General features: G+C 46.5%; 2 protein-coding genes across 4 annotated transcripts; both read right to left on the bottom strand.

The window, feature by feature from the left end:
• Positions 1 to 17,609: 17,609 nt before the first annotated feature.
• LOC126538311 (uncharacterized) lies at positions 17,610 to 37,110 on the bottom strand. Of its 3 annotated transcripts, XM_072287569.1 has the most exons (6): positions 36,779 to 37,110; positions 34,996 to 35,126; positions 31,924 to 32,068; positions 30,624 to 30,697; positions 26,371 to 26,497; positions 17,610 to 18,009 (listed from the first exon to the last, which is right to left on the bottom strand). In XM_072287569.1, the coding sequence occupies exons 1-6, from the start codon at positions 36,898 to 36,900 to the stop codon at positions 18,000 to 18,002; spliced, it is 609 nt and encodes a 202-aa protein (XP_072143670.1). In that variant the 5' UTR covers positions 36,901 to 37,110; the 3' UTR covers positions 17,610 to 17,999. The 3 variants fall into 3 exon arrangements, with proteins under 3 accessions (XP_072143670.1, XP_072143671.1, XP_072143669.1); XM_072287570.1 differs by lacking the exon at positions 34,996 to 35,126 and having other exon boundaries at positions 36,779 to 37,105; XM_072287568.1 differs by lacking the exon at positions 26,371 to 26,497 and having other exon boundaries at positions 36,779 to 37,103.
• Positions 37,111 to 40,971: 3,861 nt separating this feature from the next.
• LOC129386631 (uncharacterized) lies at positions 40,972 to 65,937 on the bottom strand. The gene is made up of 6 exons (XM_072287567.1): positions 65,662 to 65,937; positions 61,590 to 61,660; positions 54,361 to 54,487; positions 52,908 to 52,981; positions 48,625 to 48,766; positions 40,972 to 44,873 (listed from the first exon to the last, which is right to left on the bottom strand). Exons 1-6 carry the CDS (start codon positions 65,781 to 65,783, stop codon positions 44,315 to 44,317), a joined length of 1,095 nt encoding a protein of 364 aa, XP_072143668.1. The 5' UTR covers positions 65,784 to 65,937; the 3' UTR covers positions 40,972 to 44,314.
• Between the last annotated feature and the right edge of the window lie 6,152 nt (positions 65,938 to 72,089).

The following is a 72,089-nucleotide window of genomic DNA, read 5'->3' as shown; positions in this document are numbered from 1 at the left end:
TACTGGTTATTGTTGCGGAACAGGCTGTCCTGAATCAAGGTCAAGAAACTCTGCGTAACTAAATGAGAAATCGGTAAAGATTAGGTTTATTAATAATAATAATAATAATAATAATAATAATAATAATAATAATAATAATAATAATAATATTATTATTATTATTATTATTATTATTATTATTATTATTATTATTATTATTATTATTATTATTATTATTATTATGCGCATACCACACACTAGGAACTTGGTATAAGTTGCGCTTTGGTTCCTCTTGACGAAGAACACTATTCTTGTTCAGAGGCAAATGGTGGTAGAGTTAATGATCAAATTATTGACGTCTTCGCACAGTTACAAGTAGTGTTAATGCAGAACCGACACCCGTTTTTTTATGTGCTAGTTTCATGCGGTAACTGGAGGACCAAACGGCCCAAATTATATGAACACTGTCAAAAATGCTCAGAAGCGGCCGAGCGTTCTAAAAAATTCCCTATAATGCTCGTGTTTACAAATTCTGCTTTGCTCTCTAGGATGCAGATACGTCATGACGTCGAAATACAATGGCTAGTCGCCACAATTGCTGGTGTACAAAACGTGGCAATGCGACGTATTTCCGGCTCCGCAATCATGTTTGGACATACGCTGTCCACATGAGCAAAGCCTTCGCGAATTGCTTCTTTTACTTAATGAAAGCAGTCACTTGAGCACGGCTTTGGGCCTCAACTGTCACTGCGGCAGCGACAGGCGAGATCAGCCAGAAGTAACACGTATAGCGCCTCTTTTTGACTTTATGGGCTACGCCGGCATATTGTGATGTTGTTGTGACGGTGGAGAACCAATCAGTGCCATACATCGAGTCACGATTCTATTTCTTTATCGGCAATACGCAACATCTTGCCTTACTGCTACACTGCGTCAGCAACTTTCACGCTTTGCCCATACGCGAAGGCAACGTCTATGACGCCAGGTGCGTCCTTTAGACCTCAACTGTAGCCATCATCATCAAGTACCCTAGATCTGTCTCTCAACCTTGAAATTTGCTAAGTGCTATTCTTGAGGCGCGATAGGTGTGCGGTAAAGCTTTTATACGAAAATCTTCTCACTGCTTCGTTAACCCTTCAATGCCCACACACATATCCACATAAACAAGATTAGAGGAACTTGTGCAGCTTTCTTTCTGTGCCCTGCAATGCCCAAACACATATCCACATAAACAAAATTAGGATAACTTGTACACATTTCTTTCTATGCACAGAAATCGGATTTGTACAAAAAGTAATGAGACATTTCTTGACTTATATCGCAAATTGTACTGTAAATATTTACTTAGTAAATTCTTTCCTGTAACTACCCACAAATGAAAGCACTCTTTAGAGTAACGAACCCGCCACTACAAACTACGCGTTAAGATACTCGTGTTTAAATCCCTTTTTTTAATGAAAATAATGTACTATATCTGAGACGCTAGATATGATAGGGGTGACACGCACTAATAACTTGGGCTCTCTGTCCTATAGCCAAAGCTAGTATGTCACTGGGGTGACGGGCCTTCACAAACCTGAATTGACTGAAGAGTTCGTTCGTGGTTTCGGAGAGGCGGATGTCATCTAGTAGGATATAATCTTGGAGCACGAACTGATGCGGCCTTAGCATGTTGTTCAGGTATTCCAGCCAGGTATTGGTGTGGATGCTGGGTGTGAATTGGGACGCCAAGCCCATTGGCAATCGAAGCACCGTGAACGTTCCCTGCTTGACAATGTCACTAGGCCAAAGAAAAATAAAAAAAAAGTCGTGGGGCACTTAGTTATCTCTACACGGATTAATATGAAAGCATTGCGACCACCGCGCGAAACTCAGACATTATGCCACAACACAAGGTCGTGGGTTCGACTGCCAACAAAGGTTGTGGGTCCGAGTGCCCTAATTAATTCTATCCTAATTATTGTGCCTTTATTAACTTCGTCTTATTTAACACGAAAGGTCCTGGACTCAACTCCTGCCGAAGGTCGAGGGTTTGATTCCCATCAAAGGTCATAGATTCGAGTTGCCTCCTTAGTTCTGTCTTAAGTATGTCTGCTTTAATTACATTGCCCTTAATTACCGCTAAAAATTGGGGGGTTTGACTCCCACCAAAGGTTGAGGCTTCGTAGCCTTTCTTTACCATAGTGTGGTCTCGCCACGAGCGCCAGATATTCCACCTGATGAGCCATTTAACTCGTACGCATTAAAATAACTCAGTGCCGCAAAAGTTTGCTTTTTTTCTTCTGAATGTATAGTAGACAAGCTCTTTCATATATGTCCTCTTTGTTTTCTTCACGCATTAGATGGCTGAATTAGTAGAGGAAAGCAGAAATAATCTCATGTAACAAGAAATTAGACACATCTCAATCACAGTGAGAATTAGTGCTGTGTACAGAGACAGCTGGCTAGGCGGTATCGTTTGATTTGCTACAAACCGTTTTCAGCTTGGCCAACGTATTTCTGCAAGGCAAGCAGTTGTACTAGTGACGCATACGTCAGTGCGACGACAGCAGTCAGACCATGTCAAGGGCAATAGTACAACGACCGGCTTCTTTTTTACTTTCCCGAAGAACCATTAGGACCTGGGTGAAGGTGGGCGGATCCTAAAGGCGACGCAGTGTTACACATCGTCTGGAATCGTTGGCTGTTAGGCCTAAAAAATAAAGAAATCTGGCGTGTTCTTTTATAAGCGACCTGCTGCTGTGCGACAACACGCATGCGGAATACAGAGGTAAACAGAGCAACGTTGGCCTATTTCACTGATTCGTCGAAGGCGAACAAGGTGATGAAAAACCTCATTGGTATATAACAAAATCTGTGCGCAGACCTGCTTCATCACGTGTTACGGCAAGTGACGCGAGCGTCAAACCATCATAGAGCTAGGCGGCATAGGCGCGAAAGAAGTATTGAATTGTGGCCTGATTGCCAGAGCATCGGGCTGGTGTTCTGGGAGGCGGAGGTTTAATACGACTTTCACAACACGCATCGGGGCAGATACTTAGTGGAGAGAACAAGCTTTCCTTGGTTCCCTTGAAGACGCTGGTGGCTGCTGCCACAAGTTGACTTACGCGAGGCCTGACCTCCGGTTCCCTTGAAGACGTTTGCGAAATTAAGTAGATTACTTTACTTTTCTCCGGGTTAAAGCGGTCATGGAGCATGAGGTTGGACGAGCACCTGCCATGGCTCTTTCCTGATAGGCTGACCAGACCTGCAGCTCTAGCTGCACAGCAGAGATTTGGCGAAATGGCGCCGGACAACGGAGAAGCCTTGCTTTGGTTCTCTATTCTGATATGCTGAGCAGCACTAGAGGCACCGACCGACCGACCGACCGACCGACCGACCGACCGACCGACCGACCGACCGACCGACCGACCGACCGACCGACCGACCGACCGACCGACCGACCGACCGACCGACCGACCGACCGACCGACCGACCGACCGACCGACCGACCGACCGACCGACCGACCGACCGACCGACCGACCGACCGACCGACCGACCGACCGACCGACCGACCGACCGACCGACCGACCGACCGACCGACCGACCGACCGACCGACCGACCGACCGACCGACCGACCGACCGACCGACCGACCGACCGACCGACCGACCGACCGACCGACCGACCGACCGACCGACCGACCGACCGACCGACCGACCGACCGACCGACCGACCGACCGACCGACCGACCGACCGACCGACCGACCGACCGACCGACCGACCGACCGACCGACCGACCGACCGACCGACCGACCGACCGACCGACCGACCGACCGACCGACCGACCGACCGACCGACCGACCGACCGACCGACCGACCGACCGACCGACCGACCGACCGACCGACCGACCGACCGACCGACCGACCGACCGACCGACCGACCGACCGACCGACCGACCGACCGACCGACCGACCGACCGACCGACCGACCGACCGACCGACCGACCGACCGACCGACCGACCGACCGACCGACCGACCGACCGACCGACCGACCGACCGACCGACCGACCGACCGACCGACCGACCGACCGACCGACCGACCGACCGACCGACCGACCGACCGACCGACCGACCGACCGACCGACCGACCGACCGACCGACCGACCGACCGACCGACCGACCGACCGACCGACCGACCGACCGACCGACCGACCGACCGACCGACCGACCGACCGACCGACCGACCGACCGACCGACCGACCGACCGACCGACCGACCGACCGACCGACCGACCGACCGACCGACCGACCGACCGACCGACCGACCGACCGACCGACCGACCGACCGACCGACCGACCGACCGACCGACCGACCGACCGACCGACCGACCGACCGACCGACCGACCGACCGACCGACCGACCGACCGACCGACCGACCGACCGACCGACCGACCGACCGACCGACCGACCGACCGACCGACCGACCGACCGACCGACCGACCGACCGACCGACCGACCGACCGACCGACCGACCGACCGACCGACCGACCGACCGACCGACCGACCGACCGACAGCTGTTGCTGCACTGCATGGAGTTGTGGAAAATGAGCCTGGCAATGAAAAAGCCCTCCTTGTGGTTCTCGCTTTCGAGTCAGTGACGAGACCCGGAGTGCTTGCTGCACGGCACGTAGCTGGTGAAATGTGGCCTCAAAATGCACAACCTGTATGCGGAAGCTGATTCGTATGTTGGTTTGGCTGACCAGACCAACAACTTCCACAACATTGCACGGAATAGATGAAATATATTACAGGAGGGATCTTCACGCCACAGTGCTTGAGCCTGACTGGTTCTTAGCGATCGAACCTGAGAAGGCAGGTATATGACTAATTTTCAACGGTTTATAGATATACTAAACTAATTATCAAATAGGTACGGAAATGAGAACTGTGCAGACAAGTTCAGCCCTAGACATTAGGTGTACATGAAGCTGTAAATATAGTGCGTTTTATTTTTATCGTAGACATAAGACTTCATTGTTTTTTTCATATGCCTATGCGTTAAGCGCATACAACTCGTTTGTCACCACTTGTACTTATAATTTTTGTACTAGGGTACATCCCGTTCTTGGTCTGTACTTGTATGTAATACATTTAGGGCAAACGAATGTAGTAACATGCAGCACGGTGGCTGCACATACTCGACGCCTGGCGGCTCGATAATGCGTTGCATTTCCTTTTCCAGCCGCAGCATCCTCTCGATGTGGGTCCGGTCCTTGTCACTGGCCCTGTACACGTCGTAAAAGACGTTGGCGTACTCCTTCAGTCGACCCAGGTCATCCGACAGCTGCTGCTGGCGACGCCACTTGTTCATTTTGACGCGGTTGACGTACAAGCTGTACCTGCTCCGCCGTGGGATGCGAGAGAACGTGTGAGCATGGAACTCGCTTTATGATTTCGGTTCATTAAGCACCGCGTAAAAATGAAACACAGGCCTTGTTGAGGCCCCCATTGCTCACGCGCGTGGCCAAAGATTGGAATGATAATAAGTAAGCTGTAAAGTGCAACAGGGATTTGGGCGAACAGTTAATTGTTCCCGATTTGAATAGAACAAAGGACAAATGCAATATAGGTGACGTAGAAACGACAGGACGTCGCGCTGCCTATTGCATCTAAAAATTTGCTTTAGTGGGATACAGCCTTTTAAAGGCAAAGGAGTTTCACCTCGCGCGTGGTCATCACTGTGACTAATCACTGCTGCTATCTCACAATGCCATATAAGCAGCAAGGCAGCAGAAAATCCGTTAACTATACTCACTCGATCTTGCGACAACGCTAACAACAATAACAAGACTACTGTTCACGCGATCTCCGATAGTTGACATTCCACTAGAAATAAGAATCGAGTTCGGCTGGTGATGCGACACGTAAGACTGATAAACTGTAGCCCATCACAGAAACAAAATGGCTTGCCGTGGGAGTAGTAACGCAGCCGATAGCGGTATGGGTGATAAGGTTGGTTGATAAGAATATTGGAAACCACGAAGGAGGCCTGCTTACGCACAAAGAGGGTAACTCTAGGTCACTATCGGAGGTTTTATCGCGCAGCGCACATTTTTGAATGAATGCATTATGATGACGATAGTGATGATCTTGCGGATCATGAAGATGATCAGTAACGGTGGTAGATAATCCAATATCCTTCTCAATTGTTATCTTTATGGAACAAAGCACGGTGTTCATTGCGATTGTTCGCCGCCGTCGCCCAACAAATTTTCCTCTAGCATGAAGCTATGTTTGAACAATTCTAAATATGGGCCTCTGATAGTACTTTGATGCTTTCACTATTTTCAGCCTCTGCACCTTTAATAACATATTTGAAACACTCATTTTCATTTGAGGTCTGCAAGTGTCTGCAGTGGGCAACACATACATAATGGCAAAACAGACTTAAGAGTAGCAGGACCTTGCCTTTAGGAAGTTTCAAACGCAGCTTCTGAAGCACACAGTATATAGTCCTGTACGCTAGTAGGTCATATGTTCAAAATAGGGAGTACCGCGTGTTGTTTGGCAGCCGACGTATGCTCAGCTCGAACCAGAAGGGGACGCCCCAGTTGATGAGCAGGTCGAGCAGCACGTAGGGCGCTCGTTGCCTAAGCACGCCGTACTCGGGCCACAGCAGACCCCGCTCTCTCATGAACGCCTTCAGCTCGTCCACGCTCTGCTCGGACGGAGCCATGCACGCCTTGTACAGTGAGAGGGCCGCTGCACAAGGCGGTTGGAGGCGAACTGATCGCGCGTTTCCCAAGTTGCCAAAAGTATGTCACCAGCTCCTCAAAGGTAAAACGTTTGCCCTTAGAAAGCTGGAAGTTTGGGGAGCACTAGAGCCGTACTTTTCAGAAGCCCCACTCTGTTGCATTCGACGTGGTAATTAATTGACGACGAAGTATGTTGTAAGAAGTTTAAATACTTGTCTTTATTGTAGCTGTTTGATGGTTTAAGAGAATACAGTATCACTAATTAATAGCGTCCACATTTTTAACCGAAGGCTAGTTAAGAGCACATCTCCTATAGGATTGGGAAAATAACGTTACAAGCAAGCCAACAAGAGAAAGAAAAGCAGGATGTAAGATATTGCAACAATAAATCGAAAGAGCCATCACACCCCGTCCAAGCGCCTGCAAACCCCAGTGTCACACGGTTGCGAGCGTCCAGGCCATCAAGGCCTACCATCATCTGCTCCCCCAAAAACTGACGCTGAAAGCCGGAGCTCCAATGCCAAACTGTCACGATTCAACAGCTGTTCAGTATAAAAGTCTAATCAAGTTTTATCTAACTAGCTCTGACTATGGGGTACGTAATAAGCACTAAGATATATATAAAAAAAGACGTCTCAAATGGCCCTACCTAACGACATCGACAATAACGTGACTTTATGAAGTTCAAAAGGATAGGATGGTGGTAAAAAAGAGTGGACACATCGCTAACAAATGAGTGGTTATTGCACGAGAGCTATATATATATATATATATATATATATATATATATATATATATATATATTACCGCATAGAACGAAGAGACAATGAAGGCACAAACAAATCATCCACGTGTCAGCAAGATCAACTGACACAGGTGGCTAACGCGACGAAAACAACATTTCTTTCTCCGATAAGTAGACTGACGGGCAACTAACACAATTCCTTTTCCTAATCTCCGCAGTTTCTACTATTTCTCTGGTGAGCTGGTCAGGGCGTCTCGCCAGCGCTTGAATGTGCTAAAACAGAGGCTTGCATCCGCAGCAAGCCTCTGTGGCCTCTGCAGCAAGGTGGCCTGATAGGGCTGTTTTTTCCATGTTTGGCACTCACTTTTCACCTGGCAACAACTCGCTATCCCAGCCAGACGCCGCATTGGGCCGCGCTTCCCCGCTTCTCATCCCCTTCCTTTCCATCACCGCTCGCGTGCACTTCCTCGGCTTCTCGCGGCCACTTTTCTCTTCCCCTTCCTTTCTCGCGGCCACTCACAAAGCTTAGCTAGCTGTGAATCAAAATCTTTTTTACGCGCAAGCACAACTGTCCAGGTCTTCATATCGGCGGTTCCAGTCTGAAGCCACAAAGCAAGCGAACGAGGAAGGCGCCTAGAGGCGAAGAAAACCGCGCATCGGGAAAAGTACGAAGAAACGAGGCCGCGCAGATAAGTGACGCCGCCTAGAGGAAAGTGTAAGTAACGTTGAGCGAAGGCGGCAAGGACAAACGAGGCGAAGAGTGTCGGAGGACGAAGGTAGCCAGAGGCGTGCCGGGTTGACCTCCTCTCGTAGTTACTACAGTTATTGTTTGCGGCACAGACGTACTGTGATACCATCGTTCTCGCGTGCCGTACGCTGTGTGTGCTAGTGAAATCGTGCGTGAGCCGCCATCGCCGGCTTAATCTCAATCTCGCGTGCGCAAAGGCAAAACGCCCCGTATTCCGTGACGCGCATAGCACCAGGGGATGAGAGGGAGGCGGGGCGTGGTACTTCGGCTGCACGCGGTCACACGGGCTTTATCTTGATAGCGATCTGCTTTGGGGGCGCAGCCTAGGCACGTCGCCGGCTCGTAGCTTCGCGTACGCTGTGTTCTCGCCCCTCAGTTCACATTGAAGCGTCACTTCGCTCGCTGCAGCTGCCGCAATTCCTCGCGCCAGCGTTTTGATAGCGCGCGTCCATGCTCATTCAGCGGGAAGTGTTCCTGTTTGCCTCTGCGCTGACACCATGCCAGTTGATTTAGTTAGTAAGCGAATGTATACAAGGCGGCGTTATATTCCGGCGGCTGCTGCGTATGGCGTGGCCGCGTGACCCCTGACTTGAATACGATCGGCGATGCGGACACAAGGCACACCGAGGGCCGATAGCGTCGTGCGCGCTATGGCACCCATACTCTTGCGCGTCACCCCCGTTCACGAAGTGAAACGTCACTAACTTTTTTCCTCTTGCTCAGGACTCTGTCAGTGACACATAGATGTGGCTGCAGTATGTTAACCACAACCTTGAGCGAGCCGACAGGCACTCTTGAGGAAGTGCGAGCATCCTACGCGTTACACCCAAAAGACGCTTGTATGCGAGTCCACACCGTTTTAACGAGTTCGCAGCTAGATAAGAACGCTCGTCTCATGCTCGCGCGACGGTGAGACGTAATCGTTGCGTTCGCTTGCGGGTGCATGTAGAGGCGTAAGAATTGCGTCATTACGTAGTTCAGTTTCGGTTTCAGAAGTGAAATCATCCTAAGTCCTTAGAATGCAGAAAATAGCTGCTTCACTTTTTTGTTGGATGTCTGGAAAGGCTCATGCTCGGGAGACTGCCTTCAGATATTGCATAAAGATATATTGTTTTGACTCTGTTTCAACCATGTCATATTGAAAAAATGCCAGTAACGCTGCTGCCTTTAGATGGCCGACGTGTCTGGGGCCAATGCATGCGAAAGTGACAAATCTCAGAAGTGCTCGCCCAATGTACTTCTATTTGGTGATGACGCTTACATCAAAACTGTGCTTTTCCCGACTTTATTCAGTCTTTATCGCTCTGAGATAAGAGGACTTGACTAATATATATATATATATATATATATATATATATATATATATATATATATATATATATATATATATATATATATCGATAGATAGATAGATAGATAATGACCCTATAGATCCAACAGGCAATGACGCTAAGGGACGCATAGGGGCAATCGCATATTGAAGTGTGTGTGTATGTGTGTGTGTGGGCGTGTGTTCGCGCATGTGTGCGGGTGTGTGTGTGTCTGTGTGAATCTGTTAGTAGTCAGTGCTGTGTCCTGTCTCTGCTATAGCCGTCGTTCAGAGCTTGCGCTGCTTTTTTATTAGGTCAGCTATTATGGTTAAAAGGTAAACAAAAACCCGGAGCACTTCGCCGACCAAATAAACATTTCAAAGAAAAGAAGACGTTTCGGCTCCCACACGGGAGCCTTGTTCACAGGTAAAATAAAGGTGCTCGAGCAGCTCGCTTAAATAGTTTTGAACACGTGACGCAGGTAGCGCGCATACACTGACGGCAGATTGCCATCGCTCCTGTTCAGAGTGTGTGGCGTAGTCTGAATCATGAGCGACTCAAGATAAAGGCGTCGAGATAGCCCTTTTTCCCTGTCAAGGACACGTGCCTTCCCCCAGTCGATTGCGCGGCCGCTTGAAGTGGCATGCTCAGCCAAAGCACTGGATTTCACATTTTATTTTTTGACGTCATAATTGTGCGGACGAGTGATTGCCGTAGTTTCTGGTTTGGAATGTGTGCCACTTGAGACTAGAGGCAGCATAGGGTAACTGCGGACGTGCCATTTGCCGTCCGCAGTGCAAATCTGCACGAGACAAGAAGACTATGCAGCCGGCGTAAGCGTGGTACGGCGGGAACTATCAGCCTGTGGTTACCCGTGCTCTTTCTTGAATGCTGTCGAACGGCAAATGGCACGTCCGCAGTTACCCTATGCTGCCTCTAGTCAAAAGCGCGCCGGAATACCATATATCCCGTCCACAAGTGAAGCTCTAAGCCGTATTCTGCGTTCATACAATGGTCCACACAGTGGCACACATTCCAAACCAGAAACTACGGCAATCACTCGTCAGTGTTAAGGACAAATTACCAAAAGAGAAATTCCCAGGTGTTGTGTACGCTGTCCCATGCGGGGATTGCGACTACGTGTACATTGGCGAAACTGGTGACCTTGAAAGGCGTCTTAAACAGCACAATTATAATGTCAAAAAAGAAAATGTGAAATCCAGTGCTTTGGCTGAGCATGCCACTTCAAGCGGCCACGCAATCGACTGGGGGAAGGCACGTGTCCTTGCCAGGGAAAAAGGGATATCTCGACGCCTTTATCTTGAGTCCCTCATGATTCAGGCTACGCCACACACTCTGAACAGGAGCGATGGCAATCTGCCGTCAGTGCATGCGCACTGCCTGCCTCACGTGTTCAAGACTATTTAAGCGAGCTGCTCGAGCACCTTTGTTTATTTTACCTGTGAACAAGGCTCCTGTGTGGGAGCCGAAACGTCTTCTTTTCTTTTAAATCTTTATTTCGTCGGCGAAGTGCCCCGGGTTCTTGTTTACCTTTTAACCATGTTTCATCCCGACCAGACGGGCTTCCGTCAAACACTGAACTTCAGGTCAGCTATTAGCTAAGATGTGCCCCGTTATAGCGAAGGGTTTCATTTCCGCGAATTCATCCGACAGCAGCAACGCGGAGCATTCTCGAAATATTTAAGGTCTGCGGTTTTACAGCTTCGCTGTCTGTGAAGTAAGATTGCGCTGGGATTTGCACACATCTCCACATAGTTCCTTTCGATGATTATTACATTTCACGAGCACTGACGCACCTTCGGGCCTCGTCTTAGACTCGAGGTGCAAGGCGCCTCGCTCCATCCAAAGCCGCATCATCTCGGCGGCCGTGTCGGTGACCAGGTCATTCTTCCACCGGACCGGACCGCAAACATGGGCCTCGATGTCGTCGCAAGGGTCCACACTCGTGTCGAGACGGTTGATGACCTCGCTAGAGAGCAGCTGGCAGCCAGCACTGTTGCAGGACGAGTCGCTCCCAAGTCTACGGGCGATCGAAGAGGAGCGACTAGCGAAGTACGCCGCCAAAACGGCGATCAGAAACACGACGGCCACGGTACACGTGACCAATGCCTTCCAGGGAACATCGCTGCACCGGGCACTGTCCTGCTTTCGACCGGCGGCCTCATTCACCTGCGTTTGCCGGACAATCCTTGTCATTACCCTTGTGCAAAAAGAAAACACATTTAACGCCAACTGGCTGTTCGTGTCTTGCAAGGTGCGGCCGTATTCCAAAATTTCTCTTGCTTATAAGCAAGAGAAAGCAGGCACAATTTGACGCAATCTCGCAGCGTGAAAGTGTATAAGTGTTATAGGCACACCTCTTTACACGATAGAGCTCGACCGAGATCAGATTCCTTGACAGCGATGGACTCGTTCCTGCAGCTTGCGCAAATCCGTCGATCAAGATCGAGAAATCCAATCCAGATTGCACGCGAGCCAGATCGAAAGTGCCCTCTGTGACACTGGTATAGGCCGGCATTTACCGGCATTTACCGGCATTTGTCGAGACGCAGGGTCAAGTGACCCGATTGAGTCGCGGCGTTGCAGGAGCGGGACGTCGGTAGACAGTGGCATTTATTTGTTGCGATGGTGGTTCGAGCGTTGGTGAACGGTACGAACTACGACACACTACAGTGGGCAACGGGGAGATCGCGACCATATATCCCTGTGACCCAAGCTGGCGAGAAAAGGGATAGATACAGGTAAAGAGAGCCAGTGTAAATTGCGTGAAGTAGGCTTAAAATGTTAAACGCATTAAAAGTTGGCTGTACGCGTGACCTTTATGACCACATTGGCCGAAATGCCTAGTTTATGGTACACTTTAATCGGCGCGCAGTTGTTTGGCTGCTCTGCCGTAGCTCTGCCTGAATAGCGAGAAAACTAAAACGTACCAAGTGCTCTGTCGCGATGACTATGTGTTAGGCTGACATGTTTGGTTTTAATCGTTTTGTGCAATGTTGCCTCCTCATTCTTCCCTTCTTCCATGACTGCTACACAAAGCACGACCGCGACAGGAAACTTACCAGGGAGTGCAGCCTTTCGAAGACCTCCTCGCTCAGCATAGTCTGCGCCGATGAAGCCCTGCGGCGTGCCACGTCGAAGCTCGACGCCGATGGGCTGCTCTGGACAACACTGGGACTCAAAGCTCGGGGTCCCTGTTCGCTGTAATTTTGCGAAGTATCAAGGGCGGGCTTCGTCTTTCTGCCCTCTCTTTTCTTCCCCTCGCTCTCGTCATGCAACACGGGCGAGTGGTGCTCAAGTGGTCTCCGAGCGGTGGCGCTGCTGGCCATCACTGACGGCTTCTTCGGCAGCGTAGTAGTCTTGGCATCACCCAAACGGCGCCGGAGGTGGTACGGGAGGATGATACGAGGACCAGAATTTTTGCCCTCTTGAAACGCGGCTGTGCCGAGGTTTTTTGACTTGCCACGTACTTTGGCAGAAGGACTACGAGAAATAGTGCTGCTTCTGCTGTTGCTGACAACTGCCGCTGCTACAGGGGGCAAGGCATTAGACGGCGCCGTTGACTCGGTTGTTTTGGAATCTGACGCGTGGTGATGCTGCGGTCTGCGAGAGTTGCCGTTCCTGCTTACCGGTGACGTGGCTGGTGGTGCGCTGACCGCGACTGACTGGTGATTGCGCATGGGGTTAGTCGGGGAAGAGCCGCTGTTGGTCGCTGAAGGTGCCGGCGACGTGGGCTTGACAGCAATGACCGCGGGAGTCTGACGTCGGGGCATGCTTCTTTTCTATTCACGGTGCCTTGTCGTTTAGTGCGACCCTAAACGTGTCCGTACTTTTGCGTTCTCTTCGAAAGCAGAACGACCTCTTGCTAGAACGCGCGAGCTATCTTCTTCGACTTCTACTTCGCAAAGGAGAATGAGACATCAATTGCCCCTTTTATCGAAACTGATTTATATTGAGACCCTATAACGAGATTCGCATTCTGTGAGAGAGAAGGAGTAGTGCGACTCGCAGTGGTGAAACTCTAGCGCCAGAATCCCTGTTGTCGCACGGAGTCCGGCCAACGTTCTTTATGTGGGACCCCAGCGGTGACCATAGTATGGGTCATAGTGTCGGCTTTGTAGTTCTTGGGGTGAAGTGGCGCAGCCTTCTCCGGTGCGTTCTCATGTGGTTTGGCACCTTTATTGTGTCCCTAATTTTCGCCATGTGTTTACTGGCATTATGAAAATGCTACAACGTGTTTTTTTTTCCTTCCTTGTGTATGTATTTCTGGGCTTGGCCTTTTCGTTTGAGCCCTTGCAATCATCAGTCAGTTGATTGTAGTTCTCGAAATCCTTTGATGCATTCACATGAGCTTTATGAACATGCATTCCTGCATGTTGATTATGCTTTTGCATTCTTGGGATACTCGACGCACTTTCTGCGGGCTATGGTTGTGCATATGTGTGTAACCCATTTCGTGGATTTCTGGGTTAGTGGTCAGCCTGCGGTCGAATCGTTCGCGCATCGGGGTGCTGTGCTGAGGGAACAGGGTTCGACCAACTTGTGTGGCTGAGTATGTGGCGATATGTAGCCGTGTACCGCTGTTCAACCAACCGCTTTCATGCTAACATCGATCTGACTGACTCCGACTTGGAGCGCTGAATATGCGGCACTGAAAAAAAAAATTAATGGGGTTTTACGTGCCAAAACAACTTTGTGATTATGAGGCACGCCGTAGTGGTGGACTCCGGAAATTTCCACCTCCCGTGTTTCTTTAAGGTGCGCCAAAATCTAGGTACAGCGGTGTTTTCGCATTACGCCTCCATCGGAATGCGGCCGCTGTGACCGGGATTCGATCCTGTGACCTCGTGCTCAGCAGCCATGGTTTGAGCAGCTTGGTTTGAGCTTTTAAATTATAAATATCCTTTCCCTAGGAGCCTCCTCTCTTGGAAAGTGCCACAGGGATATTTGCTCAACCGTGGAGGATTTTATAAGTTCTACAAAGAGATTGTCTTGAATTCTTAAAAATTTTATTTTTGTTCATTTTCTCCAGTTAGCTTTACCAATTTCAGTCTTTTAATAAAGATAGCCTAATTTCACCCAAATCTTGGCCAATCCCCCACAGTGGGTGTGCGCCATCGCATAAGGAGTACCATACCATACCATACCGATGCTGAGCGAAATCGAGGCCACGTCACAAGTGCTCCTGAAGAATAGCGACCTTTAGCATGCTGCACAACAAATGCATTTGGCACGAGCCGCCTCTCACTGAACGTGATTAGCGTCAGTGCTTTAGCGAGTTCCGTCATAAATGCAGCGGCCACTTTTCAAGTAAGAACTAGATTACTTGGGGTATTAAAGCAGGTGCCACTGAGTGCACGGCAAGTGACGGAACAATTCTCAGCGTCCGCCGTTAGTGCAGTGGGTATGTGCCACTTTTAAGGAACACCTCTCCAACTTGCCGACGGAACAGTTCTCAGCGTTCGCAGGCAATGACATGCCACTTGCACAAACACGCACAGTTTCCGTTAGCTCTTCTAGATAAAGCAGGGTGTACAGAAGAAAGCTCGCAGAAGTTGGGTCTTGTTCATACTGTAACCATGCATTAACTGCAGCAAGGTCCGCAAGAAAGAGAACGAGGAGTCGAGCGCGTTGTCCTTGCCTTGCTTGGGTAGAGACTCACCTTTCTTTCACAGAGGTCAACGCCTCCCATATTCTTATCGTACTGTTCGACGACAGCCGGCGGAGGTACATCCTTATAGACTTTGTCCTTCTTGCACCATCTTTTGCAATCTCCTACTGGCTCCTCACCAATGTATGAAGAAGCGAATGTAATGGTCTTGTTGTCAAGCCACTTAACGAGGCAAATGCCATCAGCCATATTTACGGTTTGGCAAAAAAATCCCCGGCCTTTCATCACCAACCTTTGTCTTCAGGGAGCTTGGAATCCTTTGGCGCGCGATTCTTCATTATGGTGCCAGTTCCACGCAGGCCTTGGCTCTAGAGGTGCCGAAGCAGGGGGGTAGTAGTGAAGTAGCGGTGAAAAAACAAAGAACTGCATGTTGGCATGGACTTTCACAATCGAAACACAGCACAAGCACCCACACCCAGCTCTGATGTGTTGGCTGCAAGCGCAGACTTTCCCTGATATATTTCGAAGTCCGGGACCATTCCGCTTGGGCTGGAGAGCATAAAGTTCTTGAGTCCTGTGGAATGAGGTTTACCGGGGACGTATTGCTTCAGTGTCGTTCTGCCTGTAGATCGTATTATTTCCTCGTCTATGCTTAATGACGGGCTTCTTGGAAGCAGGAGAGAAGGCGTCCTTATCATTTCAATGAACGGTCTCAATCTCCACAGCCGTTCGGCTTTCCTTTGCTCGTCACTGATTTCCACGCCATTCACAAATTTTATGTTTTTTCGCAACAAGAAGAAGCGGTTGCGAGTCAGAACCACAGCAATTGCAGTAACTCGTGTTTGCCTAGCTCAATAAAGACGCATCCGTGGCAGCTCAGAATAAACGTTGCTCCTATGAAATTTTCCATCTCGGCAGCATTGCTATTCAAAAGAGTCCGTTTTCTTTGATGATAGCCCACCTCAGCAATTTCATGCATGTTTCGGTAAAACTCTTGTGAAAAATACTGCTTGAAATAGCCCGGAGCAGTCCAATTGGTTCTAGAATCGGGCTCAGTATCCGGCGTATCTAGAACATTAGGCAGTGACGACACAAACGGAGCTTGCCTCCAAGGAGGGGATTTCCCCATACTTGTTGATGGCTCGCTGTCGGAATCTTGCTCGCCCGAGTCGCCTTAAAAGAAAGAGAAGAAAATCGGCCTTAAGTCCCGCATCTTGGAATAATATTAAAAACACTATGAGGTTTTACGTGGCAAAACTACTTTCTCATTATGAGGCACGCCGTAGTGGAGGACTCCGGAAATTTCGACCATCTGGGGTTCTTTAACGTGCACCTAAATCTATGTACACCGGTGTTTACGCCCCACCGAAATGCGGCCGCCGTGGCCGGGATTCGATCCCACGACCTCGTGCTCAACAGCCCAACACCATAGCCACTGAGCAACCACGGCGCGTTGTAATAATATTGTAAAGGCTTGTATTAGGAAACTCACCTGAAGAGGAAACATCTGGTTGTGGTGCTTGTATTGATGCTTCGTTCAACTCATCATCAGACAAGTCAAGGTCCGAGCGGTCCTGAGAGGCAACGGCCTGCAAAATCGCCTGTGTTCAGCTCCGACAGAACTCTGGCACAGGCCAAAGAAAGCGAAAATTACAAATAGTGCTTACATATCAACTGGAAATATCATTTTGAGTAAAACTGAACATACGCATAACGTCCTCCCACGCAGAAAAGTACCTACATTAAAGGGAATGAAAACAAGCCCACGTGTTGTGGCTCAGTCCCAGTGTGCCATACAACGCACACAAAAGAATTCACCATGGCCACGGACAAAACACGCGCTTGCCTCAAGAGAAAGCATGGTCAAAATGATCCCTGTACATTCCTGAACCTCTTCATTGCAAAATTCATCACATCTAGTAACGTGGTAAGTAAATAGGGGCAGCTTACTTGGCCGTGTCGAATAAAACGACTTCGTCGGGATGAACGCCATCTTAAAACACATTCAGCAAGCGCTCCGCGCAATTTACTTCTCTCATTCTTGGCCAGATGGCAGAACATGTTTGTGCAATACATTGCACAGGAGGACTTCTGCGTTTATCGCAGTTGCAGCAAGGCCTTGCCTCTGAGACCGAGTATGCAATAAATTGCACGCTGGGTCTCACGAGGATATTATGGGATATATTGCACATGTAATGAGAGCCTGGGTCTCAGAGAGTCAATTGGCAACGCAGTTCGCAGAGGCCGCGGAACAACTGACCTGTCAACACGCCGACAGCGGCATGTGGAAAATTGATAAGGTGGTCACTCCGTACAGCGTCATGCTGAATAAGCCGTTCTATGTTATATATTTTATATTTTCACAGCTTAGACAGACTGACAGATGCAAAATGGAGGTTCGGAATACATTTCCTTGACAAGTGTATCAATTCTTGAGAAACAGGAACTCGCTGAAGTTTTAGTTTCCAAATTTATTTGCATTTTTCGAAAGGCTTCCTCCGTACTAAACCACCGCCAGCTTGTAATTATCGTGTCGCACAGACGCCGAGACGAGCGCCCCTGCTTCATCCTTCGGCAGTCGTCATATCGTCTTTCCTCCTCGTTTCGGCTCGTAGGGGCGTGTCGCCGGCCGCTCAGGTAAGGCCTCCGAGAATGAGAGGTGCTGACGAGGGTGGGATCTTGGAGGCCGCGGCCGCACAGGTACATCTCCGCGGCGCTCAAAAGCGAACACCGCAATCGGGAAAGATCCCTTCTCGTGTAGCGGGGAATGCTTGAGCTCTCTGACCAACGGGCCGGTCGGAACCTTCAGCGGCAGCTCAGGTTCAGTCGACCATTCCGCCAGCACATCAGCGCTCTCTGCGCAAGGCCAACAAGTCGTATAGCACAAATTTGAGGATTAGCGTCTTTCTTTCGGTTTGTTTTGCCAATGTATAGATATTTTACAGAATGGCGTGGAGAGACAGACACAGATCGAGGTTGGAACTCGGGCTAAGTGGTGCCGACCACGATTGGGTGCTCTACGCTTGAAAAAGGAAACAAGAAACAAATACGGACTGAGCGGCACGAAGGAAGGGGCAGAGAGTCAGTGCGCATAGCAGCCCTTTCTAAAATAACGAATATTCTGAGACTCCTTTAATTGTTAGTATTTAAGGTATGCAATATGGAAATGGCAGCAGAGCTTATTAGCGATACCTTGGGGCAGTTGTACAGAAACCTTCGAGAATATGCTTGGTTTCGCGAATGTTCTCGCCGAAGGGGGAAAAAGCATTACACGTGTGACGATGTTTACGGGAGTCGTCGAGTGGCAGCCAGAAACGCAACGGCAGCGAAGAGAATTCAGCTAGATGGGCAAATTCGCCGCGAGACACGCGATGGCGACGGACCTTCCTAGTATTCTATTCGTCTTCATTACAATCAACCCCATTTCAAAAAGAAGCAATCCTTGCGACATACGTCAATGGTGACATGATTGGCTCGTAATAAAACTTGAGCCTGTCTACGTGAACAATTACACATCCACGGCGACAGTTGGCATCGCCAGTGGCTTGACGTGGTAATTGACGGGCGAAATTTGGGCAATGATGCAAAAAGGACCATACAATTTTGAAAGAGGCTTGAAAGGAAGGCCAGGATATCGTAGGTAGGACCTAGACCCCTGTGAGGGTTTCATTAGGAAATTGTTAGTTCTGCTGTCATCCCGTGAAGCTTTTTGGTGGGATTGTTCTGCGGCAGTGAGTGAACGGGCGAGCTGCCTATATTCGTCGGCATGCTTGGCGGCTGTGGAGACAAAAGCGCATACTGAAGCATCCGTAGTATACGGAAAAATTTTGTCGACAGTACATGTAAACTCACAGCCGTGGAGAACGAAAAACAAAGAAAATTTGTTTGTGGCTTGTTTGGCGGTCTTGTAAGCGTAGTATGCGAATGGTAGAACAAGGTCGCAGTTGTAATGATCCGAGGAGACATACGTGGTCTGGATGTCGCCGTGAGATTGGCTGAACCGTTCCGTCCGACCATTTATCAAGGCGGTATGGGCGTTGGTGCTGCGATGCAAAGAGCTCCATTACGAAGGAGAGGCATCACTACTTCAAAGATAAACACGCGCTCTCGGTCTCTAAAGAGATTGCGTTGTGTGCCATGACATAGACGAATGTGATAGAGGATAAAACAAGCGACTTCATGCGCTGTGGCCGCTGGCAGGGCAGCTGCGGTTTGCCGCATATCGCCTCAGAGACTATAGCCCGACGGTTGTCCGAAGCCGTGCACGGGAGAGGGCGACAAAGAGTAGTCCCGACGCGGTGAAAGGGACGAACTGGCCATGAAAGTGGCTGCAACGGAGCGACTGGATTCGGAGCCGATTTGCGACTTGCTAATCAGGGCATAAGCGGACGTTTTGGCTGACGCAGTTGTACTGTCCCCGGCAGTAATATCGAAGTCCAAGGCGCGTGCAGGTCTTGAGCACGGCACCTTGCCCACTCTACGGGTCGGCGTGAAATCAAGTACAAATTTCCTACGGAGTTCGCATGAGACCACTAGGATCTACTTGAGGCCATCACAATGGTAACTTCTGTGGTATAGAAGTCCACCAAGAAATGTGACATGTGGCGCTTGACCACGGAGGGAGCGAGACGTGGTTAGTCCGATAACATTGTTCAAAAAATGCAGAAGCGTGGTTGTCCATGAGCCCTTTTCTTGCTCTGAAGACAAGTCCGTTGTGTGCAAAGGTAACGGAGTGGGCGTCAAAAGTGGAGCACTGTCGACATCGCCTCGGAAGGACGAACGTGGTAATGCTGAGGCGCCAGAATATTTCATCCCGGCTTGGTTGACAACCCTGATGCCGTATTCCTCTGGACGCAATTAATGCCCATCGTGCGATGTGTCTAGACGTGTATTTGAGGAACGAAAATGAGCAAAGTGCATGGAGGTCTGCGATGACGTCCAAAATTCGACCATAAATGTAATGCCGAAATTTAGTAAGAGACCACACAATCTCTAAGCATTCTTTTTCAATCACAGAACAGTTGACTTCAGCTTTGCCGAGAGTTCCGTTGACGTAGCCTGCGACTTAATGGCGAATTCTGGTTTTTGTTCAGCTAGCACTGCACACAAATAGATGGCGCTGGCGTCAATGTGAACTCCCAGAGGAGCATTCGGATCGAGGTGAAGCGAAATTCGTGGCAAGGTAAGCAGACACGTAAGCTGGTACATGCTGAGTCACACTCTTTGACAACGTATAAAGGCCACTGGTGCCAGCAACAAGCGGTGTCAGGAATTCGATGACGGCAGCAACATTTAGCACTAGATGACGAATATAGGAGCACAGACCTATAAAACTACGCAATGCCTTATGTGTCGTTGCCTAAAGAATTCGGCAACTGTTCGGAGCTTAGCGGGATCAGGAAGTACACCTAGCAAGGCCGCAGGAGTAAGAAATCGGCCGCTTGTCTGTTGTGAGCTCTTCCACACGGAGAAGGTGTCACTAGGCCAGTGGGATTCTGCGGCAACATCCGCATTGGTGCAAGGAACGCAGCACGGCTCAGCGTTGCGGGCCTCGTAGCGTCTTGCGCATGGCTGATTGGTGCGGCCACAGGAGTTCTCTGAAACAAAAGAGAAATGTACCCTGCCCCTTGTGATTGAACGGCATGGCGCAGAATGGACGCCAATAAAGAGGAGGGCGTCTATTGCGTCAGAGGCACCAATGACAGTTGGCGGGCGACCTCTTCGCCAACAAACTGCTTAATCTGCACCATCGGCGAAGAGCCATCGATGGCAACAGTCAACCTACAGAGACAGCCTACCAGTAAGTTGCGCATTGTGAGCCGCTCCTTGTGCACCAAATCATAGGTCTGCCAGAGGGTCACTAACTCAGGCACCGTGCTGGACTTCTTCGCAAGCAGCACCTCGAAGGCATCGTTAGCAAGTCGCTTTAAATTACGCCTTATCTTGTCACTTCACGCACTTGTCATATTGGCGAGCTTGCAGAGGTCCGGCCGTCCTCAATATATCTTCTTAGAGGTGTGCCGATGGAACTGCGCCGTTTTTCTTCCTTACATAAGTAATATAGGTAAGAGATTGTTGCTGCTAACGCTTTAAAAACTAGCAGCTACGTGTGCGCTACTAGGTGTGCGCACTAGCAGCTATGTGTGCGCTACCTGAGTTCAACGTTGCAAGAAGATGTCATCGAAACTGGGGCGAATGTCTGCATCTCCAGCATTCTGTGAACAATAAATGTTTACAGATAGGCTATATAGTAGAACGTGTTTGTTGTGAAAAGAAGTAATGGAGCCCAATTCCTTTCGAACACCGAAGCAGAGCTTTATATGAGAAACTCGGCTCCACGTCCTTTTCTTACAAGAACGGCCTTTCATGTAAGCTATCGCGCAGACACTCTCGCAGACCACCGTAGAAAATGAAAAGGCACGGAACGCACTTCGTAGACTCCTAACACAACGCAGAGTTACGCACTATGGTTGGCTATTCCGACAAGGGATTGCGAGACGTTAGTTATTGCGACACACAATCACACCCTGAAGAATAAAGTGGTTTTCCAATAGAAGAGTCCGGGAAAAGGTGAAGTGACAAGTAGAGGTAGCGTGAATGCAAGCGAAAGTGTCCATACTACCAATGGACTTGTCTATAGACCATGCATAGTGAACCCCTTATAACACAGACTAGTGTGGTCTAAAGAGCCTCTCTAGGTAAAACAGAGGTTGCCCACTTGACGTTCTCTGTTTCACAATAGAAGGTCAGCGGATCACCCACAAATGAACGGTTAGCAAATCTATTATTTACGCATAAAGTGCTCTTAGCTCCCGCTATCGGCGATCTTCAAGAGACCTTGAACCAGAAGCTAGAGACATTATACGGGCACACAAACGAGAACATCCGGGCAAGATGCGAGAAAATAATGACATCATCCGTGCAACCAGTCAATCCTTAAAGATATGTAGTTTCGGGCCCCCAACCCTTTGTACAAGAGCGCATTATATAAGCTAGTTACTGTCCAAAAAATGAAATAAGGCTATTGCTTTTGAGTTCTTCCTTTGTTCACAATATCACTCAAGCTGTAACGTTTAGTGCGCTGCAGCTTTATTTCTCATTTCAAATAGTGACGTTCAAAAGGCTGGTACAGCGTGGATACACTTCATCTTTTGGCGCTGAGGCAGAGTAACCTGTGCTCTTTTGAACGCCAGCTGTCCGCGAGTTCCGCGGTGCGGGTTTTCTGTCGCCTCGAGAGATGGAGCCACGCTGCGTCGCGCCTCCTTCAGGCCATTTTCTCATTCTGCTGGGTAGTGCACTCTGTCTCCCTGGCGTCTTTTGCTTGTCGCGCCGCCTTCAGCCAGGTGTCTTCCTCTAGATGGGTAGCGTCTCGATGGATCAGTACACACTATGACGTGGTGTCGTATGGTGTGATGGGGTTCCCTTTGCGAATATGCAATACACCCATTTTAAGACAGCAGCTAGCACTCTCTCCAACCAATCTGCTGTGCCAGTTGCTATTTCATGCTTACATCTCATCTCGATTAGAGCAGAGGCAGCATATTTTTCTTTTTACTTCTGACCCAGGTTGTTTAAAATATCTTGCTGGTAAAAAGAGTACAAAAGGTCAACGAAAAGTGCAAGATCATTAGTGTACAGGCCGCGCTTAGGCGATTTTCAAAATATCATGTTTAATACGTATATTGTCGGCTATCACACATAAATTCTAGACCATACGTGGATTTCGTGCATGCGCGTGTTTTTCGAGAGCAAGCAACAACTATACACTGTACACCATAGAAAAGCTATCCTCTACAGTGCACATCGTCCTCACCTACCATCGTCCAAATGACGAGTACTGCCAAGGCCATGAGGAGTGCAAACATCACAAAGGCCATTCCCAAGATCAGCGCTCTGCTCAGCAGCGGTTCTCTAAATATAAAAAACAGTACGAGTAGGATAGAAGGTACTTATTAGACAGAATACCCTGGCCCACAAAAAGACAGCGCAACTTCGCGGTACTTGCTCGAAGATGTCAAAACTTGTGCGATTTTCCAAGTGCGGAAAAAGGTTCTATATCAAGGATCTACTACCGCCCTTCACATTTTCGTAGGAGTAACTGAGTTAACGAAATTTTTCTCTCAAATTTTTCCTTTGAATTCGATAGGTTGGTCAAAGACGTAACTCACTTATCGATTCAATATCCTCAAAAAACGCCTGCGCTGAGGAGGGCCGTACATTTTACTCCAACAACTCGGTGGGCTTGGGCTTCAAACCGCCAAATACAAGGTTCGTAGTGACCATGTTCGAACACTTCTAGAGAGCCCGTTTCCACGTGCCCTCAAAGCCAAAAACACTCTACATCTTGCATTCCATGCTCTTAGGTTTGCGCCCACGGCGACCATAAGACGAATCCGCCAACTCATACTCAGGAGGAGTACGTTATAACCCGTTATGCACCATGGCTGTCCAGTTGCAGTTGCTGGTATCTTGGTTACCCAATTTGATAGAGTCAATACCCCAGTCGGGGGTCAGATTACCCCGGGACCGGAATAAATTTTCTTTCAACTTCGAAAAACTTTTGTTCCCACAAAACCGTTCTTGCTGCATTCGAATACATGAAGATTTCTACGTTCATGTGTGCAACAAAACGTGCTGTTTTGTAGACCTTAAGGACTTCAACTCGGTAGTTCTTTTCCGTGCACCTAGAAGGTGCACGGAAAATTGCAGCGGTGGCGTCGAGGTAGAACACCCGCCTCGAGTGCAAGAGTTCCGTGGTTCGAATCCCGGTGCCGCGCATTTTTCCACCGGATTAAAAAAAATCCGCATGTTGATAAAATTGCTCAAACAGGCCTGGAGTGTGCCTGATCCCGGTGACCAGAACCGGTAACTCACTGCCTCACCAGAGCAGGATTGGCCACCCTGGTGCAGCACTTGGCCGCAACCTCCTATATGAACACAACACTCAAACCCCGGCCCTCAGTCCCCAGCAGCTGCGAAGCAACTGACCACGGCGGCGGTCAGACCTGCGACACACCAGAGGGTGCTAAGAATCCCTGGCTCTGGACAAGCCGCCATTGGAGTATGAACCTGGCAACGTTTAACGCTAGAACGATATCTAGTGAGGCGAGTCTAGCAGTGCTATTGGAAGAATTAGAGGGCAGTAAATGGGATATAATAGGGCTCAGTGACGTCAGGGGGCCAAAAGAAGCATATACAGTGCTAAGAAGCGGGCACGTCCTGTGCTACCGGGGCTTAGCGGAGAGACGACAACTAGGAGTCGGATTCCTGATTAATAAAAATATAGTTGGTAACATACAGGAATCCTATAGCATTAACGAGAGGGTGGCATGTCTTGTTGTGAAACTTAATAAGACGTACAAAATGAAAGTTGTACAGGTCTACGCCCCTACATCCAGTCATAATGACCAAGAAGTCGAAAGCTTCTATGAAGACGTGGAATCGGCGATGGATAGAGTGAAAACAAAATACACTACACTGATGGGCGATTTCAATGCCAAAGTAGGCAAGAAGCAGGCTGGATGGCATAGGCACTAGGAATAGCAGGGGAGAGTTATTAGTAGAGTTTGCGGAACAGAATAATATGCGGATAATGAATACCTTCTTCCGCAAGCGGGATAGCCGAAAGTGGACGTGGAGGAGCCCGAACGGCGAGACTAGAAATGAAATAGGCCTCATACTCTGCGCTAACCCTGGCATCATACAAGATGTGGACGTGCTCAGCAAGGTGCGCTGCAGTGACCACAGGATGGTAAGAACTCGAATTAGCCTAGACCTGAGGAGGGAACGGAAGAAACTGGTACATAAGAAGCCGATCAATGAGTTAGCGGTAAGAGGGAAAATATAGGAATTTCAGATCAAGCTACAGAACAGGTAGTCGGCTTTAACTCAGGAAGAGGACCTTAGTGTTGAAGCAATGAACGACAATCTTGTGGGCATCATTAAGGAATGTGCAATAGAAGTCGGCGGTAACTCCGTTAGACAGGATACCAGTAAGCTATGGCAGGAAACGAAAGATCTGATCAAGAAACGCCAATGTATGAAAGCCGCTAACCCTACACCTAGAATAGAACAGGCAGAACTTTCAAAGTTAATCAACAAGCGTAAGACAGCTGACATAAGGAAGTATAATATGGATAGAATTTAACAAGCTCTCAGGAACAGAGGAAGCCTAAAAGCAGTGAAGAAACTAAGAATTGGCAAGAATCAGATGTATGCGTTAAGAGACAAAGCCGGCAATATCATTACTAATATGGATGAGATAGTTCAAGTGGCTGAGGAGTTCTATAGAGATTTATACAGTATGAGTGGCACCCACGATGATAATGGAAAAGAGAATAGTCTAGAGGAATTCGAAATCCCACAAGTAACGCCGGAAGAAGTAGAAAGCCTTGGGAGTTATGCAAAGGGGGAAGGCAGCTGGGGAAGATCAGGTAACAGCAGATGTGTTGAAAGACGGTGGGCAGATATTTCTAGAAAAACTGGCCACCCTGTATACGCAATGCCTCATGACTTCGAGCGTACTCGCTTATTACCTACACGCTTGAAGTATATATATGGAAGGATTTCTAAGGGATCTATTCTAAATATAGTACATTTCAGAGCGTTTTGTAACACAAATGGTTTGCACCTGGGTGCATCATAGAGAATCGTCGCCTTGTCTTTATTGCTGAATTAAGGTTGTAGTTTTGACAGTAGAGTTTCTGAATGTTTCCTTAAAGGTACATGACTTAATTGGAAAACGCTTTGGCCACCTCGACAAGCTCAGTCGTTGCCAGTAGCAGCAAGTGTACGTGCTCGCTGCGCTTTCCGCACTTCCAAGTTCTTATATTCCTCTGACAATAGAGGCCGACAATGGAGGCAAACAAAGCGTAATGAACGAATCAACAACAAGGTATGACTGATCAAACAAATCTATGTACTTCAATCATTCCCATAGTGGCTCAACGATTGCAGCGCCCAAGTACTCTCAACTATATTGTGGGAAACCCTACGCTTTTTGCTCTGTCCTTGGTCGAGTGGCTCAGTTGCAATTGTGAGTAAACGCCAGCTCCACCTGCAGAGTGCTTAAAATTGCTGAAGCAGCTCCTGTTTCACACATCAGAGCTACCCCTCCTCTTGAACATTTAGAGTTGGCAGGCAGAGTGACACCACGGTAAGAATGCCCTGTAGTCTACGAGTTGTTTCGCAATGAAACGTTTCTTAATACGGGTTTACGTGACGCCATATTTGAATATGGCTGATGCTTCCACCATGCCAGCGCGGCTTGTGCTGGGCTGTGTGTGATCGATGCTCCTGCTGGACCCCAGGTGCAGGTAAATAGTTCCATGACTGTACGAGACATCTGCATGGCATGAAAGCACATAAAAGGCGTTTATTCGTGGCAGTGCAAGGCCAATCCATATTAAATGAATATTTATTTTTGTTATGGTCGAGTCATGAAGCTTTTAGCGGTAGAGGCACCTATTGCAGTGTTTGCGTACGCGGTGCTTTTTTCTTTATGAAACTCGGTCTTAAATGCATACAACAAATTCGTAGCAATGTGGAAACTGAGTACTATCAAGATTGTTCAATGTTGGCTTCTTCGGAAGATTATTACGCTCCATCTCGTACCGCGGACAGAACGCGATAGCTTTCGAAGTGAAAATGAACATGTCGATATCCTGAGTGCGCAACCCTTCCCCCAATATATTTTCTGCATGATCCAGAATCGGCGCATTAGATGCTTCACGAAGTTATTGCTTTTCGTTCATCTATCACGAGCAGTAGACATAGCCTGAATAGACGAGGAAAAAGAAAGAGTGACTGGACATGTTTCAGACGACGTACTATAAATTCTTCAAAACATGCCCAGAAAATCTTGTCCTGCTATGATACATGCAGAATCCAATATAAATGTAATACGGGTGATATTATTATGACGCGACAATCCATGGCAGTGCGGCAAAACCGGTCGCGAAATGGCGCAAGAGTTCTGACCTGTCAACGCAACATTTTCGGTATAAGGCATACAGACAGAGGATCTGCAAATGCGCGAGGTCTGCAGGAAGCTTGGGCCGAAAGTGTTGATGGATGATCAGGAAGAACTTCGAGTTATGAGATGTCAAGAATTGTTCGATTGGATTCAAAATGAGCCAGACTTTCTTAACTCTGTCCGTAGCCGGAACGAATCCTGAATGTTCGAGTACGACCCAGAATGGAAAAGACAGAGGAGCGAGTGGCACACAAAACCATCCCCCTTCTGCAAGAAAGCGCGAATGAGCGAGCCTCGCGTCAAAATGATGCTCATTGTCTTTGACGCCCGAGGAATCGTTCATCTTGAGCTTGTACCACAGGGAGAAACTCAAATCAGCCTTTCACCTGGAGGTGCTCAAGGGATTGAAGCCGCGTGAGGCGCTGATATTAAAGACACGGGCAAGCTCGACCATGACAATACCCCCAGCCACACGTCCTTTATCGTTACCAACTTCCTGGAACGGGGAAACACCCCGGTGGTCCGAAGTCCCCTTACAGTCCCGACTTAGCTCCGTGCGACCTTTTTTTTGTTTCCCTTACAGAATAGAGCGCGGAAAGGAAATTGGGAGACCGCGGAAAACATCCCGAAGCATGTTGGAGCTTTCCTGAGATATTTCCGTCGTGGATTTCCAGGGTGCCTTCCAGGCGTGGCAGACACGCCTCTGCAAGTGTATTGATGCAGGGGGAAATCTTTTTTTTAATTATAACCTTTTGTGTCGGTCCGGTCAGTAAATCTATTTTTCCCTGAAAATGCGTATTACTTTCACAATGGACCCTGTACATGCATGAGCCAATGACTTATTCGCATTTTAGAAACGGGTTATGCGAATCGCATTTGAGAACTCGTGTAGATGAAGTTCTTAAAGATACAGGCTGAAAGCAATGCATGTTTAGGAGCCCATCACGGAAAGGAAATTCTGATTTTCCTGAAATCTAGACCAGATGAAAGTATGCAATGGCTACCAGAAAAGAAGCAAGGTAGAAGTAATTATGGCGCTTACAGCTATCTTAACATTCAGACCCATCTGCGGCTCACCGAACGCTGCCGGCCTGGTCACACAGAGTCGTGCCATCTCTCGAAGGAGACGGCGCAAAATCCGCGCCGCGTAACTCACGGACCGCTGGTCTTGAAAAGAGCACGGGCAACCCTATCTCAGCAGCGAAACTCACAATCAGGTGTATGGTGCACTGTATTTGCGTTTTGAGCGCCGCCATTATAAATGACAGATTAAACTTCAGCGTACAAGTAATTCCAGCTTGAGTGATGTTGCGAGCAAGTCATACTAAGAAATAAGAGTAAGAATAGGCACCTTCGCTTAGCTAGCCACCGCACCACAGTCTAGGTGATGACCTCGAGTCCTTTGACACGGGCGGCTTCCTCGGCCTGCCGAACACCCGATAGTTGATCGGCGAGGTGGTGGCTGAGGAGGGCCCCCTGCAATCGCCCTCCGGTTCGAGACTGGCATGTATACCCCGGTCATCGGGGACTTCTGCTGCTCGCTACCGGTTCAATCGGAAGCAATAACCTTTTTAACTTCTTTGGGCAGTAACCAGCCTATGTAATGCACTCCTGTACAAGGAGTTCGAAGCCGGAGACTGCATAGTCTTACGCTATCACTTGTTGACGGATGATCTCGTATTTCTGTCGCAACGATGCCCATTTGTTGTCGTTTTTGCTCTCGCCATTCACGTCCCATTCTCCGCTTGAATTCCTGGATAACGGGTCTGTAGCCAGGCCCAGATTCTGTTGAAGGTTGCCGACAACGTGAGCCACATGTATTTCATGCTGCAAATGGCTGACATCCTCTAGATCTCTGCGTAGGCCATCGATAGACTATCAGACATTAAAAGGCTTGCAGAGCCAAAGCCCTGTGGGAATCGATGTTATGCGAAGAAGTTTGCGGGGAGCCTATCAGGTTAATGAAACCACCATGAGAGCACCATAATGTAGGCGGCTTTTTGATGACCTATACGACACGCATATCATGACATTCATGTCATGACCTATCACTTATGTTCATCATACACTCTTGTCATACTACGCCAATTTGGGTACCTACCAAGTTAAGCAAACGATCATGAGAGCACCCAGCCGTAGGTGGCTGTTTGATGACCTACATTAGAGAAATATCATGATATTCATGTCATGACCGATCATTTATGTTCATCATAGACTCCTATTGCGTGATCCGATCCCGGAGGTTGCAAAGATCCGCGCCAGAAAGAAGAAAACCTAATTATCAAGCTTGCGTTATTGCTTCGCTCTTTAGTCATTCAGTCTTAGTAGATATGACAAAAAAAGCATGCGTTGACGGTGTTTTTTATTCTTGGTATTTGTTTGTGGGCTGTCATTCTCAATGTTCCGGGGCACAACCTTGTAAAGAATGTAAAACAAGGTTTGAGTATCTTTAGTGATAGGATGGGGCGGCAATGTAACTTGCATATACCGCATGTAATATATCAAAGCGTCACATACACAGCTATCTATATGTTAAAATACATGTTTTTGCCGCAACTTAAAACACGCTCAAAAGTAAGACATAGACAACACGGGCGGCATGCGTTTGTGTCTATGTGTATATGTGTGTTTAACTTTTGTGTACGTTTTAACTTGCGGCAAAAAACATGTCTTTTAGCAAGCACCAACTAGGCCAACAAGCAGTTCTGTTTGAACACATAGGCACCTATGTGTATAAGGGAATTTAGGCTAACAGAGAACTCCGCCGACGCCGACGGCGCATTTGCTGCGACACTTGGCCGCTAAGGCTATCGCGTTAATATTTGAGACCACATTGTAGCGCTGCTGCGAAGTTCTTGGTATGCACAAGAAGCGCAGCGCCGTTGAATTCATCATGCAGTTAAATACTTCAATCAACAATGAGCAGCCCCAAGAAAGAAACGTTGCTTCTAATGGGAAAGGCTTAGGCGCCTTGCTGCTGTTTTTTTAGTGACGTCGACACGTTAACTGATAATCGATAATCGACACGTAAACTGATAATCGTTGCTGCGCAGCCGTGACTAACACCCGTCGCGTAGCCAGAAAATGTCTCCTGGCGCTTGTTGCATTGTGCCTCTTTTTGTACCATCCTCTACATAAGCGCACCGTATTGGTTTCGTACCCCTCCTAATTATACGTCAGGGATTGCCCACGGATAATCCGCAAACTATCCTAAGCAGGAGTACAGGACCGTACGTGCGCGAGTAAAGTTATCGCCGCAGCGATTCACCTTTCAGATTATCTCAACCGTGAGCCTAAGTTCACGAGACAGCAGTTACATTTGTTGTATATGAAACTATGCAGAATGTAGAACGCAGATTGACAGCTGCAGAAACGTGCAAGCGTGAGCCAGCGGCGATGCTCTATATATGTGTCGTATACGATTGCAGACGGATTGCTGAGTCACCTGCAAGGTGAGACGTCGTATACCAGCTGCAGAAAATTTTCCCACACCTACCGTAGACTGTAGTTGTGCCACAAGCCTGGTAGTACTGCGTACTCCATGGCTCAGCGCCGGTGGCGTCAGGAATTCTAAAATGCAAGAAGGACACGCACATGAACACGGCGGCCTGCAGTGGCAAACAAAGGTGGCTGAACATTGTAGCTAAAGCCACTTTTTCGACAAGGGGGTGGAATTCGTGAGGATTAGTCCAACTTCAAAGAGAGACGTTCGCTTGCAGAATCCTTCAGGCGCATAGACGTGTTGCTCGGGGCAGATACACGCGCATCCAATGTATGTATTCGTTAGTACCTTTTGCTCTTTTGAAGAATCTGCGCTAAGCACTAGGTGAACGTAGCTCGCTATTGTGTCGGTACTGTGCTATTATTTCTATACTTATATTTATTGTTGTTGTTCACATAGCTAATGCAATTTGTTGTGCGGCTCAACTCGTGTGGTTTACATTGTGCGTCTTTTCCAATCATTTCAGCTTGGCCCGTATCTAGACTGGATTATGTCCTTAAGATAGAACTCCGTGGGAAAATTATTAAAATATAAACAAAATGAAGATATAAATAATGAATGAAATGTTGGTAAAGTGAAGAACTGGTCACAACAGCCGCAGTATCGTTTTAAGAGAACCCTTCAAGGCTAAGAAACAAAGTTCTTTATTTTCTTCCGTATGAATTCATTTGAAATTTATTTTATTTGATTGACAAAGTTAGGTTCCAAGAATTGTGGGAATCAGAATTTTGCTTTTGGTTTTAAACTTGAAAAAATTCTCAGATCGCCAATATTAAAATAGACTGGTAAAGTAGTTATCATTTATGCGAGGATTTCCAAAGTATCTACTCATAAAATAGGTTACTTTAGAGTGCTGTCTAAAACAAATTTTGGGCACTTTATATGTGACATTAGGCGCAATTTCAATATTCTTGACATTTTCTAAAGCTCAATTCGGTTTTTTTCATACTTGTGTTTCTCAATTTCTTTTAACAAATCGGAAATGGAATTGCTTTATTCCAATATTATGACATCTGTTTTTTAAAACGCCGCAAACTTTACCAACGTTGTTGCTGTGGTTGCAGAGCAAGATGGTTTCTTCTTTCGCATTTACGACCTAGGTAGCATGTCCCCCCATAAAGCTTCCTGTTGAAGCGCCGTGTTGTGAGAACAGCTGATACTTGGAGCTTCAGGCATCAGAACTTCCATCTCTCGCACAAGTTCGTCAGTGCAAGCATAACAGCCATATACAGCGTTTCGTGTCGTCTCAATTAGTTGCTCTATTGAACTGAATTCTTACAGACGTTTATCTCACCTAGCATCGTTTTCCGGAATGCGTGATGCTTCCTCCGTGCCCGCGTGGCTTGTACTGGCCACTGCATCGTTGCCGCTGCCGCTGCTGCTGCTGCATGCCGGGAGTGTGAAACCGGTGCTTCCGGTTTCTGTGTTGCGTGTATACCCTGAAATCAGAGGTGTTGGATCCACACTGTGTCACATTACATGCTAGGAACGCGAGGGGAGCAATAGTTTTCGTAGAGTCTTGATGCTAATAAATCCTAACAGCACTGCTTCCGTCTGGAATGCTTCTCTGAATGAAAGCAAGAAAACACGGAAGGCACAACGTGACGCTACGAAAACGCAAGTACGCGTACTGGGCGTTCATTGTTTCGTTCCTTGGTCTGTGATACATAGACTATTGCATGGTTGATCTTACAAACCCTGATCTTGGTTTGCGTGCTTCTAGTGTTTGGATAAAGCATTAGCTCTGCGATAGGCTGCTAGGCGTCCACCATCGCTTTGGCTCGACACGCAACAGGATTAAACATGCATGTATGCACCAATGGCTACGTACTACTGTTCTGTTGTTATTGAAAAGTTTAACGATGGGAAAACCGCATGCTTCTATAGTAATTTATTTCACTCGTATTGGCTGCTCATTTTCAGTTTCTCATAATAAATGCGAAAGCTTTTCGGAAGACCAAAGGCTGTGGCTTAGGTAGACGCGAATTTAAAGTAAACTCCATCTTTTGCCTTCCAAACCACTCGCATAAGATTCGCCTTATACCATATGTGTTTACCTCGAAAGGCAGGGAAAGATACATGAAAGGGAAAATCGTCATCCGCCACGCAAAGAAATATTTCTTCTCATCGGACATGCTGTTAAAGAAATTATTTTTTCGTAAACTGCAAAGCTTTCGTTCTCAGAAACCCGCATAGCTTTTTCCCGTACATCTGTGGTATACGCGGATGCAGGACAATTATTCTTTCAAGAAATACTGCTTAGCTTAGGACACCTGGTCATGTCGAAGACGGATTCAGGGTAGCCTCCGGTTTAAAAATCCTTTTTTATCAGCAGAATCAACTGTCGAATTACCACGCACTGCACGAACTCACGTAACCTGGCCACCCAGCAGCTTTTGGAGTTGCGCGAAACCTTATGTGTTCACGTAAATCGAGTAGTTGAACGTGTGACAAAGGTGTCAAGACTACCAGGTTTAAGGCGATCGTATGGTAGAAACCGCATGAATACTGCAGTCATTTGACACGAATTTCTACGAGGGAGTTATAGGGTTCTGCTGAGGTACTCAATTGGCGTTACCGAGAGGAACCCATACTATGACGGAATCTACACCTGAACAGCGTTATAATGATGGTGTTATAAATGATAGCGTTATAAAATAATGCACAGTCGTCTTCGTTCGCGTCTGCCGTTTCCACATTCCATCCAATTATTAGGAAGATTTGGCAGGATTTTTTTTCATATAGTCTATTGTAAGAACTAGATGCGCAGCCGAGTTCAACTCATCATCCAATTACGCACTTAAAGGAACAGCTCGAAAAACAAGCCTTTCTTCTAATGCAAGGCTTTAGGAGTGTTATCACAGATTCTATTCGTGTAGGCAGGCTGATGGGGTCGTGTACAAACGAAAAGGTGTCAGGACAAGGGCAAAAACTACATTCAAGCTTGAAGAATATTCAGAAAGATCTTGTCTTGATGTGACAGATGTAACCTTCAACGGATAGTGCACTATTCTCTAAGAGCCTGGCTATCCGATGCATATATTTACATACGTCTGTACTGAAGTTCCTAAGAATGCATTTAGAGTGAGCAGTGCATGGTTAGCATCTAATTATAAACAAAAAATGACTGATCCTCTGCACGCCTTCGACACCTATCACACCGATTAAGATAGGCCGCCTAATGCGCATATGTGAGGGAGGTGTTCCCTGAATCTGACAAGATAGACGTGCACAATTACAAGTTCAAAAGGCAGTATCGTTGAATATCACACGAATAATCCCGTCACGTTGCGTTAAGTATAATGACCCCATATTTTCCAGAATGCTAATAAGGCGTGGCTGGTTTTTCGTAAGGTAGACAGAGAGTCGTCTTAAAGGTCCCCTCAACAGGTTTGGCTGCTGTAAATACACAAGCGCGGCTCGTAAATTGAGTGGTGGCTACCGCGTATCTAACATATAGGCGGCTGTATTTTCAACAATAGGCCACGTGCCCTTCCTCTAGAAGGAGCCGCGCTTTGGGAGAGTCGGTCAAGGTTCCACGAACAAATGCATTTTTGCAATGCCAACTGCTTGCAACGGCACCGACCACTGCACGGGCATTTAGTTGATCATCCAATGACGGAATGAGCACAAACAGATGTGCCGTACCTCAAAAACATATCGAAATAAAGAATGGAGGTGGGGCTCGTCAGGTTGACATGACGTAGAGTCGTTTCTCCTGTAGGGGAGAAGGCAAGCAAGCAACGCTGCTTGAGGACGGCATTCGAGGCAGAGGGGGAGCGTTTCCGTGGAAACTGGCCCTCGCCTTCATACGGCACAGTAGCAAGACAGCTCGGTGTCATATATCCTCTGCCATAACGAATACACTTAATAAATTTATTACGAAAACGCTCCCTTGACGGCGCCTTGGCGATTCCCACTGTTTAAATGAAATTTGCATTGGCGCCTGGCAAGAGGCCCTTTAATGGCAGGATCCTCTAGCAATCATTAAACGTGAAGAATAGAAATTGCAGTTGGCTTGCTACGCATTGCAAATCTTGTTACTCTGTTCCGATTCCAACACGAAATCCAAGACAAATCGAGAAGCGTCGATTGCTTTACGAATGAATTCATCGCGTTGTAAATGAATTCATGCAAAATTTGAGTCATGTAGAATATGCCTAGTGTTCTCTCTATAAGCGCTCAATTCATCTGCATGAGCTTAACGTTGGCTGCTTAAGCAGCAACCGACATGGTGACGCTAGTAAGGTGTCCGTATGACCAGTAAATGCACTACCGTCATGAGCGATTGAATTGCTGCCTCCTTTGTGGGTTTTTAACGATCTCCGCGAGTGCCATCGATGGTTAAAGGCCATGCCGTACATACCAGTGACGTCAGTTGCATCGGTCTGGCTGTTCAACGCCGTCCAGGCGTCATTGATGTATCTGTTACAAATCCTAGGATCAGGCATAAGTAGAGGTATTCGCCTCTGTGCTTCCAGGAAGAGCAGAAGACATCTGAAGAATGTTTTCGGAAAACAGAATTTGCAAACCCGCCGTGGTTGCTCAGTGGCTATGGTGTTAGGCTGCTGAGCACGAGGTCGCGGGATCGAATCCCGGCCACGGCGGCCGCATTTCGATGGGGGCGAAATGCGAAAACACCCGTGTATTTAGATTTAGGTGCACGTTAAAGAACCCCCGGTGGTCGAAATTTCCGGAGTCCCCCACTACGGCGTGCCTCATAATCAGAAAGTGGTTTTGGCACGTAAAACCCCATAATTTAATTAAAGAATTTGCAACAAGGAAACTGCTCTTTTGTTAATGAAAATACCTGTAAGGAGTTATTTTATCAATATGAACACTCCCTAGCAGGCGTAGGGAGAACGGCACACTATTGCGCAATTTCTTAAATCCCGACATGAAGCAAGAATTATGTGACAGCGACAAATGATTAGAACCACGGTAAGGAAGTGCTAAGTTGCAAGATTACGAGATAATTGTGTACTGCTATCCCCTCAGAGGCGCTCATTCTAGACTACGTCTGTATCGCTCTACGACGTCATGCGAGTCACCTGGAAAGCGCTAGTCATACACATTGCGACAGGACGGCCGCGCCATGAGCGGCGTGCGTGAACGGCACGCGAGAGCTTGGAACTACGCTTTAGGTGAGGCAACCTTATGTTAGGGTTAGCTAGGCCACGTCAGATTAGCTCTCGTACAGGGGCCTTGCCACTCGGCCGAATCGGTCGCCCAATCAAGTCCGCAAAGGCTCTGCTAGACTGCGATCACGCTTCTTAATATTTGCGGTCGGCAACTGTTCTCGCCATTTCGCGATTACATTCGCCCCCTCTGTCAACGCGGCTGCTCGCAGTTGCGCCAAAATGACGCTGCCATCAGGGCGCCCAGGCGGTACCTTCCGATTGACCCAAACATGCCGTAAAAATAAGCACAGCGTTCATTCCAAACTCGTATAGCGTTTTTCTTCAATCGCTCATTCTGTGTTTCTTGAAAAAAAGCACGTAACCGCAAAAAATTTCTATGTGAATGTCCTCACTCCGTCACACATTTTTTTGGCGTTTTGAACATTTTTTTGGCGTTTTGAGCAAATTGTACATTTTCTGTGCTCTTTCGTGAGCCTCCTGAAGTATACTCAGTCGACCGCCAAAGGAAGTGTGACGTCCTGTTATATTTATTTATATCCTTGTGTTGCACATTTAAGAACACCGATCACGCTATGACAGCGTATTGGAAAGCTCTCGGAATTAAATTTAACCACCCTAGTTTCCGTAATGGGACCTCAATGAAAGTATCGATGCGCTATTTACATATCACAATGACTGCTGAAAGACCATTGTGCCTGGAACAGTACCCGTGATGTCGAGCTAAGCTGCGTAACATCCCAGACAATGGGCTACTGCCGCAAATGTGCTATGTGGATATTAAACGCAATCTGAATATATACATATACACTTTGTTAACAACATTTGCCGCCTGTGGAACCACTTTTCTTTACCATGACCGTAAAACGCCGCAGTTACGCTGCCTGTAAGTTGTCCTCGAAAACGCCCACTTCGATGTGGGAACAAATGTATAGCTGTTAAAGTCTGTATTCCAGGTTGTTTCTGCGGCTGACAATATCCAACGATAATTTCACAAGCGGGCATACTCACGTAGTGTAATCGTCGGAAGTGCCTAAAGCACCCTCGCGGCCTTCACGGCTTGCACCCGGGGTTGCTTCGTCCATGAACGCAAACGCGGGGGGCGCGTGCCCACCGTTTCGTTGTTCAGTCATGCCTGATGCTGGTGCTCTCGAGTCCTAGCGTCTTTCTGAGACAGAACGCTGTTGAATGTTCGCGCATGCGCAGTATGTGCCAAGGATGAAAGGGAACCAATAAAGCGCTGGGTATTTGGGCAACTCGAATGAAATCAGAAAGTGCATCTGGAAAGAACAGACGACAGTGTGCGCCTCTATGTCGACGCTCAAAAGCTAATATTCGGACACCAGAAGAGGTGCCCCAGTGACGCGTGCTGTACTGACATCAAATCATCAAAACAAATTTAGGTAAAGCCCTCGCCCTGCCAAACACCGTAGACACGGACATGTGTTTATTGCTGTTTCTTTCTTTGAGCAGGAGTGCTAAGGCTTCCTCGAGAGATAATGGCAGTGGTGGCGCAATGAGTGAATACATGGAAAAAACAGAAGCTGACGCAACGTTTATACGAGGGCGAATCAGGAAGTCTTTTCTTCTGTTTTTTAAGCCAGATGACGGCTGTGAATGCGAAGTGAACATATCCATTCCCAAGGATTAACCTTTTTTTGTACCGGCCTAACCTTAATCTGCTGGTAGCTCCGCGGCACGGCGCTGCTGTCAGTCGTTGAAGATGGCGGTTGTGCTTCACACGTCGACGGAGTACGTCCAGGAAAGTATAATTCGTCTTGTATGAGGCAAAGGACGAACGCCCGTCGAAATCCACAGGGAAGGTCAGACCACATATGTGAAAACGTGTCTCGCTTTGAGAATTATGAGGTGGCGGTGTTGAGAGTTCGCACAAGGGAAGCGAAGGCTTGCATGAGAATGAGCATTCAGGGAGGCCGCGTGCGTCGTTTCCTGACCACAGAGGCGTCTCAAATGTAGTGCTGCGATTACACAAATGTCGGAACTGGTGTGGGGACTATATAGAAAAATAGTGTATGGTGAGTACAATGCTACGTTTATACTTGTAATTACCTTTATGTACCTTATTTTAGCTCATAATATATTGGCGGCGAGGAGTTACGGAGTCGCCATCTAACAGAAGCGCCTCGCTGGCGTTGTATGAGGGATCACGCGGCGCGTTCCTCATAGGTTTTGCTGTCAGCGCTCACTGAAAACACCACGTGCTAGCTCTCCCGGATACTTCTGCAAGTACTTTCGAAACGAGAGAAGTTTTTACTGTCTAAATAATAATATTGGCAAACTGAAAGCACAGAATCGTTTACAGACGCTATCTCTTTACCGAATACGTACAGTGAACGCCACTGCGCGTGGTCGCCGCGATGGAGTCTCCCGAACCGGCAGGGGCTTCTTGCGTGAACGGTAGGTAAACGCTGAGAGCAAACTATGTGAAATATGCTCTTATAGTGTTTGTATAACTAAATGGAGCGTAATAGAACGAAGCCTCAATGCAGCGATCGCACAGATTCGCAGCGACCGACTGCGCGTCTGCATGCTTGTCCGCGCGCTGTTTCGTTTTCGCACCGTGCCATGATCTTTAGGCCGCAGAATATGAGCATTTGACAGTATATACAAGCAACCATTGTTGCGTGGGTGCTATGAGAGCTGTTAAAAAAATAATTTCATTGTAGAGGCTTCGACGCCTATTGATGTGCCGTCGCGACGATTCAATCTATTTTCTTCTAAATTCTTGGACGTTTCAATATTTCTCGAGTTCCGTCGCACTGTACGTTTATCGATGTTCTCAGCGCGCGATCTCCCGCTGCTTCGTTTTTGTAATCCAGTGTATTAATTTATAACACAAACATGACCATACGCCATGCTTCTTTTTAATGTGCTTCTTACCGCTCCCTTTCCACTCTAGTAAACTTGCCAGTATCTATAGCATCGACAAGTTCATAGACCAAACCTTCATGAAAATAGTTGGGCAGTGGACTCGGGCGAGCGCCTCAGTGCGCGTTTTTCGAACATCGCAGACCCGGCGCCGTAGCAGAAATATTCCTCGCATCTGTACTTGCTGCATGCCCGAGTTATAGCCGATCGCTGTCTGCCGGTTTTCTGTTTCGCGAGCCAAGCTTCACGCAGCTTTTCCTGCGGCTGCGTGTGAATAAGGCTGACACCGGGCTCCGTTGCGTACGTCCGGCACTGCGGCACCGAGCTGTAGTCTACCATGTTGCGCGCCTTCAAAGGCAGCCACTACCTATTGTAGTGCTTATCAAGCGTTGTATATGACACTCGAAGCGGGAAAATCTCGCCACTAAATGAGGACCGCAGTGTACAAGGAAATTTAAACTCTCATTTTCAGCTCGCTTCGGCGCTACCGAAGCACCGATGGGGCCGCTATGTCCACGTGATCCCTAAGGGCACATTCACACCGGCGACTTGAGGAGGTCGCGCGACCATTTGCGACTCGCAATCAAAAAGCGACCGAAGGCGACTGATGTTCACACCAGCAAGCCCGGCTGAGCGCGACCCGCAAGTCGCAATCCCGGAGATTATCGTTCTCAGCGAGAACTCTCGGAATCTACGCGGAATTTGAACGCGACGCCGGAGGAGGCCGGATGTAGACACACGAAAGATCACTTCCGGTGCGCCGCTGATTGGTTTATCAGTTTTTGCGACCACGGTCGCGCGACCGAAAAATCGCGCAGAGAGCGACTGGCCCAAAATGGTCGCTTTTCAAGAAAGGCGACCGTTTGCGACCATTTGCGACTGGTCGCTTTGCGACCAACTTGGTCGCGCGACCACTGTCAGTCGCCGGTGTGAATGAGCCCTAATAGTACGTCACGGCCACGGTGGCGCCAGCTTTTCCAGTGGTGGAGCTCGAGGCCAATAGGGGCAGGGACTTTCCGATTCGCCCTTGTACATATATATTCAGTTCCGGAGCTTCTCCTCTGAAACGGGAGGCGGTTTCTTAAAGTCTTTGAAGGGGCGTTGCAATCGAGGGCAGCATGATCGCGCGGTGGCGATGTTGATGCGTCCTTTCCCTCATTTCTTTGCCAGTGTGCGTGTTTTTCATCGGTTCTTTTGTTGACTGCTAACAAGTGATCACCATTGACGGTCAAGTGCTATTAAGCGTGTTTAACACTACTGGCCTGTTGACCAAAACATCTTTCTTGCGGAAGAATGTCAACTTCCTTCGCGCCAGAGAAGCACCACTTTTTCTTCGCTATAATCCTATCGGCAGCTTCTCGGATGATCGGTTAGAGTGAGTGAGGAAACTTTGTTGTGAACGCCTGCAGAACGGTTAGCCTTCCCGTTAGGGAGGCGTTACCGTGACGCGGCCATGACGTCTTCGCGGCGTGTGGCGCCTCTACGTCGGCCGCGGCCGCACTATTCCCTTTGGTCGACCGCGCCTGCCCCTCTTTTGGGGTGGCAGCCTCCCTCCGGTTTCGCTCGGTCGTTGCCTTTCGAGGGCCACCGAGATCTGCTGGACGGCCTGGGTTTGGACATCTTGGTCATAGCATCTCGTTGCGGCCTCGAGCCGCGGCGGGATCGTTGTTATTGTTGCAGCTTCATGCGGATTCTTAGCACAGTCCCAAAGGATGTGAGCTGCAGTGGCTCTTTCCTTTCGGCACACACAACACAGATCACTTTCATAAACACTTGGACACACGTGCCTCATCGGCACCGGGCGGAATAATGACACCGATTGAAGTTGTCGATATAAAACCGCCTCCTTACGGGTCAAGCCCGGATGAGGTGGCGGCATAGTCCTTCGCTCTAGTCGGTACCATTTCACAATTTCGTTATAGGAAGTCACTTTGTCCTTGGTTTCCCACCACCACGACGGGTCGGCTGTAGTAGCAGCGGCACGGTTGGTTAGTCCTCGCGCCGCCGCGTTCACCGTCTCGTTGTGGTTAGCGTTGCCGCGATCCGACACATCACATCGGTTAGAGCAATGAATACTCAGCTACGACTCGGCGTGAGCGTCTCCGCACAATGCGGTCAAACCTGGCCTCGCGCAGTGATGTTCCTACTCTTCTCGGGCAGACGTCCGTATACTTTGGCGACAGACTGAGCCGGCGTGCGGCTTTACCTCTCCACCCCACGACGACGCTTACGCCGTTTTTGTATCCGGTCAAAACGAAGCACCTCTACGAAGACGTGACAATGTGGTGACGGGGAACGATACAAAGCAAGAAAAGTTAGACATCACACTCTTTATTATTGGGCGGGCGTGAACCAGGAGACACGCTACACTCGGGCAGAAGGATAGTGCCGATCACATGCGTCGATCGTCCAAAAAGTGATTTGCGGCTAACGAGCATCGGACTGGTGGTGGTAACAACTTTATTGAGATTCTGCTCAGTTATCTGGCAGGCCCGAGTCCTAGGATGGCCCCTCACGAGGAGCGACCTTTCGGCCCGGGCAACGAGGGCTTTTTGTCGTTTTTCCTCCGGCGTTCTGAGACTGATTATCATGTCATGCTTTCTTTTTTGAGAACATTCTGCCAATCCCATAAGAGCTTATTGCAGGAGGGGAGCAAGGTCAAACAATAAACATCCTAAAGTCGTCGTAAAAATGCAAGAAAGTACGAGATAGGAATATATAATCTGAATAGCAAACGTATAATAATCAGCATTATTAAAGTGGGAAATATAAAGGGTTAAATATTTATATTGATCCATTCTAGCAGTATCTACAAAAACGTTGGAAACAAGGCTAGCAATTGAGCGCAGTATCATCAAATAAAGAAGTCACGCAAAAATTAAATTTCATAGCTGAGAACTCAGTAAGTTATTTTCAAGTGACGAAAAATACGTAAGCAACAAACTATTTGTGATAAAGGGAGGTAAACCATTCGACTGCCTTATGGCTAGAGAAAAAAAAAGAGTATATAAAACAGTCAGTTTGAAAACAATATTAGTGTAGGGTGTACGAATTTTTAAGTAGTGTTATTAGGGTGTTTGCGATGGTAATGCACTTGGAACTATAAACGTTTAACTTACGAACTAACGTGTGGAGTAATGTTAACCGTGCGAGTGTGGTTTCATTTTCAATTTTTAGTATTCCGGCAATCTTTAGTAGAACACTTGGAGAATATGTAAGTCCACATTTGTTGAAGAAGAATCTGATTGCTTTTCTTTGCACTCTTTCTATCATGTTAACTTAATTGTTTAGTCGACGGAAACCAAGCTGAGATAGCGTTTCTAGGGTTGATCTCAGGAGTGCATCGTAAGATAGTAATTTAATTTCGCGTGGTGTTTGGCGTAGGCGCCACTTAAGAAAGAAAAGTCGACTTTGCACCGTTCAGGTAATGTGATCAACTCGGGAGTTTCACCTAAAGTCATACGTTAGCGTTAGACTGAGATACTCGAGCTCGGTGACTGCTGTTATGGGGTGATCATTTATAGTGTAAGGGAACTCCTATACAAGGTGTTTACCTGTTACTCACAAAAGAACAGATGTTATAATTTGAGAGTCACTTGCAACTTCGTACAACACGCAGATACTAATTTCAGTGCACTGTTAAGAATTACATGGTCATCTGACGAAGTAATTCCTTCATACAGTATACAATCTTCAGCGAAGAGTTATTTTGACGGGAATGTCAGTGAGCTAGTCATAAATATAAACTAAATATAGTATAGGTGCTAGAACGTTGCCTTTGGGCACACCAAAGGTAACCTGAGTTAGTTTAGAATTGGAATGGTTAAACTGCACGAGTTGTCTCCGGTTAGTTAAGTAGTATTTATGCTTTCGCCAATTAGTTCCTTCTCCAAAGTGTGCTCAAATTTTAACATTAGTTTCTGACGTGAAACGCAATCAAATGCGTTTGAAAAATTGAGGAAGGTTGGTTTGGTTTTGCTTGTCTAGGCCACTGGAGATCCGATTAGTTGAATTACTGTGGATGAGCCTTTGCGAAAACCATGCTGAACCGGACATAAAATACGGTTTTGTTCGAGGTAAGTGTTGATATTTTAAGCACGTCCTCATCGAAAATTCTACCTTAATAGCTGGTGCTCGCGCGTGGTATATGAATAGAAAATGTTTTTTTATACCATAGACAAAAGATAGAATTGGTGAAAAGGATCGAGAATGTTCTGACACATGTAGGCGCGTCGTGCGCGGAGCGGTAACTAAACATTTGTTATCCGGTGAAATGCGTTCACAGGAAAAACACATAAGTACGCGTGTCAGTAATACCACTAAAAACTATACCTCACTTGTCATCGCTCGCACAAATACGTTTGTCACATCAGACTAAAAAGTTTCTAAAGCTGTAATTTTAGAGCACGGCAAGTCAAAGCAGACGACGTCCGAGTAGATAAAAGAACTGCCTCTTAAAACTTACAGATGTTCAAGCAAAACAAAACAAGAACTAAAAATCTTCGTAGTGGGAGCAAATATCATATAGTGGCGCTCCAAACTATTTGAATTTAATAGTCACAATTATGTCATCAGCTTAGATTAACATACAGAACCGAGATTTTCTACATGAATACAAGAGCCAAACAGACAACATTAACAGTCAATATTCAACAAAATTTGAAGGAAATAAATTTTCCTACGGGTACAACGTGACAGTATATTGTAAAAGCATCTGCAAGTCCTGTCTCTGGCAGGCAACAGGGCCGTCGGACCTCGATTAGTGGCACAAATTACTTATTCGTTGACACGAATTCAGTGCATCCTTTTTCAAATGCTACCTAATGAGTGACGTTGCCTTGAATTCTAAGTGACAAATCGCTATGAAGACTGATCAAAGCTTGTTTACCAGTGCACTGTCAAAACGTTCGCGGGAATAGTTCCTCTAATTAAACGAGGGGTCAAGGAGCTCATGCTTTCAGTTCTACCGTCTAGTTACATAAAACAGAAGCTTGCAGCCCATTAGGCTTTGTCTTGAAATTAGTTTGAGAAAGCTACATTGGCAAACAACGTAGTTCTGCAAGCAAGCGAGCGCTGGCCATGATCTGCAGTGTACTTGAACATTGAAGCACGCCAAATATTTCTGGCGGTGACGTCTTGTCTCGTAATTTCGAAAAACCAGATGGCGTCGTTTACATCGCACATTTCACTCAGCCGTGTTAAGTGACGTAAGAAGTCGCTCTCTGCACACGATGCATTCATCTAGTTTCTCACCACTGCTATGGGAGAATGTCAGCGTTGTTTTCCTGCATGGCTTCACTCTCACGTTCCTACGCACAAGTCGCGGGTCATTTACGTGCGCACCGATCACACTGTTATGACTGCCCACCTGTATGCGTCACGAGGGGTCTCATCAGTTGAGCCATGTCTCCAAATGAATCTCCACAATAAGTGTAGGCAATTTTCTGGCACAGATGTACGTCGAGTGTTACTCTGGAAAACAAAAGCCGCAGCTGCCTACACTGATACTGCATTTCATCCTCGTGCATTCTTCGACGGCGATGACTGAGGCCTTATTTGGACTTGGAGGATCGATCACATATTTCGCGAACGAAACCGCCGTCTCGACATCGCGAGCTGAGACGTCTGTTGAGTGCAGCTTGTTTACTTCTGTGTCGTTTAGTACATTTTTCCCACACATGGTGGTTTCTCATCTGAGTGAGTCCGTCGATGTCTATAAAAATTCGAGTGGTGCGTGAACGATTTATCACATGTTCTGCATTTATAGCGTTTCTCGCCTGTATGCGTGCGCTTATGGATATCCAGATCACTACATAGCCGGAACGATTTATGACATATCTGGCATTTGAAGGGTTTCTCATCTACATGTCGGCGTTCATGGTTACCTCGATGCTGAGACTGCCGGAAAGTTTTGTCACATATTCGGCATTTGTAAGGTTTCTCGCCTGTATGCGTGCGGCTATGTACAGCTAGATGATCAGCCCGGCGGAAGAATTTACCACATGTTTTGCATTTGTAGTTCCCACCTGTACGCTTCAGGGAATGTTCTACAAACTTAGACCCCTTAACAGACGATTGATCACATGCTTTGCAAATGTAGGCTGTGTCGTCCCTGTGTTTGTTGGTGTGCCCGTGTAAGGCATCCCGTCTGCTAGAAACATTGCCGCACACATCGCAGGACACTTGCTGTTCTCTTCCTCCCGTTCCAGCAGCATTCCTGCAAATAGACGAACAAAGCAGCTCAAACTGGCCGACTCTTATTACGGAGCGACCTAAACACATGTTGGCCAATGGGGATTTTGACAAACTAAATCACCCGTTTATCTCAAGGCTGCTTGCTCAACCTGAGCGCTAACTTGCTACATTTCTATTTAGTGCTGGATTTGGCCTCTACAATGGAAAAAATGAAACACTGGTGCTTTTGGAGGCCTGTCCGGGTAAACTCGAAAACAAAACTACCTTCGTTCAAGTGGCAAGTAGTACAAAAGTGTTTTTTAATACATCATTTATATTCTTTATTTAGCCGGTGCAGGCGAGTAGTACTGTCTGTAAATGATGGTTAGTTATGAAACTTGCACGCCCTAAGCAATAAAAATACTTTCGCATCTTGAACAGGCTAACAAGGAGTGTTCACGCAAAAGTTCATAAATGTGTCCTCGGAAATGAGACATTAGGCATTGAGAGACTGTATTGCCTGAACTAAAACAGGCCGGCGTTTTTTATGAGCCCTTGTACGTTGCGAACCGTGATATAATTGGAAATGCTTCAAATGTGCACTATGCTATTCACGTTAGCTCTGACAAATTTAGGTGGTCTGACTCCACGGCGGACACAATATGTCATAACTCAATCTGTATACATCGTATATGAAGAACTTCCGGGCTCAAATGTTTCCGCAGTCATTATACAAAGCTGTTTATCATATGAAACGCATTCGAACATTAAAGCGCTCTTGACGAAGGCATCGATCAAACGACATGGCCATAATCCATTCCTTCATATGCAGTGAGCAAAAATACGTTAAATACATCAGTTGGCATGCACAATTGATTAAATATCCTTTCTGACGAGTTTTTTTTATCTCCTTGTAAAGATGTAGATTACAACGCTCATTGGAATCTTCGTAAATGTAACATAAATAGCCTGTATTTCTCTCGTACTTTTGATTTTGTGGCCGTGAAGTTTTTCTCCGCAAACTTATGAACCTGGCAAGCATTGAGTTTGGCATTGTTTGAACGACATCTTTTCTACCGTTTTGAGCACAAATTAAAAAAAAAAAAAACTGGCATGATAAGATACATACACAAGTACCTAGCGTATGCCTCTTATCCAGTCTGTTGCTCTCAGGAATGATGTACGCATTACCAGTCTTGAATACACCACCTAGTTTCATGGCCAAACTGGAGCGAGATCATCACGTTGCCCTTCGACTAATGCTTGGATTACCTCGCGAGGCGCAATCTATTTCATTACTCACTGAAGCGCATCAGTTATAACTGAGGCTGTAAGTAGTCCGGAGAGCCCTATATCATATTGAGTGTCTGCACCGCGCATCGAATGGTCAATCGCTCCTTGATCGTCTCATTCACCGCCCGTTATCTCGCATGCGAAAAATGGCGGTATTATTTATGAATATCGCTGGCATTTCTGAACATGCTGCTTCAGTTACGCCTCCGCCTCCAAAAGATATCACGAAACATGTATTCCCCATTTACCTCACAATCCCAGACATGCACACAAATTCTGATATGCCTGTTTCGGCCACATTCCAATTGGCTGAGTCTCAGATGTTCAAAAAGGTTCCAGATTATCTTGAAGTATTAACATATGCATCTGTACACTGCGACGGTCAAGGCGCTTCTGCAGCTTTTTTCTACCCTACAACTCAAATAGGGCGTATCTTTCAAATACCCCATCCAACATCGTCAACAACTGCAGAGCTTGCAGTGCTTAATGTTGCGCTAAAATACGTGCAAGAGGAGTTAACTACTTGGAAGGTTGCCATCTTTACGGACTCCCGTGCTGCCCTGAGCAGGTTACAACGCAGTGAGATTGATTGTCCACTTGTGCGCAGCATTACTGACTCTACGAGCAAAATTTCATCCCGTGGGGTATCTCTCGTTGCTCAATGGACGCCTTCACACGTATGAATCGCCGGAAAGGAAGAGGCTGATTGGCCCGCTTCAACTTGCGCTCATAACAACTGACTGCACAGAAATTTTTTGCAAGCTTGATGGCGTTCGTCTGTTGGTTCGTCGTCACGTACTCAAGCAGCATCCAGACCAGCGCGTCGCAAATGGAACGTCCCCGCCCCGTGTTTCCGGTCGAGGCTTGCCTCGTCGCGCTAGAGCACAACTACTCAAGCAGAGGGTTGGCTGCGTGAACGTGCCCGCACGCTTACACAGACAAGGACGTGTGGCCTGGCCATTGTGTGCGTCTGGTGGCTACTGCGAGACACTTAAGCACCTTATATTTGAGGGTCCCGCTTTCAGTGCGCAGCGCATGCCCCTAGTGCAAAACTATAGTCTCCTTGGCCTGCGGTGTACGACACTCGACGAATGTTTATACCCCAGTGGTCGTGCGTCGTGCGTCTAAACGTGATCAGGCTCATCGCGCTCTACTTACTTTTCTAGAGTTAAGTAACTTAGGTTCACGTTTGTAGCGTCCAAAGTATTTTATTTGACATTCTGTAGTAGCGTGACCTTCAGTGACCGGCCCCACTCTGTGTGATCTGTACTGTGTTCAACTTTAGTCTTTAGATTTGTCCTCTTGCTCTTCCTTTCCTCTTTCCTCCCCTCCTTCCTATCTTCAATTTCTGTGTTGCTCTCATCTCCCTTCTGACGGGTAGGCAGGCGTTGTGCCCCTTCCGGTGGCATTTGCCAGCCTGCTCCTCACTTTCCCTTTCCTGTTAATTGCGTATATAGCTTCACAACAAATAATAATAATAATAATAATAATAATGCGAAACAGGTACGCTAAGCTGAGAATGAACTATGTTCGTTATTGTGCCGTTAAGAAGATATTGATTGGTTTCCGTCTATTTATTATTGTTATTGTGTTTCATATGGCTGACGCAATGTTATGGTGCGGTTGAACTTACGTAGCCTAGTTTCTAAGTCATTTCTAATACCTGCTGGGCCGGTATCTGGACCGGGTTAGGTAATAAGTAAATAAGAACTGGGTGAATAAATCACACACACAAAAAGATCGAATAAAATTAAGGGCAAGTGAATAACTGCCCACAGCAACGGCAGTAACGTTTTCAGACAATCCATCCAGGCTCAGGAACAAAGTTCATTATTACATTTCACATGCTTTCAAACAAAATTAATTGCATCTTATTGAAAGTTATATACCAAGAACAGCATTAATCAAAATTTCGGTTTAGGTTTTGAACTTGCAGAAGTATTGAAATCGCCAAATTTTTAACCAAAGAAGGGTGATATCGTTACCATGTGGGCGAGGATTTCTAAGGATCTCGTCATAAAATAGGGTATTTCAGAGTGTTGTGTAATACATCAATTTCGCGCACTTTAGATGTGCTATTAGGTGCAGTTTAGAGAATGGTAAAATTTTTTCAATGCTGAAATAACGTTGTGATTTCGATACATCGATGACTCAATTTTTTCTTAAGTATATGTAGCGTATATCGAAAACGCGATTCCTTCCATCACAATATCACATTTTTAAGGGCTATAAGCTTAGCCAATGTTGATGCGGTGGTTGCAGAGGAAGACAGTTCCTCTATTCGAAAGTACTACCTATCTCGTAGAGACTGAGCTAAAGCTTCCTGTTTACGCCAGCACCGTATTGTGAGAACAACACCTGATATTCGGAGTTTCAGGCATCAGAACTTCAATCCCTCACACGAATTCGTCGATGCAAGCATAACCGAGCCATAGACAGCGTTGCGCGTCGTTTCAGTGAGTTGTTCTACTGAAATGAATTCTTACAGAAGTTTGACTCACCTAGCATCATTTCCCGAAATGCACGATGCTTCGTCAATGCCCGCGTGGCTTTTACTGGCCACTTCACCGCCGCTGCCGCCGCTGGTGCTGTAGACCGGAAGCGTGTAGTCGGTGCTTCCGTTTTCTGTCTTCTCTGCGTGTTCTGAAATCAGAGGTGCTGATTCCCCACTGCGCGACATTCCGTGTTAGAAACGCTTCGGATGCAAGAAGTTTTCGGAGAGCCTTCATGCTTATAAACCCTGACAGCACTGCTGCAGTCTGAAGTGATTCTCTAAATGAAAGCAAGAAAAGCCGGAAGCCAGAACATTATGATATGAAAAAGACATGTTTGTGTGTTGGGGGCCTTTCATTGTTTTATTGCTTGGTCTTTGATGCCTATGCTAGAGCTTGGTTGATCTTGCAAAGCCAGATTTTTTTCTTTGCTTGCTTCTTGTGTTTTGATAATATATTGGCTCTTTGATAGGCTATTCCGCATGAGCCATCGGTGTGGCTTGTCGTACAACAAGCTGGAACATGCAGGCATGGACCAATCGCTAGGTACTATTTTGCTGCTGTTAATGAAAAATTTCACGAAGGGGAACCTCATGGTTCTGTCGTAATTTGTTCAACTCGTATTGACTGCTCAATCTCGCAGTCTTTTTCTCGCTAAATGCAAAACCTTTTCGGAAGAGTGTTGACTGTGCCTTAGGCCGAGGGTGAATTTAAAGTAAAACCTCCACCTTCTACCTGCAGAAATCCGCCATATGACATATGAGCAGACCCCTTTTGGCAGTGAAAACACCATGAAATTGTAAACTGTCATTAGCCTGGCGAAGAAAAATTAGGGCTTATCCTACATGCTGTGAAAAAAAACAATTTTTTTAATCTACTGCAAAGCTCCCATTCAGAGAATTAATTACATGTTGTAAAAGAACCATTTTTTAATCTACTGCAATGCTCCCATTCAGAGAATCCCGCATATATGTTTGTTGTACACCTCTGCTATACGCGGGTAGAGCAAAATGTTTCCTTTCGAAACTTTGGCTTGGCTTGGCGCGTCTGGTCATGCCAAGGACGGATTCATGGCAGCCTTCAGATTCCCAGTGGTCATTTTATTTGCTTAAAAAAATCTGGAAATACATCCCACTGCACGAATCCTCATGACGCAAAAAATTTTGCCGGTACCTGGCCACCTGGCATTGTTTGGGGCTCCACGAAAACTTACATTTCGCCAAAATTGAGTGGTTGAGTGTGTGACGAAAGCAGCAGAACGACCACATTGAAGAAAATCAGGGGGTTCATCTGCGTGCTTTCTGCAGTCATTCGACCACATTTTATCAATTCCGATTATTGAGTTCTGCGGAAGTGCTCAACGGCCGTTTACCGAGAGAAGCACGTATCAAATAATCTGCACTAGCGTTATGCAATCATATACAGTGTACATTTATGTTTTTATCTTTCGGACTATGGTAAAATGATGCCGTCACTTGTGCTCAAGCACTGAAATATTCGAACCTGTTTTACCTGGACCGAATAAAAAATCGTTACAAGGTCGCATAGTTTGTGCGAAACGTCAGCTGCTACTACGAAATCACTGAGTCTGCAGTCTAAACTCGACTAAACACGCCATCTCTCGAGAACAAATAAGAGGAGACACCGGCATGTGAAGCACGCACTACACGTTTCAAAGAGCTGGGTGGATTTTGAACGATAGATGCATGCGTGCAGTCGCGGTGTGATTTTTTTTCTTGTATAAATCATGGTCAAATGGGCCACTGGGCTGCTGTGCTCGAAGGCAGATGTTTGAGTCGATTGTCTGTGACGCAATAAGTTTGTTTGGCTTAAACGCCTCGAGACAAGAACGTACTACCTGTCCTGCTTATACCTACTCAAATACCTACCTGCCGCAAAGTGAAAGCAAACCTGAACCGAAACCTGAACATCTTGACCTCAGCGCTCAGCCAGAGGTAATATTTTTGCTTGAAACAGTGAGCTTGTGTTCTGTTATCTTTGCATTTATGTAAGCATACATTAGCAGAGCAAAGTCATTATGCGGTGAGTGGATTCCAGCTGGCCTGGCTATATTTCAGAGGGCAAGGAAAGGTGAACTACGTATTTGTGGGTGGAGCTTGGACTTTATTCTTCGTTCCTCACCGACTGTAGATTGAAGAAAAGCACGCTAAGTAATAAAATGACTTAACGGAAGCAAGAAAAGTTTGAATGAGACCAACAACTAAAACGTGGATGAAGGGCAATTCCTAAACCACATCTCACCACCTATATTCGCAGCAAGGCGCCATGTTTGTCAACAAAGTTGGTTGGTTTAAAAGCCACATTATTTGCATACCGCATGGACGAACCTTCGACTCGGCTTAGTGTACAAAAGCGCAGACATATTTTTAAGCGACGAAGTTACAAGTTTGCGCAGGAGAGCACAACTGCAGATTTGAACCGGAGCATTATATTGACTCCCAGCTGCGGTTATTGTCAAAAACGATTTCTTTGTCGCTGTATGAGAATATGTAAAGTTAATGCACTGAAAACATCATGAGAGGGTGAAATTGTTTCGAGCGTAAGATTGCCTTCGCCACCCAAAGACTACTCAGATTAGTGAGGAAGGGTCACAAGATTATTAAATACTATTTGAGTAATTCGGACGTATGAGCAAAATATTGGCGAAGGTTTCAGGCAGAGGGACTTACGTACATTATTCGTCTCTCTAGTTCCTTAGATTTCTTCGTGCATGGCAAATTACCCTGTCAAAATTTTCTAGTTGGTTCTCTTCCTAAAAAAAGATATTACAGATTTTTCTTTGCGTGAAAGATTGTAGCTGGAGGCATGGATCTTCCAGCGCCTCAACTTTCACCACCGTTTATTTCTTCTTACATGCAGAAACAAACAAACTGTGGTAGCAAAGTGCGCACGTAGTATGATAAAATGATTCGTTGTTTCGAATCATGCGATATGACACTTATGGTCGATTTATAGCTTTGTTGTGGATCCGCAACTCAATATGTTAACGGCATCGCCAAACATATTAGGACAAATAATATGCCTGTCATGATAACTACAACCAGCGCTATGCCATGCGCGAACAGCGGAGCGCATGGCCTAATCATAACAAACGGTGTAGCGTGCGCCATTCAGTCATCACGATTGAAAGGCACAGACATCAGGTTTGACAGCACTGCGAGGTGCTACTCACTCCATACTCCAATCTTGTCGTTGGTTCTTTGAATCTTATTTGAAAGCGAGAAAGCAAAAAGGAAAAAAAAAAGACTGGGGCTAGAACATTGACGCATAGAGTATTGCCGCACACTGCCGCGAAGCGGTATGCGCTATATCGGTGTCAAATGAAACGCGAGCACTGGTGCATGTGCTACGGATTGCGCTGCCATCGCTACTGCACCGTCACTTTTTTTCGCTTTCAAATAAAAGATAACGAGAAGAGTAACGAAAATAGCGCAGCATAGAGGGAGCATCATCGCGCATTCGGTCAAGCCGGATGTGCGTTCCTCTCAAGGGTGATGACGGCACAGTGCGCACTGTCCCGTATACGCATTTCTGTCCGCGGTTTGTTTCACCCCGATATTACCTTTAATGCTATGCGTTGTTTTTGTACGCGTGTTTTGTTCTCAGTTTCATTGAATTGCGGCTATTTTGCAGCACTTTTCCGTACAGTCTAAACCTAGGACAAGAAGCGCCGCCCCGTTGATTTGTGATACAGTTATCCACTTCAATACCCATCCAAAAAAAAAAATGATTTCTACTAATGACTAAGTTTTAAGAGCTTTGCACCTGTTTCATTTTCCGACGCGAAGTCGACGCGATATCTTGAACAGCAAACTGCAACTACCGTTTTCGCAGTTATGATTACCACCTGTCGTACAGCCAGAAAAAATGTCTTCTGACGCATGTTACATTCTGCCTTTTTTTCTCCCACATCTACTTAAATACAAATGTTACTTTCTTACAGGTTAAATTCGCGTCAGGAATTTTTCGCTGATAATCTGCCTAGCCATCTTCGCGTCAAGTACAGAATCGTACACGTGCGAGTAGCTTCATCGGCGGAGCGATTAACCTGCCAGATATTGTCACACGGGAGCCTAAGTGCATGCGAGAAGAGTAACTTTGTGAATACGAAACAATGAAGAATGTGCAGCGCAGATTGAATGGCGGGGAACCATTTCCTGAGACTGCGGCAATGGTGTTTAAATGTGTCGTATACAAAAGCTTGCGCTTCCTGAATCACCTGAAAGGCGAGGCGTCGTATACTAGCGGCCCAAAAACATTCTCCCACCTACCGTGGACACTTGGTGTGCCTAGGGTCGGGTAGCACGGCGTGTTCCATAAGTGAACCCAGGTGCTCTCAGCAATTCTACAACACAAGACAGATATTCACATGAACACTAGGCCAGATATGGTTAACAGTGGTAGAACGAAGATTGAGGCTGAAGCCAACGTTTCGACAAGGGAACGCAACTCATGAGGGCAAGTCTCCTTGTTGTAACGTTTGCTCCCTGAAATAAGCATGTACACAGATGTTTTATCCGATGCAATATACTGCCGGGTTCGAGATAAAAAAAAAGTGTTTTGCCGAGATGAAGTGCGAAGGTATTACATATATAGCAAGGTAATTAGATCGCATATTCCAATCATGATTCGCTTATTAATCAGACACTTATTGTGTCACGTGTGCCAAAACGCGAGCAATACTTGAACCAACAACTGCGAACACTCTCGGTCAGAACGACGGCTTTGTGAGGAGAACCGGCAAAGGAGACTACAGGTGCTTGTCCCAAAGTGAACGTTATTTGATGCCGCTCCCTTTTACCCGTGATTTCCGAAGCACAAATCAGGCCACCTACAACACTGGCTGAGCGGGAAGCCCGTGCATACCAAGGACTTCTCTGCTCACTCTACCTTGGTCAGAAGATCACTGCTAGCCGTCTTCTTGAATTTATATCCTCGCCCTAAGGAGTTAGAGATTTGGTACAGGAAAGGTGAAACCATTCAGACTGACTTTTATGTCTTGTCACTGCGCACTACATGATATCTGGGAACGTTTCACTTTCGGTTGCCAAAGAACTGAAAAGCATCATCGATGCGCCTTGTTTTCCGAGGGTCACAGGGAAGTAGGGTAAGTTGTTCTGCCGTAGGTGTATGCCTGCATTCAGGAGAGAAGACGCGACAGGACGATGATCTCTTTGCACCCGTCCTACAGTTCAGCTAGAAACCAATATGCATAACCAAGGGTGGTTACGACAAACAAGATTATTAACCATAGCCTGATGAAAAGTTAGAAGCGACGATGGGCGAATTGAGAACAGGAAAAATGTAAAATGTAAGAGAAAAAAAGGTTGGAGAGGGGGCATTAAAAGGAGATTACTGACTTGAAGCCTAGGTGTGTTGCCTCCACCGAGGTGCCACAAAGGTCCAAACACCCGGCATTGACTCAACCCACTAGGTCCCATATTGCCAGGACACTGCTAATCCGCGCACGGCTTCACGTGGGAGGGTCTGACCCCCATGTGTTCGTCTCCGTGTTGTCGTTAAACACGAAAGGCCTGCAGACGCAGACGCCTCTGAGGGGCTGCAGGCACTGAACAATAGCGGAGATGATGCGCGCTGCAGGCATCAGCGCTCCTCTCCTCCTCAGAACAAGTTAGTGAGTGCAGCCATAATTCCACCCGGGCAGCATTTCGGGCCGTCTTTGGGTTGCTCTATGTTGAGGAATATTTCGAAATGTGGGCTCACATCGCGAGGTCTTCCGGTATGGACGGCGCTTTCTCCATGCCAGGGAGGCTTGTACTGGGCCAGGCGTGATCGGCGCTGCTGTTGGACACCACATTCGGGTAACAGGTGCTTCCGCCGTGAGCGACATCTGTAGTTCAGACAGAACAGAGGCGTTCAGTCACTGCTGTACAGAGGTCATTGATAGAGGACGAAAACTTCGCGCTAAGAAATAATAGCATGCAAAACTTTAGACTTGCGCTTTAGTGGTAGGGGAGCCTGGATGCAGTGTTGGGCATGCGGTCCTTTTTTTCTCTCTCGAATTTCTGCCTTAAATGCAAGCAAGGACTTCGTAGTGAATTTGTGTGATTTTGAATTTTTCTAGAAATAAATACTCTATACTGAATACAGCACAATAGAACACGATAGTGTTCTAACCAAAAAGCGACAGGGCGCTTTGTTTAATGTACTACAAGAGTCATATGTCTGGCGGCTCTAATTCGCAGTATTAGGTGAATTTCATGCTTCGCTAACGTGGCAGGGGAAGGTATAAATATAATAAGCAGTATTTCGCCCACACCAAACTTTCCCTAACACATAAGGGCGCGTTCTTGTTATTCTAAAGCCTCTAAGTTTGTGGTGCAGAAAACGAAACTTTAGCTCCGTGGATCCTGTCCAAATATGTGGGAACAGAGATAATTTTTCTCGGCCGCCTTCCTGCACCAACGTGGATTGCGCTTACTGAATTGGAAAGAACATGAGAAAATGTTGAGACTGCGGCAAGGTAACCTTTTACTTAGCCTGTGAACGTGTGTATAAAAATATTGAACGCGGCAAAATAAAAAAAAAACGATATCAAGCTTGTACTTCTGTAAAAACGATATCACCATTCTGGAAACTTCATTTACTAATATATCTAACCTAGACAAAATGATATGCATCACTCCGGAAAATACCACAATGTTGTGCTTATTACTTTTGGAAAACGCACGTAAACATATTTGTAATGTTTTTTACTTGTAAATTTATTAATTAAACTTGGCCGCTTTTTATGTTCTAACACACGCAGTTTCCCAAACAGTGATATCTCCTTTGGGAGAACAGATACTAAATTGCAGACGTTGTGCTTCAAGTTTTTTGAAAGTTGCCAATTTCCGGCAATTGTCGCATAGCACGCAGGCCTTAAAAAATTGATTCCCTGCCCAAACCTAAAGAAATTTGAATTTCTCAAATGCAACGAACAAGGTTCATGTCATTCTAAGAGTGGTTTCCAAAAGTATACTTGCATTTTAGATGCATTTGAATAGAAAAATCTGAAATGGCCCCATCATAAAGCTTCCTTTTGAAATTGAAAGTTCTTTCGCAAACAGTGGACGAATGGCGCCAATAATATCGTGGCCTGTTCAAGTGATTATAAGTAGACTTAGTCTGTTCCGCTCATGAACAAAGCAAACGGGGGCCGGACAGGTTTAAAAAGTAATAACAATTTGTCTTGATGGGATAGATGCATGCTTCAACAAAAAGTGGGCTAGCCTCAAAGAGCCTGGCAATCCGATGCATACATTTACCGACTTCTGTATCTTAAGTTCCTAAGAAAGCACTTACAGTAAGCAATCAATTTTTAAGAGATCACTACGAACAAAACGGCTTTAATCCTCTACATCCCTCTGCACGCCTTCGATACCTATCAAACTGTTTATGATAGGTCGCCCACTGCGCATATGTAAGATTGATGTCTAAAATTGATGCGTAAGATTAAGTAAGCTGGTTACTAGTGAGATTGATGTGGCTGTTTTTCTTTCAAGCTGCGAGACGGCACCTCACCAAGTGTGGCTGTTGTAAACACAAGCGTGGTTCGCAAATGAGGTGGTGGCAACCGTGTCTCCAAATTATCGAACGGCTGAGTGCCAGGAAACAGTTGCAATTTGCATTGCTGCAAACAGTTGCAAAACAGTTGTGCCCATCCTCTTGAAGGAGCCGCACGTTGAGAGGGCCAGTCAGGTCAGGCTCTCACAAAATATAGCACTGTGCGATACCAACTGCATGGAACGGCACAGCCCATAACACGCTAATTCGTTCGATATATATATATATATAAACACGGCGCTGCAATTTTGCTTCATAGACTTTCCTTCCCTTCCTCCTTCTCCACCCTTACACTGGCTCTCTTAACTACTATACGCAGAGACAAAGCAACACGGCGCGCATTAGATCCCATAGATGAGATGAATATTTACAATTATTATTAGGGTTGTAATTATATTCGAGTGCTGTTTGCCATGTTATCATTTGTTACCGAAGCTTTCCCTCAAGTCTAAATATTTTAAGGCAGTTTGTCGTGTGCGTATCATGGCTACGCACGCTTATATCGCCTTCCGTTTCTCTACCACGGGTGCGCTTTAAAACCACGGCGCTGCAGTTTTTGCTTTCCTTTCCTTCCTTCTTCTCCACCCTTGAACTGGCTCTCTCAACTACTACACGCAGAGACAAAGCAACAGCGCACTCATACAATCCCATAGATGAGATGAATATACATATATATATATATATAGAGATAACTATCAGTCATAGCTCTCGTAGTATAGCCCTCTGGGCCGTTTCTTTTTCTTTTTTTTCTTTTTTTTTCTTTTTTCTTTCGAAAGTAATCCTATTAGGGTTATTATAATTACACGAAGGTATTTCGCCCTCGTCAGCAGCAGTCCTCGAGATTGTTATTCTGGTGGCTAGCTTCCCACGCTATGCGTGCCGCCATCGCACCTGGTTAAGCTTCTCCTAGACGCTAGAGTTACACTATGTCCGCGCAACCTTGAGCGATCGGAAAGTGCGTTTCCCCCTCTTGGCCGGCGGGGAAGGGAGGCTTCGTTCCGGCCGCGAAGCTCCCCACGTCTCAGTAAGGTGCCTTGTGGTGGTCTCGTACGGACGATGCCCTCTCGGTGAGCGCAAATTTCCCCTCATCTTTTAAGAGGTTCAATACTTACAAGCATTTGTCTCGCAAACCATATTTATTTCAAGGAAATTTTCCACGTCTCAATAATTTCTCTCGTTGTCTCTCTCTCTCTCTCGTCGTATTCGAGTTCTGATTGCCGTGTTATAGTTTGTTAACGAAGCTTTCCCTCAAGTCTAAATATTTTAAGGCAGTTTTCCTTGTCTCTAAAGCCGCTCGAGTTCGCTCTTCTCCTCGGGCAGCCATTTTTTCAAGAAAGTATGCCTTCCAACCGACTATCCGGACAACATGAGTCACTTTCCACGTAAGTGTGAGGTTCGGAGCAGGAGCTGTGGCGCTTGAAATTAGCCTGGGGCCTGACGAACCAACCGACTGAGCTATCTTTTCGGGCAACATCGAAGGGTCGCGAGTTCAAATCGCCTGTTATGTTCCTTTTTTTTTCGCCCCTTTTTCTTTCTTTTAATGTCTTTTCCTTTATTTTATCACTGTACGGGAACCCTACTAAATTAAAAAAAAGAAAGATATATATCTTCATATATGTATGACCTGACATGTGCAGGTCATAAATACCAGGTTCTCTAGCCGAGTGCCATGCGTCCGGTATATCCGAGCTCAGATTGGTACACCTTGACTGATCAAATAGGGCACCACTGTATATTAAATGAGGCGTACAACTCCTGCGGGACCCGCCGTGGTTACTCAGTGGCTATGGTGTTAGACTGCTGAGCACGAGGTCGCGGGATCGGATCCCAGCCACGGCGGCCGCATTTCGATCGGGGCGAAATGCGAAAACACCCGTGTACTTAGATTTAGTTGCACGTTAAAGAACCCCAGGTGGACGAAATTTCCGGAGTCCTCCACTACGGCGTGCCTCATAATCAGAAAGTGGTTTTGTCACGTTAAAGCCCACAATTTATTTTAAATTTAACTCCTGCGCGGACGGTACAGTATCCGCCTCCCGTGCAAGAGGACCGTGATTCAAGTCCCGGACCGCAGAATTCTCTACCGGAAAATACCAGAAAAAAAAACCGTGTGTTGAGAAAATTGCACAAACAGGCCTGGAGTGCGGCCTGATCCCGAGGACCAGAACCGGTAACGCACTCTCTCACCAGAGCAGGATTGGCCACCCTGGCGCAGTACTTGGCCACAACCTCCTATATGAACACAACAATCAAACCCCGGCCCTCAGTCCCCAGCAGCTGCGAAGCAACTGACCACGGTGGCGGTCAGGCTTGCGACGCTGCAGAGGGTGCTAAGAAAGCCTGGCTCCGGACAGGCCGCCATTGGAATATGAACCTGGCAATGTTTAACGCTAGAACGTTATCTAGTGAGGCGAGTCTAGCAGTGCTATTGGAAGAATTAGAGGGCAGTAAATGGGATATAATAGGGCTCAGTGAAGTTAGGAGGCCAAAAGAAGCATATACAGTACTAAAAAGCGGGCACGTCTTGTGCTACCGGGGCTTAGCAGAGAGACGAGAACTAGGAGTCGGATTCCTGATTAATAAGAATATAGCTGGTAACATACAGGAATTCTATAGCATTAACGAGAGGACGTCTTGTTGTGAAACTTAGTAAGAGGTACAAAATGAAGGTTATACAGGTCTACGCCCCTACATCTAGTCATGATGACCCGGAAGTCGAAAGCTTCTATGAAGACGTGGAATCGGCGATGGGTAAAGTCAAAACAAAATACAGTATACTGATGGGCGATTTCAATGCCAGGGTAGGCAAGAAGCAGGCCGGAGACAAGTCAGTGGGGGAATATGGCATAGGCTCTAGGAATAGCAGAGGAGAGTTATTAGTAGAGTTTGCAGAACAGAATAATATGCGGATAATGAATACCTTTTTCCGCAAGCGGATCAGCCGAAAGTGGACATGGAGGAGCCCGAATGGTGAGACTAGAAATGAAATCGACTTTATACTCTGCGCGAACCCTGGCATCATACAAGATGTAGACGTGCTCGGCATGGTGCGCTGCAGTGATCATAGGATGGTAAGAACTCGAATTAGCCTTGACTTGAGGAGGGAACGGAAGAAACTGGTACATAAGAACCCAATCAATGAGTTAGCGGTAAGAGGGAAACTAGAGGAATTCCGGATCAAGCTACAGAACAGGTATTCGGCTTTAACCCAGGAAGAGGACCATGGTGTTGAAGCAATGAACGACAATCTTATGGGCATCATTAAGGAGTGCGCAATAGAAGTCGGTGGTAACGCCGTTAAACAGGAAACCAGTAAGCTATCGCAGGAGACGAAAGATCTAATCAAGAAACGCCAATGTATGAAAGCCTCTAGCCCTACAGCTAGAATAGAACTGGCAGAACTTTCTAAGGTAATCAACCAGCGTAAGACAGCGGACATAAGGAACTATAATATGGATAGAATTGAACAGGCTCTCAGGAACGGAGGAAGCCTAAAAGCAGTACAGAAGAAACTAGGAATAGGCAAGAATCAGATGTGTGCGTTAAGAGACAAAGCCGGCAATATCGTTACTAATATGGATGAGATAGTTCAAGTGGCTGAAGAGTTTTATAGAGATTTATGCAGTACCAGTAACACCCACGACGATAAGGTGAGAGAGAATAGTCTAGAGGAACTTGAAATCCCACATGTAACACCGGAAGAGGTAAAGAACGCCTTGGGAGCTACGCAAAGGGGGAAGGCAGCTGGGGAGGATCAGGTAACTGCAGATTTGTTGAAGGATGGTGGGAACACTGTCCTAGAATGGTTGGCCGCCTTATATACACAATGCCTCATGACCTCGAACGTACCGGAATCTTGGAAGAACGCTAATATAATCCTAATCCATAAGAAAGGGGACGCCAGAGACTTGAAAAATTATAGACCGATCAGCTTACTGTCCGTTGCCTACAAAGTATTTAATAAGGTAATCGCAAATAGAATCAGGAATACCTTAGACTTCTGTCAACCAAAGGACCAGGCAGGATTCCGTAAAGGATACTCAACAATAGACCATATTCGCACTATCAATCAGGTGATAGAGAAATGTGCGGAATATAACCAACCCTTCCGGATCCGGATCCGGATCATGAGTCTGAAATGATCAGAAGAATAAGAATGGGCTGGAGTGCGTTCGGCAGGCATTCTCAGATCATGAGCAGCAGGTGGCCATTATCCCTCAAGAGTAAATTGTATAACAGCTGTGTCTTACCAGTATTCACGTACGGGGCAGAAACCTGGACGCTTACGAAAAGGGTTCTGCTCAAATTGAGGACGATGCCTCGAGCTATGGAAAGAAGAATGATGGGTGTAAAGTTAAGGGATAAGAAAAGAGCAGATTGGGTGAGGGAACGAACGCGAGTTAATGACATCTTAGTTGACATCAGGAAAAAGAAATGGACATAGGCGGGAAATGTAATGAGGAAGGAAGATAACCGGTGTTCATTAAGGGTTCCGTACTGGATTCCAAGGGAAGGGAAGCGTAGCAGGGGCGGCAGAAAGTTAGTTGGGCGGATGAGATGAAGTTTGCAGGGACAACATGGCCACAATTAGTATATGACGGGGTAATTGGAGAAGTATGGGAGATGCCTGTGCCCTGGAGTGGGCGTAACCAGGCTGAAGAAGAAGAAGAAGAAGAAGAAGAAGATGATGATGATGATGATGATGTGAATGCAGGGCTCGTCACGTTAACGTCACGTAGGCCCTCGGCTCCTTTGTGGGAGAGGGCGAGGAAGGAACGCTGCTTATGGACGCTATTGGATTGAGAGGGGGAGAGTATCCGCAGTAGCAGTCACCTTCTCTCCTAGTAGCGGGACAGCTTGACGTGTATTGTCTCCGATACCGAATAGATTTGAAAAAAAATATCTTCCTAACCGTTTCCTCGACGGCGGCTGACTACTTCAAGTGCATATCCAAAATTGGCAATGTTGCCTGGTAACGGGCCCTTTAACGACGGGCTGTTCGAGCAAGCATACAACGTGTAGAATAAACACGGAGCTGTCTGGCTACGCATTGCACGGCTCGCGACTATATGCCCATTCCAAGGCCATATCCAAGAAAAATTGTCAAATGTCTATGCAGTTACGAATTCATTGCCTTGAAAATAAATTCATTCGTAAACTTGAGGCACGTTGATTATTTTTTGTGCTATCGTTCTTAGCACTCAATTAATCTTCATGCATTTCACACTAAGGCTGCACAAGCAGAAACCGACATGGTGACGCTGGTAAGGTGTCCTTATTAGCAATAAGTGCACCGTGTTCGTGATCGTTGTTAATGTTATTTCCTCTGTGTGTTGTTAAGCGTCTTCGCAAGTGCTACCGACAGTAGGAGGCCATGTCGTACATACCGTTGTCGTCAGTGGCATTGGTCTGGCTGTTCAACGCGTTCCATAGGTCATCGAAGGAGTCGTCACAAATCCTGGAATTATACATATGTATTGGAGTCAGACTCTTCGCTTCCAGGTATGACAGAATATATCTGAACAATGTTTCGTCAAAACAGAATTTGGCATAACGAAATTGGTATTTTGTTGACGAACGTGATACCTGTAATGTTTCCTTTTATCTCAACGCGCACTTACCGACTGGCATTGGGTGAACGGCCCGCTGGGCGCTACGTGTGGAGCAAGGAGCTGATCGACCTTAGTAGAAACGCCTCATTGACAAGCTCGAAGAGTGTCAACGCTTTTGGTTCACCTACAATGAGTCTGTTTACGGGTTTGTAGTCATCGACATAAGTAGCGTTCTCCATTTGTCACAGCGTAAATAATTCGTGGGTCACAATTAGCACCATGATTCATATTAGGCTGCCAGGAACAGTTTTAATCATTCTCTTAACAAAATGGGTTAAGGCTGAAAGGAAAGGAAAGGTTAGCGCGAACTGTCCGGAAAGGAAAGGCTCTTTCGCACGTGCGTGTTGGGATTTGCTATCAGCTTGGTGGCATTAGGGTTTTCAATATGGATTCAAGAACTGACGGATTCCGCATCCGTGTTAAGAACACTGTATCCCACACGAAATAATATTTGAAGTTACGGGCAAAAATGGCTTCCACTGAAGAATACTGAACCAACGGTTGTCTCTTAGGCAAGTCTAAGTTTGAACGTCTGAGCACAGAACGACGAAGTCGGACGAAACGAAACCTATACAGCGCATTAATATGTCATTGAAGAAGACGCTAAGTTTCCTACATATTTATCACCCGCAGGTGTCTCTCCGAAAGACCCAGTTTATTATTATAGTGGCATAAAGGAGACGCAGACGCAGTTGTAGATAGAAGGCTGAGAAAGACTAACTGTACGGGACGTGCTTTCGCAATTCTTAGCAAATGGTAACGAGTACCGTAAATAATTATAAATTGCATGAATACAAGTTCGGACATGTTGGTATTCTAGTTTTGCCATTGCTGCACAAAAAACGCAAATACAGAGGCACAGTGTAGACAGACGTAGACGAAGTGCTGGCATCCATAATCTTTTATTTTGACAAACATCGACACATTTGCAGGACACAAACAAGTGCCTTGAGAAGGCGCATTTCCGCAGTTTGAATATCCATGATATCAATAAGGAAATATAAGAAAACCACAAACGATGCTAGAGCCAAGTTAGGAAAGTACCAAGTTTTAGATAATAAGATTATTCTGCGCTGCAAAGCCCCCCCCCCCCCCCCCCCCCTACGAGCCGCTCATTGCATGTGGTTAAGGTAACCCGATGCTTCCTCAGAACCAGGTCAATCGCATGATTATATTACTAGCAATTCTTCTTACTCTAATGCTGATCCGCTCCTTCAGGCTAACTTCATTCTTGCCATATGGGGTTTGTTGAAATTTCATTTGTTTATCACTCTACTTAAATTACTTCACAAAGAGCTCGCGTTTCAATTAACAGGCTCTAGGTTCTTCACAAATACCAATAGCACTAGGTTTGCCCATAATCATAATTTTCTTTTACCTAAATTTAACACGAATTGTGGCAATATGACGTCCTCCTTCTCAGCCATTCAACTGTGGAATGACTTACCCAAAGCTCTTAAATCATCATCTTTGCATGCATTCAAATATGAACTTAATTTCATATTGTATAACTAGTTGTCCTGATTAACTTACTTTGTATATTACGTGTGTACTTCATTTATTAAATAGGTTATCAGAATTTAAATTGGTAATGTGCAATATTTTTTCATGTATGAATCCTTGTATAAAAATCGAATGTATTCCCTTTCACTACTTCGTTCACTTTTTATTTACTTATATATTGCATAATTTTACACTGCTGTTTTAAAGAATTATCTTGTACCAATCTACTTGTTAACCGAGGATCCCGCTGCAGTCGTTTACCGTTGGGACCCTCGCATGTATACTATTAACAAACTGTTATATATCTTTAAAGAATAATAAACAAACTGAAAGCTCAACAGATGGTGCACTAACGAACACATCCCCCCGACTAGCAATCGTTGCCGGTTCTATGACCTCATGTGTTGTTTGCAAGGTCGATCCAAATGGGTCGCGAAGCTTCTCAAGAAACGTCGTCCAGAACAGATTGTCCCCGTCAGGGCGATAGCGACTGAAGCGCGGCTGTGTAAAGATGGAACAATGATTCAGAAAGGAAAACCATTTTTAAGCAAAAAAATAAATAAATTATGGGGTTTTACGTGCCAAAACCACTTTCTGATTATGAGACACGCGTATTGGGGTCTCCGGAAATTTTGACCCCCTAGGGTTCTTTAACGTGCGCCTAAATCTGAGTACGCTGTTGTCTTAAGTAAAAAAGACTCACTGTTTCATTTAATTCAACAAAGATGAAATTCCTGACATCTATTAGGCACTTGCATCTACGAAATAAAAGGAAACTATTTTACTTTATAATTAACAATAAATGGCTTCGTTACCGTGCCCGCTATAAGAAGGGGTGCTAATGCAGTTATCAAATCCAATGCAAAGCAGCTATTGGTGGCGCGCACGTAAAATTCACCTGCTACTACACGCCCCCCTAACATGCTGTGTTGCTTTGCCTTTCAGTGTTTATCTAAATTCCCATGGCGCGGTGTTTGCGACGCGGGTTTCATGGCTCTTCAACATGTTCAGTCTAACGCAGCAAGTTACAACCTCCTCACAATTGTTTACTTCAGCTGCCTTCATGCGGTTGTCCTGACCGACGCTGGTAAAAGAACATACATTTTAAATATGCACGAACAAACAAAATGATTCCTTCAAAGAAACCACTAAATGGTAAGTGTTAGTGGCAACAGTGTCAGCTTGCACAAAGGCGTGTTTTCTGTTTAACAAGCATTTTCAGTACTTAAACACCGCCAAATGACGAAGCATTCATACGTATGTTTAACTCTAAGACGTAATGCCAACGAATAGGAAATAGCTCGCTCTACATGCGACGCGACGACATCGCCACGAGCAATGCGCGCGAAAGGTGCACGAAAGCTTAAGGTTATGCGTTAGGTAAGGCAACGTTAGGCGAGTTTAGGCTACGTCAGGTTAGCTTTACGGCAGGGGCGGCGCCAGTCGGCCGAATCGGTCACCGAGTCACGTCGGAAACAGCTCTCAAGTATGCGACCACATTCTTAAGATTTGCGGTCAGGAACTGTTTTCGCAACCTCCCGATTAGATTTGCACACTCTGCCAACGCGACTGTTCGCAGTTGCGCCAAAATGAAGCCGCCGTCGCGATGTCCGTGTAGTACTTTCCGATTAATCTGCACATGCCGTAAAAATAAACGCAGAGTTCATTTCAAGGCCAAGAGGCGTTTTTCTTCAAATCTCAACCGTTAAATTTTCTGAAAAACAAGCGACATCAACAATTCCGTAAGAAACGTACCCACTGGATTACACATTTCTTCAGTTTTCGGCAAATTGTGCCTTATTTGTGCTATTTAGTCAGCCTCCTGGAGAATGCTCCCTCGACCGCCAAAGCAAATGTGAAGTAGCGTTATAATTATTTTTATCCTGGTCTTTCCCTTTCACAAACCAACACCTCGTCATTACTGCGTCTTGGAGGGATCTTACAATTAAATTTCACCGCCTTGGTTTCTGTAATGTGCACGTAAATCCAAGTATCCGAGCCTTAATGCACTTCACAATCACTGGTGATAGACCACTGCGCCTTGAACGTTATCCGTGATGTCGAGCTCAGCAGCGCAACATCGCAACCACTGGGCTACTGCTACAGGTCTGGGGTGCGGTGATAACACACGCAAGCGAAACATATATACTTCGATAAAAATATCTACATCCTGCAGTGGGACTTGTCGTTACCATGACCATAAAGAGCCGCAGCTGGGCTGCCTATAAGTTGCCGTTCAAAACGTCTACTTTGCAGGCGTAAATCTGTAGCTGTCGAAGCATGTGTTCCAGGTTGTTTTTACGGGTGACAATATGCAATGAAACGTACAAGCGGCAATACTCACGTAGTGTAATCGTCGCATATGGTTGAAGAACCCTTGGCGTCACTATGGTTTGTAATATGGGTCGCTTCGTCTCTGAAGGTAAATGCATGAGGCATGGGTCCACCATTTCTTTCTTCAGTCATGCCTGATGCTGACGCTCTGGAGCACTAGCGTCTTTCTGAGGCAGAACGTTGTTGAATGATCGCGCATGCGCAGTCATTGTCAATGATGAAAGGAAACCAATAAGACGTTGGTCATTGGGGCAACTCGAATGAAGCCGTAAAGCCAATCTGGAAAAAAAAAGACCATAGAGTGCGCCACTATGTCGACGGTAAAGTGCTTATATTCGAACTCTAGAAGAGGTGCGCCACTCGTGCATGCTATATTTACTATATTTACTATATTTAGACCAAGCCATCAAGCTAAGTTTAATTAAACCCCTCGGCCTGCCATGAACCGTAGACATGAAGTGTTTGTTATTCTTCTTTTTCCTTAATGTGGAGAACGATGGCTTCCGGGTGAGATAATCGCAGGCGCGGCGCAATTAGCAAATATACATATAACGGACGCAAGCCGACCGAACGTGCGAACATAAATGTTCAGTACCCGAGGTCCTTCTCTGAAAGCGGACGCAGCTTGTTCCAGGTCTTTCAAGTTCGTTGCAGTCTTGGGTAGCTTGGACGCGCGGAGACGATGTTGCGTACATTTCCGCACTTGTTGCTTAGCCAGTGTGCATGTTTGTGATTGCATTTTTTTTCCTTTCTTTGCTGGCTCCACGTTCAATTGGTCACCATTGACAGTTCGGTGCATTAAAATCATCTAACACTGCTAGCCTCTGGACCAGCATAAGTTTCTTGCAGAACGATACCTAATTCCATTGCCTGGAAGCGTGAGAAGCCGTCAGGGATCTTTCAAAGCTACGGCGTTCCACTCTTGAAGGCGAAGCTTAAGCGACCTCCAAGTTTCTGCTGCGTCAATAATGAAAGCGCTAAAATATTCTGCCACCTCGTCTATCCTAAGCTCGCTTATTTAGGATGTTTCATCTAACTTGGACCAAGTATTAAAACATGAAACATAGGCTCTATAGGCGTGTCAAATTGTCGCAGCATTTTTCTGAGTCACATGAATCACGTCCTAATATCTTTTTTTTTAATCCGCCCAGCTGGTTAATTCACAAAGTTTGCTTAATTAACTGTTTAAGTATTAACTCTAGCGAAATTTCATCAACACAAAAGTAGTAGCGCTTGTACTGAAACATCAGATTATTTGGTCTATGCTAAAATAACTGCTCTGTTTCATTTTTTTCCAGCCTTTCATTAAAGGGCGCGAAGTTTTAAGAAATACCACGAGACTGACGGCTGGCGTGCCGCACTTTTAGTGCCCTCAAATGTAAGTCCAACGAGTTATCAAAGGCCGCTCCACGCACAGAGATCGATTGAACAGGCTGTAGGGGACTGTGTAGGTCTGCGACAGACCGGAGGCAGTATGATTTTTATCTACGTCGTTCAATACACTTTATCGTGTTTCTTCATTGGTCTAAAGAAACAAAAAAATGCCGGTGCTGCGTCAAATGCTGCCTCCATTTCCACATTGCATTCACACGTGGTGGCCGCTTTTTCGGTGAAGAATTTCTTTCTTAAAACCGTACGCCCCGCACGTGACTTAATGTGCATCCCAGTTACTGGCAGCCTGTTTAACCGACCTCTGTGCGCGGAGCAGCCTTTTCAAATTTGTTCAACTGACATCTGAGTGTCACGATCCACCCGGGTTCGTGAACAAAGGAGGGCTCGAGGCACCCTCCGTTAGACGGACGCTCCGCAGCGTGGTTGTGCTGAACGATGACTGACCGCCGAGCAGCCAAGGTCGATTCAAATAGGTCGCGAAGCTTCGGGCGAAAAGCGGTTCAGTACAGATTGTCACCGACATCAGCATGGGGGGTTATGGGAGCGGCGATTGAAGCGCGACTATGTTTGGAGGGAACAAACATTGGGAAAGAAAAAAAGCGTTTTTTAATTGAAACGAGACACAGTTAGATTCATTCAACGAAAATAAAATCCCTAGTCAATTTTATATATTCGTGACGAGTTAAGAAAATACAAGTTTTATTTTATTACTAGTAATAAATGAATTTCTTTTCACGCCCACCGCTACAGGGGGCGTTCACGCCACTATCGCTCGCAATGCAATGCACGTTTTGAAATGGGCAGAAAGGCGCTTGTAAAGTTCACCTGTTCAAATACGCCGCTTTCACAGTTTGTGCTTTCTTGCTTGTCGAAGTTTGTCTGAATTAGGTGACGCGGGTAGCTTCATCGCTTCTTAATCTGTTCAGTCAAAAGTAGTGAGTTACGACCGCCAGATAATTGTGTAGTTGTTTTTGTGCGACTGCGCTAGCCGACGGGCTTCGCATCCGACAATAGGATCAACACTCTACACCTAAAGCTTTCGTCGGCCTCCAAAGAAAGTATGTTCTTCGCAGGGATGCGATTTCGACAACCGTACGGCTGGGTTTTTCCTGCATCGCTTTCCACGCTGAAAGCTCGAAACGCCCATCAAGTCGAATAGCGGGGCATTTGAATATATAGCTCCAAAGGAAGGACAACAAAACAAATTTCGCGCCTTCGAAAACAACATGACGTCACTTTTGCTTATAACGGGCATGGCGTCACATTATTTTTTCTTCCGCCGGACGTGTTCCCACCACATACAGATGGCGCTAAGCCCCATGAACCGCCGATGGACCGCCATGTTTTGAACGTATGGGCTCCTATGGAAGCTTCTCTACCAGGTATATTTACCTTGGAGCAGCCGTGCTCGTCGGTGTTTATTGTGGTGCGGTGACCAATGTTGCCTGCCGAGCTTCCCAGGCCACCGAGCCTGGCGGCGAACGAACATTATGCCTGAGGGAGCGTCACAGGCTTGCTACACTGAGGGAACTAAAAGCGCGGCGCGTTAACCGGAAGTCTCGTGGTATTTATTTAAAATGTCGCTCAGTTTAAGGCACGGCTGGAAAAAAAAAATTACGGAACAGTTATCTTAGAGAGAGAGAGAGAGGAAAGGGTGTATAGAAAGGCAGGGAGGTTAACCAGAGGCAGTTCCGGTTGGCTACCCAGCCCGGGGGGAAGGTAAAGGGGGGATAAACAGAGAAAGAGAGCGGAAGGGGGAGATAGAAAGAAATATGGACGAGCACGACGAAACCGTGCACACTACAGAGCGGCACTGGGCGGCGTTCTTAGTCTTTCGTGAAGCCCAGCACACCGCATGAACCTTAATAACGCGAGTAAGGGCTTTAGCGTGAATGTTCGGTGGGAGTACTCACCTAAAGCTTTCAGTTCTGAGAGTGGACGATTGTCCAACTGGTCCAGTACTCTGCACAGCACTTGTCTCTGAGCACTATATCGCGGGCAGACACAGATATGTGCGAGCGTCTCATTGATGTTGCATGTGGCACACGTGGGGCTGTTGGCCATTCCAATAAGGAAAGCATACGAGTTCGAAAATGCAACGTCTTGCCACAGACGGTACAGCAGGGTCTGTTCACGTCGTAGTAACCGAGACGGTAGGTGCATCCGTATGTCCGGAGACAACGAACGCAAACGACACATGGTGAAACCGTTCGAGTCCCACAGACGCAAAGTACATTCACGGGACATCAGTCGCAGCCCAGCCATAGCGTCTGTTCGTGAAAGCGGAATCATAACAAGTTGGCCACTTTCATGTGCAGATCGCGGGGCTTCGTCTCTATCTTAGCATAATCACAATTTAGGCTGTGGTGATTTTGTCGTCACCGTTTCCGTCGCGCCGGGCATGGCAATGTGAATTTCGGTGCAAGGAGATGTTCCAAATATCTAGGAGGCGCTGGTTGAGTCCTGTGGGTAAGAACCTCGGATTCTGAAGCAGCGATCGCAGGTTTGAAACTCACTACTTGGAAAGTTTTTCCTGACAAATTTATTTTCTGTAATTTATACATTCATTTCTTAATAACGATTGCTGAGGAGCACTTCGGACGCAGACGAGAGCTTGCGCGGGCAATAACCGCGCGGGGAAAGGAGGCACCCGAGAGCGAAGGTGACGTGGCGTCGCGCGGTGACCTCTCCCCTCACGTAACACTTAGCGCACCTGCAGGTGTTTCCCTCGCCCTATCTGCTTGGTCGAGGTGCGCACGCGACGTGGCACCACAGTGAATTGGAATTTAGGGGTCGTTTCCCTTTTACAAACACCGGCTTTTTTTACCACTGAGCCACTAGATGCTTTCGCAACAAATGCGACCAGTGTGCCGAAGCTATCTTCGACATAGGGACATGCGGAAAAGAGGCGAATTGCTGCATTGATGTAAGTGCTACTGGGAAGTGATCATTTCTAAAGGAATGCATTAACATTCAATTCCAAGTTGGGGAGAAGAGTGGCTCCCCAATTAGTAAATAAATAGAAGAATATGAATTGCAGGACACCTTGTAGTAGGTGGCCTCCTCCACATTTAATAAGCATTCAACGCAAATCACAAGAACGTCTCCCATGAGACGACCTGTCACATCGCACCCGAGGCTCTCCCCCCAAATTGTTTATCGTTGAACTTACCAGCCATGAATTCCTATTTTTATTAATATGCTATGTGATTGAATGTAAAGAGAACAAGTTGCAACCAATCTATCAATCTGAATTACACTTATAGACGATGTTTCGAGGAACTTTTAAGTTGTACATGATAAGTGAGAGACTTGTTGATCGAACGAAGCAACACCTTTGTCATGGTGTTTTAGGAAGATGACATATAACAGTAGGAAGCTTTATTGCTCGGAGTTTGAATGCGTCTCCTGCACTTAAAACACCTTAGGCTTAAAGAAAAACAGTAAAAAATTAAATTATGGGGTTGTACGTGCCAAAACCACTTTCTGATTATGAGGCACGCCGTAGTGGAGGACTCCGGAAATTTCGACCACCTGGGGTTCTTTAACGTGCACCTAAATCTAAGTACACGGGTGTTTTCGCATTTCACCCTCATCGAAATGCGGCCTCCGTGGCCGGGATTCGATCCCGCGACCTCGTGCTCAGCAGCAAAGAAAAACAGTAGTCTTCGTAAGTTCAAGAAGGTTGCGAATCAGTCCTCTCGATTTGAATACATTATCCGTAACCCCATAGTAGTGCTATTAAAATAAATGTGTCCTATGCATCAGGGAGGAGTTGGGGTTTGTGTTCGCTTTCGTTTACCTTGACCGATGTGTCTTTTTCCCGTGGTCATGTGAACCAAACCAAGCACCTTATAAGGGCGTTCTTAAATATAGCTTGTTTTATTCTTAGGGCGATGACTTCTTTTTCCTTTTTTTTCTAGTTTGCACATGATCGTGAATATGCAGCGTGGTCTTCATCCCGGTTGAAGTCTTGGAATGGTATGGTCAGCACAGTGGTCTGAGTGCTGGCCTTGGACACCGCCGTTTGCACAGGTGAGCTGTCCACTGCAACTGCTTGCGCCATGCCCATACATTTGACCTATGAAACATCGTCGCGTGTTTGGATTCCAGGGCCTTACATTTATCTTGGTAAATCCCGTTTGTATGGTCTCTGGCAGAACGCTGGATGAAAAGGTCACTATGGAAAGCTAAGTGGCCATTTCTTTTAGATTGGTCACACCGCATGTTGACGTGCTGTGCATTGGCCGCATTCTGTACTTTTCAGTCCTCGAAAAGCTGTGTTTCAGTCATTGTCGATGTAATCGGCACCACAGATTCCTCCGCGCGATCTATTCATGGATCAGTAGGGCATGACGGTGATCATAATATTTCCAAATTTCACAAGACTGGTTGGCATTTAGTATTGCTGTGTGTCAGAAACATCGAGCAGGCGGTCTTCACTGACCATTTTTAGCCCCTGATAGCCGATGCCTAGGGTGCCAGTCAAAGAATTGCAAGCAAGAAAACGAGAAAGTGTTCTAGCTTGGTTGTCATTCAGCTTGAAGTGTGCTACACGGAAACGGCAGAAAGTCTTTCGGTCGAGTGAAGGAGTTGTAAGCCTTCATCGTTAAGCCCCATATTTTCGAAGAGAGACGAGTTAATGAAAGAAAGGTAGGGTTTCAATAGCCCTGCATTTTCTTTCGATTGCAATAGCAGCCACCCGACATCGAGTATAGTTACGGTACGCTGCAGGATTTCACAAGTAAGTATGTATACGGGAGCATTGCATGGGTACTGTAACTCTAATAATTATGCCCAAGGCAGGGTACAATACATGATGGCAAAGGAACTCTCCTTAATAGTACAAAACAGATATGAAGGGAGGAGGTGGCATGAGAAAAAGGGAAGAAGTCAGAAAAAAACAGAAACAAACACCAAACGAAGGGGGGGACAGGAAAATGCGAACGCCGAATTTTCCCGGATGGTCTAGTCGGGGTATACGTGAAATCTAAGCCAAAAACGTGCGGTGCCTTCGACGAGGGGCCTTCAAAGGCCCCGGCACCT

Source organism: Dermacentor andersoni, chromosome 4, assembly GCF_023375885.2.
Source record: "Dermacentor andersoni chromosome 4, qqDerAnde1_hic_scaffold, whole genome shotgun sequence".
Lineage (NCBI taxonomy): Eukaryota > Metazoa > Arthropoda > Arachnida > Ixodida > Ixodidae > Dermacentor > Dermacentor andersoni.
The sequence above is the reverse complement of the archived record's forward strand: the minus strand, read 5'-3'. Positions and strand labels throughout refer to the sequence as shown.

Excerpts from the sequence above, each read along its gene's own strand:
- LOC129386631 (XM_072287567.1), bottom strand. The coding sequence starts at position 65,783 with ATGACTGAAGAAAGAAATGGTGGACCCATGCCTCATGCATTTACCTTC. Across the intron at positions 61,661-65,661 it reads ATATGCGACGATTACACTAC|GATTTGTGACGACTCCTTCG; the intron begins GTGAGTATTGCC and ends GTATAATTCCAG. Across the intron at positions 44,874-48,624 it reads ATTTCGGGAAATGATGCTAG|GAATGCTGCTGGAACGGGAG; the intron begins GTGAGTCAAACT and ends GTCTATTTGCAG.
- LOC126538311 (XM_072287568.1), bottom strand. The coding sequence starts at position 36,900 with ATGACTGAACAACGAAACGGTGGGCACGCGCCCCCCGCGTTTGCGTTC. Across the intron at positions 35,127-36,778 it reads ACTTCCGACGATTACACTAC|ATGTCTTCTGCTCTTCCTGG; the intron begins GTGAGTATGCCC and ends AACATTCTTCAG. Across the intron at positions 32,069-34,995 it reads CGATGCAACTGACGTCACTG|GGTATACACGCAACACAGAA; the intron begins GTATGTACGGCA and ends CTCTGATTTCAG.